Source organism: Malaclemys terrapin, chromosome 1 (genome assembly GCF_027887155.1).
Source record: "Malaclemys terrapin pileata isolate rMalTer1 chromosome 1, rMalTer1.hap1, whole genome shotgun sequence".
Lineage (NCBI taxonomy): Eukaryota > Metazoa > Chordata > Testudines > Emydidae > Malaclemys > Malaclemys terrapin.
This window is the reverse complement of record NC_071505.1, coordinates 217531211-217603299: the sequence shown is the minus strand read 5'-3', so window position 1 is coordinate 217603299 and position 72089 is coordinate 217531211. Positions and strand designations below refer to the sequence as shown.

The 72089-nt window shown below is 42.0% G+C and overlaps 1 protein-coding gene across 3 annotated transcripts; it reads right to left on the bottom strand.

Annotated features, from left to right (window-relative positions):
- Nucleotides 1-47923: 47923 nt before the first annotated feature.
- Nucleotides 47924-69759, bottom strand: ASB9 (ankyrin repeat and SOCS box containing 9). 3 transcript variants are annotated; one of them, XM_054007333.1, is made up of 8 exons: nucleotides 69175-69758; nucleotides 61931-62010; nucleotides 61072-61179; nucleotides 58279-58429; nucleotides 56674-56808; nucleotides 55607-55798; nucleotides 50781-50946; nucleotides 47924-49222 (listed from the first exon to the last, which is right to left on the bottom strand). In XM_054007333.1, the coding sequence occupies exons 1-7, from the start codon at nucleotides 69266-69268 to the stop codon at nucleotides 50822-50824; spliced, it is 885 nt and encodes a 294-aa protein (XP_053863308.1). In that variant the 5' UTR covers nucleotides 69269-69758; the 3' UTR covers nucleotides 47924-49222; nucleotides 50781-50821. The 3 variants fall into 3 exon arrangements, with proteins under 3 accessions (XP_053863308.1, XP_053863325.1, XP_053863317.1); XM_054007350.1 differs by lacking the exon at nucleotides 47924-49222 and having other exon boundaries at nucleotides 50770-50946; nucleotides 55695-55798; nucleotides 69175-69759; XM_054007342.1 differs by lacking the exon at nucleotides 47924-49222 and having other exon boundaries at nucleotides 50770-50946; nucleotides 55666-55798; nucleotides 69175-69756.
- Between the last annotated feature and the right edge of the window lie 2330 nt (nucleotides 69760-72089).

The following is a 72089-nucleotide window of genomic DNA, read 5'->3' as shown; positions in this document are numbered from 1 at the left end:
AATTACTTGTAAACTCTGAGCAAACATATCTAGGAGTCAATGTGGCTTAATGTGCAGTAGAATCATAGAATCATAGAATATCAGGGTTGGAAGGGACCTCAGGAGGTCATCTAATCTAACCCCCTGCTCAAAGCAGGACCAATTCCCAACTAAATCATCCCAGCCAGGGCTTCATCAAGCCTGACCTTAAAAACTTCTAAGGAAGGAGATTCCACCACCTCCCTAGGTAACCCATTCCAGTGCTTCACCACCCTCCTAGTGAAAAAGTTTTTCCTAATATCCAACCTAAACCTCCCGCACTGCAACTTAAGACCATTACTCCTTGTTCTGTCATCTGGTACCACTGAGAACAGTCTAGATCCATCCTCTTTGGAACCCCCTTTCAGGTAGTCGAAAGCAGCTATCAAATCCCCCTTCATTCTTCTCTTCTGCAGACTAGTAGTGCTCATTAAAGTGTGTAAGGTGTGTTTGACTGTATTAGGAATGAGATAGAGAGTAACAGGGAAAATCAAATACATCTACATTCATTGCTCCATCTTCACCTTGAATGCTGTGTTCAGTTTGGTTCACCAGATCTCTCTCATACAAGGCAAAGCAAAAACAATTCAGAGAAGGGCAACAAAATAATTAGTCACTATGTGAAGCACAGAAGGCTTCCACAAAGGAAGACATTACGACTAGGAAAGTATGGTTTGGAAAGAGGATCTATAAGAGACTAATATAAGGAATGGTATAGAGAAGGCCCATCATAGACTCCAATTTACACTTTCCCCAGTACAACAGCAATAAACCTACTATTGCTAACATCCTGTTTCTTGCTACATTTTGGTGGGGATTTATAGGAAAAGTGCCACTAATGAGAATGCAGGGTAGGAAAGGCCTGGTTCTAAATGAGATCTCTCCTGATCTTTCATATCATTAGGATGAACTGTTCTATTGTATGAAAGAAGGGAGTCTCTCTGTCTAGTGGTTAAAACCTTGGGCAGGAATCAGGGCTCTTAGGTTCTGTTGTTCTGACATGAGTTCTGCCATTTACTGAAGTGATCATGGATATGTTACTTAGGCTCAATGCTGTCCTATGTGCTGACAGGCACATTACGGGGGTGCAGAGAAATGCACATCAGCAAGCATCCCAAGAAGGAATTTCAGATGACTAGTCCAGAGTTTCCTCCTGTTGGCTCTTGAGCAGTACACACCAGCATACCCACTAGTCTGGCCTCAAAGAGGCCACAGGCCATGTGCATAATTGGAATCCCTGAGTGCAAGGTTACTTCCCCCTAGTCCCCTCCAGGGTGCAAGCTAACCCACAGGGCCAAGCAGGAGGAGGGCCATAGCAATGCTTCCCCATGCCAGGGTGAGTGGAGCTTACTGCGCATAGAAGGAAGGTGCAGCTGGCCCACTTGTCCTGCACTTTGGTGGGATCCGCCCACATACATAGGGCTCTGCCTTACAGACCCAACTGAGCTCCATTAGTCTGCAGGGGAAATTCAACCTGACACATAGGCCTTAGTATCACATTTCCATTATGGATGGCCAGTCATTTCAGTAAGATAATTGAAAGCAATTGATGTTGTATTAAAAATACACGTTGTACATGTTGCAATGAGAAAATTCTTTTTATTCGGGATAGAATGAAAAAAATGTGTCTCATTCCATCTTTAGACTCGCCAGCAAATCCCTCCCTCCAAAAATTATTATTATTACTCTGAGTTTTCCAGGTTTGTTATTGAGACATAGCATAAGTCATGCCATTTGCACTTTATGTTTGCCAGCTTTAAAAGTGCCCTGCAGGGTTCATTTGGATTGAAGGGATTTGGTCATCCCAGTCTTTGGGCCCCACAGGAGAAAAGAGCATCACTGGATTAGAATGTGAAAGCAGCGGCACTTCCCCCTCACAGCTAAAGCAAGGTCATTGTGAGTTTTGCTGAACCTTCAGCAATTGCAGAAACAAATGCACAAGCAGTAATTACTTGTTGATTACAACTAAAGAGTTGCTGTTTTTTCCCCAACAACTTCAAATGTAGTTGCCAAGTTCTCTGCAAGCTGAAAAATACCTTGAAACAATTATGAAATGAATCATGCAACTATTGATACAGTTGTGTGTTCCTTAGACACACCTATAGTATGGCAGTCGTTCACCTCTGTAAACAACAAACTACATTGGTGTAATTGTCTGTTCTGTTCTGAATTCATTGCATGCAACATACTCCTATGGAAAGTCCTCCTAAGGCTGAAGTAATCTCCATGGCCCTTGCACCCCTCCTCTTCCCTGAGTGGCAGATCCATGTAGCAGTGGATCCTACAGCCTCAACTCCAGCCCAAAGCACCTGCATACTTCACCCAAAAGAGCTGCTGTGCCTGACTACACCAGGAGGCTCCACAGAGCTGGAGCTCCATGACTCAGAGGAGGTGATCCCAGTATCTCACACATGTATTGAGAGGACATTTGGGCCTAGGTTAGTACTGTCCATGCATTGAGACTGCATATGCACAGGGAAGAAATGGGACCAATAGTTATTATTTTTAAAAAATCGTATCGTTTTAAAGCCAATCTCATTATTTTGGGGACCGGATTCATGGTTTTGGAATGTTTGGGGCTGGCAGTATGGCATGACTGAAAAAAGCCTAAAGAGCCAAAGTGCACTTCCTCAAAGTTCAGTGTTTGCTCTGAAGCAAACTCTTGTTCTAACCACTGGACACTGTTTTCTTGCCATTTGTCATACGATGCCTTGACTGACTCTTTCATTACTGGTTACGTAAAGTTTCCTCAACCTTCTTGTCCCTCAGCTCAGGATAAAGTTCATTGTTTATTCACAAACATTAGAGGTACAGCTGGTAGATAGCAGAGCATGGAACATAATTGATGCGGCAACTTTCAAACACTTCAGGTGGGGTAGAGTCGAGTTTACCACAAATAGGAGAGAAGGAAGTGACGGCATTTCTAATACCTCCATGGAGCTTCAAGGAGCCGGCTGTGCAAAAAGGTCTCTCTCCAATGATGGTACCACACACTTGTAAAAACTTCATCACAACCTGAGGCAAGGGTTGGACTCTTTCCAGCTCTAACTCGCTGTAAAATTCCAGCTGGTTTCCTGCTGAAGAACAAACTACCTGACAAGTGAACAGAATAAAAACAAACGTGAATATTCTTGGTCTTGAGCCTGCTGAGTGACTTTTTTAAAATCTAATGGTGCCTGTTTGTGTATGTAAAACAAAGCAGGGTCAGCCCATGACTGCCTCTATTCCCTCTGTACACCAAGTGTGCAGAGATTTTTCACTATGCAAACCATTGGCAATCTGCAGTAGATTCTCCCCTCCCCCCTTTTTTTATTTTAAAGCTCTCACCTCCTCAATAACAGAGGAAAGTCATCTGCAGAGTGGGTTTGTTTTTTAAATATTTGGCATGGATTTAATTTCACAGTATCAAAAGCTGCACAAACAGCGAGTGTAAACAGAAATATTTTGTTGTGCCAAGCGTAAGCAGTGGTCTGAGTGAGTTCTCCCCTGCCATCTATTGATGAACTGGGGGAAAATACTTCTTCTGGAGCAGACTGTATTCGCACAGACACACCTACTTTGCCGTGTGATCAGCTGTCCAGCGTGGTCTGCCAAAGTGATCAATTTCAGCTGTTCTGATTTAAGATTCACTTTCATCAGCAGACCAGCCTGCTCTGCAGCTCTGAATTTTGCTTCAGCAAAATCTGGATTCTTAAGTAGCCACAGTAGTGAAATGTGTTTCTTAATCATCTTAATTTGGTATGAAGGCTGTGTTCCTTTTCTTGTGACTGTAGGGCTCACTTTGGTTGTCCACACTTTTGCCACCACAACTACATTTTTGCAGTGCCTTTTGCAAAAGTCTAAACCATTGGAATATTTCCAGCGGTTATTGTAGGAGGGAGAGGATGGCTGGGACAGATGGAATAGGTGTAGAGAGGTTGGAGTTCAGAGCATTTAGACTGGGAAGAAATAAGTTCAGGTCTTTCTTCTTTGAAGTAATGTGTGCTGTTGGTAACAATGATTACCTTGCTTAGGTGCCCTGTTTAGGGTGTTTTTCTGTTGTTGTTATTTTCCCCATGGGATATGAATCAACTGGTCCAGAATATGCCCATCCATACTGTTATGTATCAAACAACTCATATATGAATCAAAGTTCCCTTGAAATCTTTACATGTGTCTTAAAGGGACTTTCAAGTAAAGGACCCAGTCCTACAAACTTCACTCAGGCAAAATTCCAAGTGGTGTCAAGAAAGTTGAAATAGCAGAAGCAGGGAGTTCTTTTCAAATGTGGCCTTCAAAGGCATTTATATAGTGGGTGAACAGTTTTATGAAGTTCTTTTTGAATTACAAAAGAACTTGTTATAGTAATTTTTAAAAAGGAGCTTGAAAAAGACTAGCTGATTGCATGGAAATATGCTTCATCTTATTAAAATGTATGCAATATTCAAGAGGCTCAGATATGAATTTTGATTAGATTTTATCTTAAGTTCTTGAGGCTTTTTGCTATTAAGATTACTAGCTGCTCTACTCTGAATGCTGGTGGAGGTAGGGTATGCATGTCTTTCCAACATTTGTAATAACCTGATCCATGATTGTAAATTATTAGATAAATATTCTCTGTGAAAAATCAGATATCATAGGAATTACCTGTCGTTCCAGGCAACTATTAGATTAGACAAAGAGCTAAAGTGCCAAATTGACATTGGTAATGTCCTTCCAGGCAACTGTAGAGAGTATTAAGGCATTGTAGACTCATGCATATCAAGCTCTGACCATGCAAATGAATTAGCAGAGGGAAATCTAGTCTTATGCCAGTTTGTTTTCCCATAGCAATGCACACGTCTTCAAATATTGGGTGAGCATCCAACCCTTATGTGGTTATATTCTATGCTTTGGCTCTGATTTAGAAGAGCCAATAATCACATGCTTACATCCATCCCTGTTCAGAAAGGGTATTAGAGAATGAGCTTAAGTCCCATTGATTTCAATTGGACTTAGGTATGTGCTTGTGTACTTCCTGAATTGGGCCCTTACTTTGCAAGTGTAAGCAGGGCCTGAATGAGCTCTTCCCTGACATCTAGTGATGAGCTCAGGGGGAAAGACTTTAGGACCAGACCATATTTACATGAACACATTTACTCTGCCTAGGTATTCAGCAGACAAACCTGCCAAAGTGATCAATTTTGACTAGTGGTGGGTTGCAAATCACTTTAGGGTTAAAAATCACCCTGCCCCACGTCCTGTGCAGCTGCAAACCCCACTCCAGAGCCTGGCAGCTGCGCCACAACGCCATCCAGAACCGCTTAGTGAAAGCCATTGCACCATGCCTGTGGGAGAGCTCTGTGACCTGCGCCATCCCCGGTACCGACAGCCAGCTACGACCTGATGTTGTCGTCACCAATGAGGCCCAGAAAAAGATCGTCCTTGTTGACGTCACGGTCTCCTTTGAGAACAGGACCCTGGCCTTTTGCGAAGCCCAAGCTTGTAAGCTGGAAAAGTACGCCCACCTGACCGACACCCTGAGAGCGAAGGGCTACGAGGTGCAGATGGACACCCTGATCGTCAGAGCCCTGGGCACCTGGGACCCCTGCAACGAGCGTGTGCTGTGGACCTGCGGGATCGGTCGATGCTACGCACGGCTCACGTGGCACCTCATGGTCTTGGACACCATCCAATGGTCCAGGGACATCTACATTGAGCACAGCACCGACAGTACCGGGAGGCGTGAGCAGAGTGACATTGTTCTTCGACTACAAGAAAGGGACCAAGAGACTTTCTCCATTGGATCATATGAACTGGAACCATAAACTCCCTGAACATTAAATCTCACCAAATGAGGGTCAATCCATCCTCATCATCATATCCACTCATTATACTCCACACCCAAATATAGCCACTTTATGAACTTCATACCCTCATATCTCAATGTCTGTACTTTGACCCATCAACCTTTTACCCCCAGTCAGGGATATTGCAGATTATGTATTCCTTATGCCACCCGATTTTAAACCAAACTTTGCACCCTCGATAATCTGTATGTTATTCCCTGATAACCACAAACTTCTATGCTTAAATTCTGTACCGTTCACTTTTTTAAAACATAATCTTGAATGCAGGGGTCCTGAAATGTTGTTATTCTTCTTGTCTGAGTAAAGGGCAACAGAACTGTATTTAGCTTGCCCTGATTGAGGGGGTCACCCTCAACTGAACTGCACTTGCTAAGCCGGGGGCAGGGATGCCAAATTCCAGTGAAAAGAGAGAGAGGGTGGGGACAGGTGGTATGGGCTCTGCCTAAGAGTCTTATATGCCATTTGATGCTTTTCCACTCCATTGTTTAAAGACAAAGCTGAATACTCTCAACTGAGAGTCTTTTGTTTTGTTGTGATGGCTAGAGCTGAAATCACTGATAACCTAGTGCTCAGCCTTAGACCTGCTGTGGGACAGTGTTTCAGTGAAAGAGACTGCTCTAGCAGTAAGGTTCTCCACTAACTGCCGAAATCACAGAGAGCTGGGTGGGACCTCAAGATGTGGCATCACAGAGGTGGCAATAGTGAGGCAAGTGGCATTAGAGAAAGCGATGATGCAGCGGCCACTGGCAGCGGAGTGAATGATGGTGCTGAGGCAGGCAGCAGCAACACAGTGTGAATGGCAGCAACTGTAAGCCAATTGCAGCAGCGGTGGTGGCCGCAGCAGTTGAGGTGGGAGGTAAATTCGTGTGAATGCCTCTCTGACCTCTAGGTCTTCACTGATCGAGGACAGCATCTGTGAGTGTGGTGCAATAGAGGGAGTGGCATATAAAAGGTACATTTGCTTGTCGGACTTTCACACAGCAAGGTGAGAAACTGAGGCAAAGGACAATACCCAACAGACTCTGGGGTGGGTGTTTTGCTTACATTCGCATGTTTTTTGGAATAGAGTTGTGGTGTTTCCCCAAACTAATGCGTGGTTGCCTTTCAATAAAAGTTCTTGTTATACACAGACTCAATGCTTGCAAGAGGGGAAGTATTGCCTCTTAGTGGCACCCAGGGATTGTGCTAAATTTTCGCAGATTACTGGGTGGGAGCTGGAGCCAATTCTGTTTTGCAGTGTTAAGAGGAACCCCTAGATAGTGAACCTGGCCCTTGGCAGAAGAGTTGTGCAAGCAAATCTCCCCTATCCCTGGGAGAGCTATACAAGGATAAATTCTGATTCCACTGACACCAGCTTTACACTGATTTAGCTTCTCTGAGCACTCAGAAACCTCTCCCACCTTTGCTATTGCCTGAATGCACTGAAGTATGTAATTGAAGTACAGATTAAAAATTCAGTTTTAAAACACTTCCATTTTTGTTTCCAGCTTGCCTTCCTCATAAAGCATGTATAATCTTTGAGAATCAATAGTTCAATGTGCACAGCTTTAATATGATTTTTCTATTAATCTGTGACAAGCCATGAAATATAATTTTCAGGCATGACCACCCTATGAAGTTTGTCAGTTTTGAGCATAATTGACGTGGGGACAGCGCACGCTACTCCAAAAATTACCTCACTGTATTAAAGGCATCTTGCTTACTAATTTGAGCAATATTCTTGTTAGTGGTGTTTCATTAAAGCATCCTTTACACAAATTTGAAATGTTAATTTTAGCAGAAGGGATCTAATGGATTTATTCCATTAACTTACACGCTTTTAATACGTTTTTAATTAGATACTACTATTAACAGGCATGTTACAGAAATTTACAGTAGACTCTATTAAATATTCAAGAGCTTGAACATTATGGGTCACATTCTCTACTACACTCACTTGTGCTGATCATAGGGAAGACAGCAGGGAGCTTCTTTTTAACTTCCTGATTCTCTGCCCCAGCCCTGACTCTAATACAAGGTAGAGCAATTTGAAGGCATCTTTAATTCACCTCAGAACTGTTCACCCATCCACAGGAATCCCATATGCTTTTCAGCCCTCTTCTGAAATGTTTAATGCAATAGAGGTGAAAGAACTGATCCCCGAGGGCCAGACTGATATTTGTTCATGGTGCTTGTGCAGGAATTAGGGATATGATACACCCCTTTACTGTCATGAGCAGGTTTCCCAGATCATCTGTCACAGCATGGGGAACAGGAGGCACTGCATATCGCTGAGGAATGGGTACTCATTTATAGGCTGTGGAGAAAGGTGGAGAGGCCTGTCAAGGCTGCTTCCCCATGCTGAACTTTAGGGTACAAATGTGGGGCCTGCATGAAAACTTCTAAACTTAACTACCAGCTTAGATCTGGTCCGCTGCCACCATTCCCAAGTGGATTCCCTTCCCTGGGTAGCCTTGAGAAACTCTTCACCAATTCCCTGGTGAATACAGATCCAAACTCCTTGGATCTTAAAGCAGGGAGAAATTAACCATCCCCCCTCCTTCCTTCCACCAACTCCTGGTGAATACAGATCCAATCCCCTTGGATCTAAAAACAAGGAAAAAATCAATCAGGTTCTTAAAAAGAAGACTTTTAATTAAAGAAAATAGGTAAAAATCATCTCTGTAAAATCAGCTTGGAAAATAACTTTACAGGGTAATCAAACTTAAAGAGCTCAGAGGACCCCCCTCTAGCCTCAGGTTCAAAGTACAGCAAACAGAGATAAACACTCTAGTAAAAGGTACATTTACAAGTTGAGAAAACAAAGTAAAACTAACACGCCTTGCCTGGCTGTTTACTTACAAGTTTGAAATATGAGAGACTTGTTTAGAAAGATGTGGAGAACCTGGATTGATGTCTGGTCCTTCTCAGTCCCAAGAGCAAATGACTTCCCAAACAAAGAGCACAAACAAAAGCCTTCCCCCTCCCCCTGCCCAAGATTTGAAAGTATCTTTTCCCTTTATTGGTCCTTTAGGTCAGGTGTCAGCCAGGTTACCTGAGCTTCTTAACCCTTTACAGGTAAAAGGATTTTGGAGTCTCTGGCCAGGAGGGATTTTATAGTACTGTACACAGGACAGCTGTTACCCTTCCCTTTATAGTTATGACAAGGTCAGAGACAAAAGTACTGAGACAGTTATTTTTGATGGGATTCACTGTAGGAAGTAGAAAGCTGCCCTACATGAAAGAACCATAAATCTTGGTGGATATTTTCCCCCTCTTTGACAAATTGTACTCTAATTATACCCGACGATGCAGATGGTTTCATTTGGAAAATGCAGTGTATTTACAATTAAATGAGAAATTATGTTTGTTTCTAATTTGGTACAAATGTTTTCTCTGCAATGCGGTTCATTTTTTGGATTGTAACTCTTGATTATTTGATGTGAAGGGTTTCTTAAATATGCTGAATGGTCTGCTGTGCAAGTGGATGGGGTAGGAGTAGGTGGTGGATTTGGGGAGTTAAAGTATAATTAGATCTCTTTTGGTAGTTCTGAATGCCAGCTATACTACAGTGTATCATGATGTATAGCTTACAAGTATGTATCCTTTAGCTTGTCACGCTGAGTGTCTGGAGAGGCTCACGGCCATGAGTGCCTACACCAGGGCAGGCTGTCAAAAACTGGGCAGACATCCCCAGCTGATGGGCTGGTCTATAATTAGATTTCACCAACTCAGTAACAGATGTGAATGCATGGATCACTATAAGTCTTACCATGGAGTCACAGACAGTCCCCTTAGACTCTCCAGTCTATCTTGCCACCCAGGCAAGCTGGACTTAGTGATAAATGGTCACTTACACCAAAAATCACAAAATATTCAGGTTGCTCTCAGTCCCAAGAGACCAGTCACTTAACCCAGATCAATTGGTACCCTAGATCTTACTCCAAAGACAATGCCTGTAGCCAATCCTGTAATAAACTATCTAAAGGTTTATTAACTAGGAAAAAGAAATGAGAGAGCTATTTGTAGGTTAAAGAAAGCAAGCATATGACACAAATGAGTTACAATCTAAATCCTAAGAGTGACAGAGTTGTAGTGATCTGTCCAATCAAGATGTCTTTCAGGGCAAACTGTGGGGGATCCCTTGTTTCCCTTTAAAGTCTCTGTGAGAGTTCAAACATCAAAGAGATGACAAATTTTCTTGTACCTGCTTCTATCTTTTACATTGGCTTTCCAGTCCATGAGATGAGTGCCTTTGCATGTAGCATTTCCAAAGTGGGATAGGGCCATTCACCAATCCTTTGTATTGTGATGTTTCTTAATGGCCCATTTAATCTTGATAGGCCTCCTTAATGTGGGACGTAGGCGAGGGAACTATTCCCATGCCTGAGTTCACAATGCAGAGCAAATCTTTTTAAAGTTATAAAGCAAAACTTACGTATTTCTTTATAGCCTGGACTATAGAGATTATAAGTGAGATTAATGCACGCAGCAATTTACAAGCATTTCACAGAGCCTAAACACTAAATATATTCATATAAGACTAATACCTATTTTGAACAAAACTAACATACCGGTGAGCTGGTTTGGTTTCCAGCTATGAGTCTGGCAGTTCTTAGCTAACACCTACAGCCTGGGCCAGAGCTGGCAATTGGTTTGCCAGCATCACATAGGTATATTAGGCATGAAGGAGGATGCTTGGTTTGTGGGCATGTACGTAAGCCTGGAAAACTCTTTGTGGCATAGACTGGACTTTCATTGCATGAGTGTACAGTGCATAGTGCAGTGGGGCTCCAATGTCTGATTGGGGCCCCTCGGTACTAATGAAATACAAATTTGATAATAAAGCGTTGTCTTGGTTTGCAACGCCAGTATGAATTGATGTATATCCTGAGCCACCTTTAGAGGACTCAAAATGCTTAATTCCCCAGGATCTAAAGTACTTTACTTATGCATTATGTGGGTTTAATTCCATGAGAGGGTTTTAGTGACACACACTATGGTCCCCCATTCTTTCCGTATCATTCAGATTCAATACTCCCCATTTTACCTTCTGTTGCATTTAGCACCCTCTTGACCTTCCATTCATCTTATCTTCATGTTGCTACCATCTCCTTTCACTCCTCTTTGTTGCTAGAGATGCTCCCATCACTGGTTAAAGATCTCCAATTTACGTTTGGAGGCGCTATTGCCATCTGCTCTAATGAAAGCATCTGATCTTCATCTCCGGGAGCAGCTGGTGTTCTCTTATAATGGCCTCCCCTTATCACTCCAGTAACTCTTCATCTGATGTCACTGTAACAAAACAAATGCTTGTGTTGTCTGGTTAAGTTGTACATGGCGTGACAGTGCATCTGTGAATTAAACATCATTTTATTTGAGTTTAATACTTGCAACGTGTTTTACATGGCACTCCAAGTATTATATTCTGCTTATACTTGCAAGAATATTACTGTAACACAGCATCTTAAACACCTGAGTGAAGCTAGCAACTGAAGAGATTCTTTGCCAATAACGAAAAATGCTATTTCTGCTTCACTAGTTCACCCAGGAAGTGAGTCAGTCACTCTCAGAAGAGTTTTTCCTATATTGACATGGAAGGTACAGCCTCCAACTCCTCTGGTATTTTTCCACTAAGACTTCTGGAACTTTGAGAAGTCCATTCGCTGATCATTTTACCAGAAAAGCTAACGTTATCGCTTCTGAAGAGAAGTTATTTACTTTGACCACCATATTAGCAGCAGCAGGGAACACGTCTCTCTGATAAGCTCTGAGGAAGAGTGCCATCTTCTGGTTTGTCCATATACTGGGGAAATCTTACTTTTCATGTGTGGTGAGGGAACCTTGACAGCAAATTTACACAAGCCACCTCACGAACTGTTGATGACTGAATTAAAAAAATATTGGGACTCTCCCCAGGGGCACTCAGTGCTGTGAGGTCTCTTATCACCACCTGCCCTGAAAGTGAAGCAGTTTTGTCTGTGCCTGCTAAAGTTAAGCTCCCTGAAACCACCACCCTCTGGCAGCACAAGCACTACCTTCCAGGACTCGCTCTCTCTGTACAGGTAGCGATAGGCACACCCCAACCCTGAGTCCTTGCAACATCTCCAGCCCCTTATCCACTGAACACTCACAGAATTACCAGACCTGCTGAACCCAAAGGAACAGTACACACCAGCCTGTAAAATTTAACTCAGGATCACCACTGTGCTTAGCACAGAGCAGTTAGAAATGTCTACAGGGAAAACAAGAATAAGTTTTTCATCAAAAGCAGACATTCAAGTAATAGTGAATAAAAATATTGGAAATAAATAGTAACACATAAAACAAATCATAATGTGCTTTCTTAGAGACTAAACTTAACAGGTTAACCTCCTGTCTAAAGCAGTTTCCCTCCCAAAGTTCTCTCCACCATAGTAAATGGGAACTGTGATTCCCCTCTCTGAGTAATTGAGGGGGCTGGGAGGGTCATGGGACCACCAGAGCTCATCAGGGAGAAAAAGAGGGAAGTTCTAAATCCATGTTTATTCAGCCCTTGGCTTTTTTTCTGTTTTTAAGTCAAGATATGGTCTGTACAGGAGCTAGTGAGGCTGGTGGGAGTGCCACAGAAATAGTGGCATCTTTAATCTGCTTCCAGTGCCTATAATGGAATTTGTGTCTCTAAAGGAGCAGCATTAGGAACACCACTCATTAGACTCAGTCTTTGAAAGCAGATTGATTGGTTGGGTGATGAGATCACCTCAGGAGATGTGCAGTTTTAATCCAGTTACTGGTAATATCATTAACTCCTCCTGTACCTTGTCAAATAACAATACACTGGAGTTCCCTGCTGGAAAGCCCAGCAGCCAGACTTGTTCCTAGTGAGTGACATTAATACATTGAGACGAATAGTCTGTCATTATTTGTCAGGATAAATTTGCAGTGAAAAATACTCTTACTGGATATCAACTCCAAGAGAGACCATCTGTGAATTACGCTGGCATAAATTAAAATAATAAGCAATCGGGCATAGCCTAGTGTGAATTGATACAGTGTTTTGTGCAATGAGGATGCTCAGCTATTTTTCAGTGATAAAAATTAATCGCTGAAGTTATACACGTCCTTTTGTACCAGCTGCCAAGTCAGCTCTGGTGTAAGCAGATTAATTCCCACAGACTTCAGTGGGAGTTTTATCTACATACACCTGGTCTGAATTGAGTCCTATATTGTGGGTTTATTAACCATTTCAGTGTCATCATCTAAATGCAAGACGTTTGTTATGACACAGATCTAGGCTCTGGACATATGTCAGATGTCCTTGCACTCCAGCTACATTTTCTACAACTCACCATACACTACAGTAACACTTGAATGTGTTCAGAGTGTCTGTGCTCACGGATTACAATAGTGCTAAAGAAGGTGGGAGTAGGACCACCTCTTTTGTTCCCTTGTAATTTTGATTTAAATATTAATAATACTTCAGTCACAGCAACTCATGGCAGTGTGTGGAGTCCTCAGACCCTGCCGCCAAAGAGACACTTAACCATTCCCATCAGTGAGCCAAACCCACTGTGTAACAAGATTGATATGGCAGTGAAACTGGTTGCTTTCTCCCTTCACCAAAGTTCTAAGGCACTCCCTCCTAAACATGTTTGCATTTGGTGTAGAGAACAATGTAGCTTGCTTTCTCCCTATGTTAACATCCAGGTAGTATGATAGTTGAACACTATTTAACACACCCCGACCATGATTAATGTAATGGCTGCCCCTAACAAAGCCAGGAAAATACAGAGCTGATCTTTGTAAGATAAAAACAAGCAGAGAGAAAAAAGAAACTTATAATGATATGCCTGAGTTTCCACTCCCTTTCAGTCTACAAGGTTGCAAGTGTGTTTTGACTGGAGATGTGAGCACGCGTATAATCACTGGTGACTGCTGTAGCTGCAGATGGTTGGAATCAGTCCATCTATATGCATGTGTATCTTGAGTTTCAGATACTGTTTAGAGTCCAAATAAGATCTAAGCAGAGAAAGCTAAAAACAAAAACAAAAAAAAAAACCATCCCACTGATAATAGTTTTATGGCTGCTTGGTGTATAATGAGTGAATGAAGAAAAGGAATCAGATGACCTAACTGGTGTGGACAGTGAATGAGGGGAGAAGAGTAAAAGGTCTAATGCACAGAGGGATGAATCTAGGAAACAGAAATATACATGATTAATCTGTTCCTGTAAAGATGTTTGATGAAAAATCCTATTACATGTAATGGATATAAAAATCGGTGATGCAAAGTTAAACTGCATTTTTAATATTGTAGTTTATACCTCTAAACAGGTTAGTCCATAGTTAACTGTATTTAAAATTAATAAAGCTTACTGTGATTAATGCGTGTCTCATTCTCAAACTGTCTCTTACTCATGCAATGATGAATTTTTGGCTATTGTAATATCTACAATATTGGAAACATCATAATTAATTTGTAAATTAATCTATTCAGAATGAATGAGCTGGAAACTTATTTCATGTACCAGATGTGGATTCTTCTGACTGGTGCCTGAAAGACCTGATCAGGGCAGATTTCTTTAGAATCGAACATATCCTGATTTTTTTAAAATTAGATCTTCCACCTAATTAGTTTGTACATATTAGGATGTTTCAATTTGTATCTGAGCTGAGACTATAATCAGATACTGAAGTAAGCTTCCTTATATTAAAGGCAAAAACATCTTAATTTAGTGCCAAAATCCTGAGACTGCTTAAAATATAATAAAGCATATACAAAACATAAGAGTGAAGAAAAATTAGGGCAGCAAGTCATAAACTAACAAACAACAATTCGCCATCATGAGAACTGTCCAAGAAAAGCCATAGGGGTGTAATGCTAGTTGACAGTGACAAGAGGGATGGCTTATGTCTAGAACAGGGCAGAGTATGTAGGAAAATGCAGCAAGGCCGCCTGAGGGGTAGGGAAACTCATCCACTCTCCAACAACAGAGTGCAATAATTATAGACTAAGACTGTGCTTTCGCTGAATTGTGTTATTAGCTGTGTCACCCTTCAGGTGATGCAGAATGCCAGATCATGAAAATATCACAGCCCTTCAAGTGATACAACTTCCTCTTATCCCTTAGTTCAATCATAATAGTTGGCATTTATGACTGCTTCCAAAAGAAGCTTCACCTGAGGTGGAAAGACATCCTAGCACACACACAAACCCACATCATTTTGGTGAGTTAAAAGCAGGCCTGTCTTTCAATCAGTCACCGCTTATTAAGGAATATCAGAGTGAGATTTTTGGCACCATCTCTGTCATCTCATGCAATCCTGTTGACTTCACTGTGGCTGCACAGGATATCAGTTAAAGCAGAATTTGGTCTCTTAAGAACTGTGTGTTGCATTCCCAGCGCAGGTAGTTTCCTGAAATGCAGCACAGACACTAAATGGTCTGGATGACTTTTGCTAGGTTGTACCCTGCCAACATGAATTCATTAATACGAATTCAGCAATCACTAGGAACTGGTTCAAGCAGTTCTGGGGCCCGATGTAAAGATATTCACCTGCCTCTCCCCCAACTGTAACACATACCCAAGAGTCAGCATGTAACCTGCTCTTACATACCTGCAGCAAATGGTTGTGCCAGCTCAGGTGATTCATTCCCAACAAGGATAGAAGGAATTAATTAGCAGATGAGCCTAAATCTGCCCTCTGTTACAGCTTGTAAATCCAATTGCTTTCTGTTGAAATTGTGTCCCTATAACTGTGGACAGAATTGACCCTAATATGTCCAGAACTGGTACATGTGTTTGTGGAAGAAAAATTTTAGAAAATAGTGTGGAGGGTTCCTTTTAAATAGTGGGGTGGGTGGAGGGGAGATGGGACTGCAGTGTGCAATATGAGAGCCAATGAAGTGTAAACAGGAAAGTTGGGATAATGCTCTGTGATGGGGGCTACGGGGCCAGGCAACTTGATGTCCAGCCCCTTACTTCCATGACCGGGCAGCAGAGATGCCTGGTTCCTGACATTAGGCCAGGAATCTTGTGCCCTGCCCTCGCATCTGGGCCTCAGCCCTTAAGAGGGCATGGTAGGGAGACCTGGGTCCTCCCTCTCCATTATGTCCCAGCCCAGGGCCATGTGTGAAGCAACACTGGCAGGGTCCTCCCAGCAGAGAATCTAAGTCCACTGCCCTGAGCTACTTCCAGTCTATGTCCCTTCAGTTGGGGTGTGGCCCCAATAGTCCAAACAGTCTGTAGTGGCTCATGTGGAGAAGCATCTCCTTATGGACCTGTTGTGGTGTCCTGCTGTGGCCTCAGGTGGGGTGGATGTAAGATTGGAGGGGGCCTAGCCCCTCCATGTCCTGAGAGTGAAATGGCAAAGTTCACTCACTGCTGGGTGCTCCCCAGTCTCCTCAACGGTCTCTCTCTCGGTCAGGGATGCAGTGCTGCTGTCTGGTTTGTAATGACCCTCCCATCATGCAGAGAGACAGAGCTGCCTCTGAACTGAGTCAGCCCTGAACTGTGCCAGGTTCTCTCCTTTTCTTCCCCCTCCAGGCCTGGCATTGGCTGCAGGTATAGCAGAGCAAGGCTAGCTGGGCCTATAGGCTCTCTTCAACCTTTTTTTTTGGTGGGGGGTGGTGGTGGTGTGAGGTGTCTCTGCTCTATCACATGTTCCTTTTGGTCCAGATATTTTTTCTAGTATCACAGGTAGAGCTGAGTGAACTTTTTCTGACAAATAATTTATACCAGAAAAATGCAGTTTTGTGTTGACTGAAACTATTCACAAATTTGGATAGAATTTGACAATTCGTTTTGGCCAAAAAACCCCGAAAAAGTCAAAACATTTTGTTTTGACATTTTTTAAATAAAACATTTTAACTTTTCATTTTGAAATGTAGCTAGATTTATTTTTTATTTTTTTTAAAAGAAGGATATAAAACACCCAAAAATTGAATAAAAAAGATCAATTAGACACAAAACTAATTTTTTTTGGTTCAGCCATTGAGCCTAAAAAAATCAATTTTTCACTCAGTCCTAATCACAGTGGTCGAGAGGAAGAAGATCTTCACTTGTGCTTCACTCCCCATTATGTTCTTCTTCAGCTATTACAGCACTAGAAATAGTCAGATTGGTTGATAAGGGAAAGTTACGCACTAAAAATTGTGTATCTCATAGTCTTCTCCCCTTCCATCTTACTGGAAGCCTCTCTTACAGACTGTGTTATGACTCCATCAGTCAGGAAACTGGATGCAAAATCTGACACTCTTAGATAGTATGTAAACCCTAGTCTTCCCACTTCTTCTTGGAAGAAGACTTCCAAAGCAGAAAAAGGGACTTGGAAGAAAGTCTGCTTCAGCTGACACTCCTGAAAGAGAAAAGGGAGGGTTGTAGAGTGGGAGAAAACAGGACTATGACAAACGGGATTACCAGTGACCTGGTATGTCCCTCCTCTCCTGTCACACACAGCAACAGCTCTTTCAGACAGCAGATGTCATAAGCAGTTTGATCCTAGATGAATATTAACTCTAGTGGAGCTTGGAGAACCAACTAGATAAACTATAGAGTCTGTGACAAAAGACAGGACCAGTTGGTAGCAGCAGATACAAGTGTAATGAATGATCAGTGGTCAGCTTGTGTATTTTAGTGGCAGATCATAGCTCAGCAAGCCCAAGATAGTGCTGTCCTTCAAAGGTATGTGGCTTTTGACGTGAGAAGGACGTTTCATAACATGGTCATTCAAGAGGAGGGGGAAATTTGACTGGTGGCCTGAACTTTAGAACAGTTTTCAAAACAAATAACCATTTTAGATTTCCTGAAACATTCAGCACAAATACCAGGAAAAGGTGACACTTGAATGTGGGGACCATTTGTGATGTCAGTGTTTTTGACTTCAACGGCTGTAGGCCAAAGCAGGTTAAGTCCATTTAAGTAGTGCAGTTTTTCATCAGTGCTCAAGACAGCAAGTTAAACTGCTAGTAGTTATTGAATTCCAGTTGTGAATTCATTTTTTCTCAGCTATTGTAGTTTTTGGGTAAATGTTCTTTTTTTGTCAAACATAGCATAAAGTTGTAATTAGTATGAATTTAGTGTAGTCGGTTTGAAAGTTATGATATTAAAAAAGACAGACAATTATCACAGTTGAAAGAATATCATTTTGTGAACTGGATTGAGATTTATAGTGGAACAATTTAAATAACAGATGAAATGATAGGTGCTTTCACTTTCTTATTTTGTCATTCTTCAAAATGCACTTTGAGTGTGGCCTTTGGGTTGTGATGAATCCTTACTGCAGTGATGTCACCAACATATGTTCTCATCAGTTGGGATCACATGATTTACCCAACAGATATATCACTTATTGGTTTCGGCTAGTATACAATATAGATCCTTTAAAAGATAATCCTTGATTATGCCAAATGTCTATGAAAAGTTTTGTTCAGGAAATATCCGTGTCACAGTACATGTATGCATTTCCCCCTCTCTCTCATTATATGATAAAATCTACTTAGCTAGGACACCATGGTGGATGGCCTTTTGTGAGAGTTAAGTAGGAATTTGATATAACAAAAGCAACTGAGACACAGTGTTGAGAGTTTGCCACTGACTTCTATGAAACCAGGACTTACCTACTGTGAGTAGAGCTGATTGAAAAATAGTGTATTCTCTCTGGTCAGCACTGCTGAGCCAGCATGCCAGAAGAAGTCATTGGCACCAGGTACAAAGGCTGATGTGGATTACTTCTCCGCTTGAGCAAAGGAGAAACCTTGGAACCAGATGCTGACTGACTCACAATCGGGTTCCAGCGCTGCTCCTGGGATGGTGCAACAATCTGATTGTTTCCTTTTACTCCCCTCTCTATCTGTCTGTCTCTGCCACTTTTATCTTGTCTAATGCTTAACGGGGCTGTCTATTTGTTTTGTGTTAGTACAGAACTCAGCAGAATGAGGGCTTTCTTCATTACTAGCACCATAGGCACTGCCACAATACACATAATAATAATAATTAACAAACAGGGATTATGACAAAGCCACAACCGAGCCCTTAAATAACGGCAGCTTTAACTTGGTTTGGAACTATAGCTATCTTTCTGATTGACTGCTCATTACTGCAGCGGGACACCCACAAAAGTGTTTCCTTTTAGCCTGTAATAAGGATTCTGTGTTCTTGTTAAGAAAGCAGTGAGGGAATAAGCAATAAATCAAAGGGCCTTCCCATGATGGAGGAGGGAGGCAACAGCACATGACAAAACACTTATGTTACATGAACACTGATAGAAATGTTGCTGCTTTGTTTACTTTAAAAAATGGTTGTACTATACTATGGTTGTATGTAATTCAGCTTGTGTACTTGCAGTGGGGAAGGGGGTGAGTGAGAAAGACTGAGTGCCTGCTCACCGAGGAAGTCATGGGTTTTTTGTAACTGTGGACACGATCTACAATTTGGTCCCTTCCATATGGCAAAAAAAATTGCCTTCAGCAGTATTCTTCTCTTTCTATTGTACTTATATTGCCCCAACTACCACCTTATCTGAGCACTGACCAATCTTTTAGCAGTTTATCCTGAAAACACCCCTGTCAGGCAGGGAAATATTATCCCCATTTTACAGACAGGGAACTGAGGCCCAGATCCACTTAGGTGCCTAAAACTGAGATTTAAGCACTCAAATCCCATGGTTAGGTGCCACTGACATCCACTGCAGGTGCCTAAATATTTGCAGCAAAAGTTCCCTTGGCACCTACGTTTGTGTGTCTGGGCCTGCACACTGCTGCCTCAGGCTAGGCATTTGTCTCTCACCTAAGTCCCAGAGCAATCCACGAATGGGGGGGGAGATAGGTGCTCCTCTGCCTATCTCACCTGTGGGGCCCAATCCAGTAAATGTGCTCAGAGGCCCCTGACAGAATCAAGTCCCATTCAAAATCAAGCCATAGGAGAAGGTGGTATCCCCATTAGAGCTTTTAGCCAGTGGTTAAAGCACTCAACTGCGAGGTGGCAGATCCAAGTTCAATTCTACCCTTTCAGGGGAGTGCTTTAACCACAGGACTATTCTGATATTGGTCTCTCATAAACTTTTCTAATGAAGCTGTTCCACTTTGAATAAAATATTTAAAATAGTCATTGGAGCAGAGGGCCTGGACCCTAGGTGTCCCACCTTCCAGATGGGTGCCCTAACCACTGGACTAGAGTCATTCTCACATGCTCTCTCTCAGTCCCAATGACTACAACAATCAGCATCACAATGCCTAAGACCCTTTGTGGATCCAGCACAGAGAGACCAGCTGACTTGCCCAAGATCACACAGGAAGTCTGGGGTAGAGCGGAGACTTGGACTCAGGTCTCCTATTTCCCAGGCTAGCACCCTAACCATTGGACAATCCTTCCTCAACACCACTGGCCAGTGGTGCCTTTACCAGCTATATGATGTAATTTCTGGCAGGAATTATTTAGCAGAATATGGAGCAGGGTAACCTGTACCCAAAACAGAGAAAACACCAAGTCCTCTTCAGTTGTGTGATTGAATGTTAATAAAGGATTCCCATGAACCCCTCAAAACTCCCATTCTCCCACACTGGACATCATGGCTAATATTAGGCCATCAATATGGTTATACCCTTCTTAATAATTCTCAGCAAATCTGCATGTTTAAGTGCTTGCCTTATCGTGCGCATGAGTTCATCCACACGTTAGTCAAATACTTTTGGCAAAGCATTTCTAAGGTAATATGGCACTTCTCAAGTTAATAAAGTCTTGTCTCTGTCAGCCTTATAACACCAACCAAAGCACATTAGCATCAACCAGGTACATGTTGTGTAACTGTTGCTTAAAGAATAAAACATTTCATCAGTTTCCTAGGTGCTGATTGCTTTGTGACACACTGCACCACTCTAGGCAACATCAGTCACATCCCTTCACCTCATCTGACACACCACTCTGCCAGGGAGATGCATGAAAGCTGATTTTACAGCCGAAGTGCACTACCCTTGAAACATGGAAAAAACAGAGTGTTCCTGAAATTTCAAGCAGAGAAATTACCTGAGAACAGATATAGGTTGAGCCTTCAGTGTCAAAATCTTCACAGGTTTAAGAATTGGGCATGGCCATTTGTTCAGCTTTTAGTTTTTGTGAGGATTTGTGTTTGGAGGATTTTCTCATATTTAAAATTTGTAAAAGAAAGAGAGAGTGCTTTCCATGTGCTTTCTGTTCTTAAGGGTCTGTACCACAGCCTATTGTAAGGTTACTATTGACTTCAATGGGCTTTGGATAAAGCCCAAGAGAGGGGATGTAGTCCTGTAGTTATGAGGTTTGCTTACTGGTAACTATTTCCCTCTTAAGATAGTGTATCCATCACAAGACACCCTCTCCTCCCGATTGTTCCTCTCCAGAGTGATGAAGGTTCTGTAATCTTTTTTATTTATTTTACTAATTTTTATTGAATATGCCTTTTGCCAAGAGGAAGTTGAATGTAGGGATGTTCTATGGGGACATTTAACAACATTCTACCATTATGAAACCAGGTAAGAATTTCATAGCCAGAAATTCTGAACTATTACTTCAACAGCAAGCATTACGTGCCTTCCCTGAAAATTACCAACAGTGCTCACTAGTGTTTATCAAGGCCTAGATAATGGTAAAGCACACACAAATCTGTAACAAAAATAAAGGTTAGAAAAGCTTCAATATTCAGGGACTGATTATCTGTTTTGATGTAGTACAGAAGACAAGACATACAGTAACTATTATTTTAGCAGGGAAAAATATTTTCTCTAGATAGGAATTTTCACTGACTGGTTTTGCATAATTCCAAAATTCGAACCTTTTCATTATTGTGAATATTCAGGAGACTAAACATTATTTTCAATGAAGCAGAACAAAAACTAATGAAAAGAAACTGAAGCGCTCTTAGCTGGTTTTTAAAGATGCACCACATGATTCAGCTTTATTACGAAATTCTAAATTCTAAAGTTTACAGAAAACAGTCAATGCCCAGAGCTTTAAGTATTGAAAATGAATGTTTCAATGCCTTTCATTGCAATATCATTTTGGCTCCATCCAACCTTAATTATTACTGCATGTAAGAAATAGTGAGTAGGAGCAGATGAACTCTGAATCAAATCTTGGGCCACAGCCTCCTTTCACTTGCACTGGTGTTAAGCAGGAGTAACTCCATTGAAGTCAATGCGGCAGCATCAGTGTAGAATTATATGAAAGGAGAATGAAGCAGGTTTTGCTATAGCTACAGTGGAAATTGTCTGACTCGTTGTTCTCAGTAGATAGCACTCTACCGATGCTAATGTAGACAGATACAGGAAGTTTTTCCACCATGTCATCTAACCCTTGTCGGTGTAGACAAAGCCTAGGTTTCATACAGATAACCTTAGTAAAAATGGAGTAAGGGGTAGATATATATACTTTCCATCATTTCAAAGGGAAAAAAACCAGCAGAAGTTAGTTAATTCCCATAAGACCTGTAGCATTCCAGAGTCTAATACTCTTCCTTTCACAGATTTTACTTAGGTGTAACTCCATTGATGTTAGCAGAGTTCCTCTTGATTTATACTAGGGTAAGGGATAGGAGAATCAGGCCCCAGGGAAGAATCCCAGGGACCAAATAACTGTAACCAAACATGTATGAAGTAACCATGGAGTAAGCACAGGTTGGTGCCTGGAGAATTTTGAATGTGTGAATGCAGACCAAGAGACTTTACATGCGGAAAACTGGCATTCAGTGTAGAAAGCTCGAAGAATGGTTTCTAGTTATTTTCTTACATCTGTGAGTGAATTAATGCTTGTGGATGATTAACAGCCAGCTCTGCCAAGGCACCCCATTCCTGACCTTCTACACACATGCTATTCCACTCCTCACTCTCTGTTGAGCAGAGACAGCTAATTATGCCAAATTACTTGCTGGTTTCATGAGGAGAATTGAGAACATGAGAGGGAACACAACAGTTATACACCTCTACCCCGATATAACACAACCCGATATAACACAGTAAAGCAGAGCTCCAGGGGGGCGGGGCTGTGTGCTCCGGCGGATCAAAGCAAGTTCGATATAATGCGGTTTCACTTATAATGCGGTAAGATTTTTTGGCTCCCGAGGACAGCGTTATATTGGGGTAGAGGTATATTTATTTGAGACGTTGGCATAATTTGAACGAAGGCTATCCAATAAAATATATTACTTAACAAACAAAGTTTTACAAAATACAGGCTCACTGACAGTGTCTACATAGAGCAGAAAATGATATAAAAGGATTCTCAATCCAAGTACAAAATAGAATCAAACATAGTACTTTAGTCCCTCTTCACTTCATTCATTTTTCTTGTGCTTCACTGCAAAATAATTTTTTTGCATCCTGAAATTGTTTTGCAATAGTTTTGCATCCTGAAATTGAACCAAGGTAGAGTAAAAAGCTGTTTGCAGATTTGCAGTATGTTCTCAAATGGTCCTGTAGTGAATCCCTGCTGCTCAATGTCCTTTTAGCAAAAGGCAAACTCTATACTAGCCTAAACCCTCATCTCTCCGGAACTGGGAAGGAGGAAATTTGTTGTGATGTTTACTTTATTTTCTGAGGGCAAAGTTACTAGAAACTAAATATGTATCCTAATCCATGGAACATATCCTCTCAAAGAATAGAAAGCTAGGGATGTCTATCTCTCTTACTGAAAATATAATAAGACCCTTCAAATATGAATTCCCAGTAAAAATTAAAAGCCAAAGAAGTAGCCATACTTTGTTTTTAAGCCTGCAAAGATTTAGACACTGAAGGCTAATCTGTTCTGAGGTAATTTCTCTGCTTGAAACTTCAGGGAAACCGTGCTTTTCCCATGTTTCCAGGGCAGCACCAACTGTAAAATCAGCTTTGAAGCATCTCCCTAGCGGGGTGGCGTGTCAGATGTGGTGGAGGGATGTGACTGATGTTGCCTAGAGTTTTACGGTGTGTCACAAAGCAATCAGCACCTAAGAAACTGATAAAACATCTTTTATTCTTTAAGCAACAGTTATACAACACGTGCCTGCTTGATGCTAGCACGGTTCAGGATTTTGTTACTAGGCTGACAAAGAAGAGACGATCAACTTGAGAATTGCCATGTTACCTTAGAAATGTTTTGCCAAGAGTGTCTGACTAACATGAGGATGAATTAATGCACACAATAAGGCAAGCACTTAAACTTGCCTGTTGGCTGACAGTCATTGAGAAGGGCACACCATCACAGACAATGGAAATAATGATGATATAACAAGGTGTTCGAGAAGAATCTTGGAGGTTATCAATAGGTGACTGTTAAAATTTCTTCTCCAACTTAAGAAGTTGGTTTAACATTTCTGCTTTGGATGTAGCTCACCCCTATATATGGATTCTGCTAAAATCAACTCTGACAGAAATTATATCGTAGGATGTTAAAAAGAGCTTTGAAGGGTAAATTTGTGCCTTTTAGAATGGACTGGTTTACCCTAAATGTCCAGTATTTACAAAAAAGGCTTCCAAATTCCACACATCTACAGCATTATAAAATGCATAGCCTGACCAACTTGCTATGCTATTTGTGAAAATGGTGTGTATGTGTATCTCTTCTAGCAATGTTTATGCTTTGTTCATAAACTACAGATAACTTAGGTATTTTTATCAAGTAGTGCTATCGCCTGCCTTGGATATGAGTGTGTTTTGGTTTAACTGGGAAAAGAAAGGAAAAATTCCTCTTTCCCTGCCTCCCCACCACCATTTCTGCAAGCAAATGCAACCCTAATAAGCCATTGTCCTGCGTAGTGGATGGTGTAAAAGCCACAGTCTAGCACCAAAGTTAGAATGAAGCACTAAGAAGACTGAAAACACCAAATTAAGGTTGGCAGTGTGACTTTGTATATTTGCATTATGATACAGTTTTAATTAGGATACTCTTTTTTTCTACAGGACTCCTCCCTCTTTGCTCAGATTACACAGTAAATGAGTCAGGAGTTTGGGAGGACCCTTGCCTCATTCTCATTGATGATAAAAATCTATTGAAATTGAATAGCTTCCTCCCTCAATGCATGCTGTTTAATCTGTACATTTTGTGAAGCAGGAGTCCTGAATTTAAAATAGTATGATCAGGTAGTTAAAAAGGGGGCATAAATAAAATTATGTGGGAAACCTTAACTTTGAGCATTTGCTGACTTTTGAATGCTTCTCTTTCCATCTTTAACATTCTTTGAAGAGATTTCCATTTGGAAGATAGTATTTTATAGGCTGTAGATAACTATTTGAATTCATTTCCTCTTATTATTATCTGAGTAGTTCAATAGCTCAAACACTCATTTCATGTGGATTACAAAATTAATTCTTTGTGTTGGTCTTCGGGGCTGAGTGTATGAGGGAAATTCCCAAACCTGAGTCATTCTTTTTAGGTGACAAATCTGATAACTGTCCCAGATTGAGATGTTGTTAGAGGAGGTTTTTGGAAAAAATTGATAAACTAAACAGTAATAAGTCACCAGGACCAGATAGTATGGACCCAAGAGTTCTGAAGGAACTCAGATGTGAAATTGCAGAACTACTAACTGTGGTATGTAACCTGTCATTTAAATCAGCTTCTGTAGCAAATGACTGGAGGATAGCTAATGTGACACCAATTTTTAAAAAAGGCTCAAGAGGTGATCCCGGCAATTGCAGGCCACTAAGCCTAACTTCAGTACCGGGCAAACTGGTTGAAACTATAGTAAAGAACAGAATTTTCAGACACATAGATGAACATGATTTGTGGGGGAAGAGTCAACATGGCTTTTGTAAAGGGAAATCATGCCTCACTAATCTACTAGAATTCTTTGAGGGAGTCAACAAGCATGTGGACAAGGGGTATCCAGTGGATATAGTGTACTAGATTTTCAGAAAGCCTTTGACTAGGTCCCTCACAAAAGGCTCTTAAGCAAAGTAAGCTGTCATGGGAGAAGAGGGAAGGTCCTCTCCTGGATCAGTAACTGGTTAAAAGATAGGAAACAAAGGGTAGGAATAAAAGATCAGTTTTCAGAATGAAGAGAGTGGTGTTCCCCCGGGGTCTGTAGTGGGACCAGTACTGTTCAACATATTCATAAATGATCTGAAAAAAGGGGTAAACAGTGAGGTGGCAAAATTTGCAGATGATACAAAACTATTCAAGATAGTTGAATCCAAAGCAGACTGTGAAGCGTTACAAAGGGATCTCCCAAAACTGGGTGAGTGGGCAACAAAATGGGAGATGAAATTCAATGTTGATAAATGCAAAGAAATGCACATTGGAAAACATAATCCCAACTATATATATAAAATGATAGAGTCTAAATTAGCTGTTACCACTGAAGAAAGAGATCTTGGAGTCATTGTGAATAGTTCTTTGAAAACACCTACTCAAAGTGCAGCAGCAGTCAAAAAAGCAAACAGAATGTTGGGAATCATTAGGAAAGGGATAGATAATAGGGCAGAAAACATCATATTGCCTTTATATAAATCCATGGTACACCCACATGTTGAATACTGCATGCAGATGTGATCACCCCATGTCAAAAAAGATATATTGGAATTGGAAAAGATACAGAAAAAGGGCAGCAAAAATGATTAGGGGTATGGAACAGCTTCCATATGAGAAGAGCTTAATAAGACTGTGCTCTTTCAGCTTGGAAAAGAGATGGCTAAGGGGGGATATGATAGAGGTCTATAAAATCATGACTGGTGTGGAAAAAGTAAACAAGGAAGTGTTATTTACTCCTTTGCATAACATTAGAACTAGAGGTCACCAAATGAAATTAATAGGCAGCAGGTTTAAAACAACCAAAAGGAAGTATTTCTTCACACAACACATAGTCAACCTGTGGAACTCCTTGCCAGAGGATGTTGTGAAGGTCAAGACTATAACAGGGTTCAGAAAAGAACTAGATAAATTCATGGAGAATAAGCCCATCAATGGCTATTAGCCAGGATGGACAGGGATGGTGTCCCTAGCCTCTTTTTGACAGAAGCTGGGAATGAGCGACAGGGGATGGATCACTTGATGATTACCTGTTCTGTTCATTCCCTCTGGGGCTCCTGGCATTGGCTGCTGTTGGAAGACAGGATACTGGGCTAGATGGACCTTTGGTCTGATCCAGTATAGCTGGTCTTATGTTCTTAAGAGTGCGTGTGTTTCCTGCTCCCAAAAGGCCACAAGTAACAGATTCCAAGGTATGCTTTTATCTCATCTCCATTTGGGCTGCAGGGAGTGGGGCAGCACAGAAACAATAGAGGACATGGGGAAGAGGAGCAGAGTTCTAAACAGAACTATGGAGATCATCTAAGTCCCCACCTTCATTGCAGGAAATTACACAGCTTCTAGAGAGTAAGAAGAGAAGGCTGGTACCTCCTTTGAATCAAATGCCTCCCTATCTCTTTGCCTGTTGCTCCCCCCAAGCTCCTGAGACAGCACAAGCAGCACAAATGGGGAGGCAGCCTCGAACCCAGGTAAGCTACTTCTCTTGTGAGCAACAGCTACTTCTCTTGTGAGCAACAGCTACTTCTCTTGTGAGCAACCAACAAAAGCAGAGACACCAGAAAGTAGGTGACAACAGGGACAAAGCCACACATCACTTCAAGGTTAAGAAGCTGTGGAGAGGGAGGTACCTCAGGTAGATATTTTGGGTGAGCACTTGTGGAAGATGAAGCTAGACAATTTCAGACTAGAAATAAGATAGTGAAGGTAATTAACCATTGGAACAACTTATCTAGGGAAATGGCGGATTCTCCGTCACTTGAGGTCTGTGTCTTTTCTAAAATATATGCTGTAGCTCAACCAGAAGTCAAGATAATTCTTGATGCAGGAATTATTGTGGGTATGCTATGGACTGTGTTATGCAGGAGATCAGATTAAAAGAGCACAATGGTCCCTTTCTGGGTTTAAAGATCTGTGCATCTAATCTAATACAATAAGTGTTCACAAAGCTTATGTTGCAAACTACAAAAGTATTATCTGAAGCATGGCAAAAAAGGCTCATTTACATATGACAGCCTAATGCTGTGTCTGTCATATCTGTCAGCTCAGAATTCTAGTCCATTATGTGTATGAAGTACCAGCCACTTGATTTTTAAAAACATACCCTTGCTTGCCTTGTCAGTTTATGCTAAACTATTTCTTCCATTTCCCATATGTATTTAAAATTTCCTTTGTCAGCCACCCTCTTAAGTTTTAACTCGCATCCCCCTTTGGCCAAGTACTACTGATCTCAGTCTGTGTGCAAACTCAGCACAATCACAAGTACTGTTTTTGTTCTGTCAGAGAATAGTTCTCAGAATTTGTCCCAAGATAACAGTGAATAATTTCAAATGATCTTCAATAAGGTAGGACCAATTTTATTCAAGTTAGAAAACATAGGTAATTAAATGTAACAAGAGTTAAGCAGAAAACAACATACCTATTCTAAGACTCTAAAAATCTTGGCTTAATTAGATACTTCTTACAGTTGCATTGTCCGATATAAAGAAAAATACACTCAATGGCATTTCTGGTTTAGGGTAACACCTTCTGTGTAAGTGAAGCTCTCCTATTGGCTTACGCCCATTTATTTACAGATACATAGGCTTTTGATATTTAGGGGAGCCAAGGCCCATTTAACTTTTTAGACATGATCAATGATATTTATTTATTATAATATCTTAAAATACACCAATGCTGTGTTCTCTTCCACACAGTTTGCCATTGTAGCCAATATTTAAAGAGGCTGACAGGTTTTCAATTTCCCTCCAGCTAACTTCCAGTAGTCCAAAGAAACCCTTTGAACATGGATGACTGTTTGGTAGATGTACTGTTTTGCATACTACTTCAGGTAACAGCCAACAGAAGGCATCCACCCTGCTGGTGGGGCTGACTAGGCCACTGTGGTCATCCTTTCTGTCAATTGCTCTTTACTTCGGGAAATATATTGGTTCCTTTTCCTAAAGGGCAACCTATCATGTTTCCCTGAAACACAGATTTAGCAACACATTTCAGATGCTTTAGAATTAAAGGTATTAATGTATATCTATATTGAATGTTAAAAAAAAAAACCTATAAAAACAACGAGGAGTCCGGTGGCACCTTAAAGACTAACAGATTTATTTAGGCATAAGCTTTCATGGGTAAAAAACCTCACTTCTTCAGATGCATGGAGTGAAAATTGCAGATACAGGCATAAATATATATTGGCACATGAAGAGAAGGGAGTTACTTACAAGTGGAGAAGCAGGGTTGAAGGCCAATTCAGTCAGGGTAGATGTGGTCCACTCCCAATAACTGATGAGGAGGTGTTAATACCAAGAGAGGGAAAATTTGCTTTTGTGGTGAGCCGGCCACTTCCAGTTCCTATTCAAGCCCAAATTAATGGTGTTAAGTTTGCAAATGAATTGTAGCTCTGTAGTTGCTCTTTGAAGTCTGTTTTTGAAGGTTTTTTGTTGAAGGATGGCTACTTTTAAATCTGTTATTGAATGTCCAGGGAGATTGAAGTATTCTCCTACTGGCTTTTGTATGTTACCATTCCTGATGTCTGATTTGTGTCCATTTATCCTTTTATGTAGAGACTGTCCAGTTTGGCCAATGTACATGGCAGAGGGGCACATGATGGCATATATCACAATAGTAGATGTGCAGGTGAGTGAGCCCCTGATGATATGGCTGATATGGTTGTGTCCTCTGATGGTGTCCCTAGAGTAGATATGGGGACAGAGTAGGCAACGGGGTTTGTTACAGGGATTGGTTCCTGGTTTAGTGTTTCTGTGGGGTGGTGTGTAGTTGCTGGTGAGTATTTGCTTCAGGTTGGGGAGCTGTCTGTAAGCAAGGACTGGCCTGTCTCCCAAGGTCTGTGAGAGCGAGGGATCATTTCCAGGATAGGTTGTAGATCGTTGATGATGTGCTGGAGAGGTTTTATCTGGGGGCTATATGTGATGGCCAATGGTGTTCTGTTATTTTCCTTGTTGGGCCTCTTCTGTAGTAGGTGACTTCTGGGTACCTGTCTGGCTCTGTCAATCTGTTTCCTTACTTCCCCAGGTGGGTATTGTAGTTTTAAGAATGCTTGATAGAGATCTTGTAGGTGTTTGTCTCTGTCTGAGGGATTGGAACAAATGTGGTTGTATCTTAGGGTTTGACTGTAGCTCCCTGAAAGCATGCATGCTAATACATGTCTCATATTGCCCATAGCAACAACTGTTTAGTGCTGGTCAATTCATGACCTGCTAATATACATATTTGTTTAAGTTTATTTATATATATAAATATATAAAAATAACCAATGTCGTCGTTAAGATATGAAAACAAGATAATCTTTAAGTGTTTATATATATATAACTAACCTGTGAAGCCTCTCTGGAAACACTTAAAGATTATCTTGTTTTCATATCTTAACAACGACATTAGTTATTAATCCAAGCGTGTATCATCTTGCATAACATACCATGCAACAGCACTTACTTAGTCAACCTTAGCTGGCCCTGGAACATTCAGTTTCTTAGAATACCAGCTGTTCTGCTTGAAACCTTCCACAACTTTATGAAGCATTAATATGAACTGTTGCATTTCCATTCCTCTTCTGGCTGCAGAGTGCATTCCCTCCATTGTAGCACACTGTCATGGTCATTTTGTTTGAATTGTTATTATGTATTATTAGTGTTCTCATTCAACACACTGATGGTGACACGCCTCGGTCATTTTCTGAGAACTTAGTATTGTCACACAGCAAGGTCATTTTTCGAGAGAGTGCACTATTCTCACACAGGGCTGGTGCTACCATTTAGGCAAACTAGGCAGTTGTCTAGGGCACCAAGATTTGGAGGCGCCAAAAAGCAGTGCCCCCAATTTTTTTTTACAGAGTTCCTACGCCCCCTCCCTGAGCGCGCGGTCACTGCTCCACTTCTCCCGCCTCCCAGGCTTGCAGCACCAATCAGCTGTTTGGCGCCACAAGCCTGGGAGGGGAGGAGAATTAGAGTGGGGGCGGCATGCTTGGGGAGGAGGCGGAGCAGAGGTGAGCTGGGGTGGGGAGCTGCCGCACGGCTCCCCGGGGGCAGGAGCTGCCGCGGGGGGGGGGGTGCCTCAGGGCAGAGGGGAGGAGCTGCCGCGGCGGGGGAGCGCCTCAGGATGGAGGGGGAGGGTGGGGAGCTGCCGCAAGGCTGGGGTGGAGGCGTAAGGTGGAAGTTTCACCTAGGGGGCGAAACTTCCTTGCACCGGCCCTGTTCTCACAACTTTCTGGGAGTGCTCTTTCACAAAGCCTTAATTCCCTTTTGAAGAAATCCATCTGCAGTGACCTTGCAGACCCAGCTCTCACATTCAGTGTGAAAGGGCTTAAACTGGGGGAGGAAGTATAACTAAGAGTAAGGGGATGAGATTAAGGAAAGAGAAAGAGGCTGAATATTAGAGAAAGCTTCCGGATGCTGAGCTCTATTAAACTGCACAATAGTCTCCAAAGGCAAGTAATAAAAGCCCCATAGCTTGACACATTTTAAATTAGTCAGGGCAGAGCACTAAAAAAAAGTATAGGAGCACTTGTACTGGCAGGTGGTGGAGAAGATTATCTAATAGATCTTTTCCACCTTGAAGTATCATAGTTTCACCTTGCAACAGCTTTTTTTAAAGTTCCAGCAGAAACCTTTGCTGCTGTGCAAAGAGCAAATGCTGAGCTTTCATCCCACCATCCATTGGAGAAAAGTATTTGGAAATGGCGTTGACTCCAGGCATTTATGGAGTTTGAGCTCTTCTGCTATAATTCCCTGGTCTCCCAGAACAGTGGTTTTCAAACTTTTTTTCCGGCGACCCAGTTGAAGAAAATTGTTGATGCCCATGACCCAACGGAGCTGAGGATAAGGGGTTCAGGGTGTGGGAGGTGGCTCTGGGCTGGGGCAGGGGATTGGGGTGCAGGAGGGAGTCAGGGGCTCTAGGATGGGGGTGCAGGCTCTGGAGTGGGGCTGGAGATGAGGGGTTTGGGTGCAGGAAGGGGATTGGGGGGCTCAGGGCTGGAGTAGGGGATTGGGACACAGGGCTGCGGCGCAGGTTTACCTCAGGTGGCTCCCGGTCAGAGGCGCAGCAGAGGTGCAGAGACAGGCTTCCTGGCTGTCCTGAGACTGCGGACCACACTGCACCCCAGAAGCAGCCAGCAGCAGATCCGGCTCCTAGGTGGAGGCAGCAGGGGCAGCATGCAGAGCCCCATGGCACCTTGCCCAGGAGCCGGACCTGCTGCTGGCCACTTCCGGAGTGCAGCGTGGTGTCGGAACAGGTAGGGACTAGCCTGCCTTAGCTGGGTAGCACTGCCAATGGGACTTTTAACGGCCTGGTCAGCAGTGCTGACCAGAGCCACCGCGATCCAGTTCCTTATATTCCACGACCCAATACTGGGTCGCGACCCGTAGTTTGAAAACCATTGTCCCAGATGACCTTTTAAAATATCTGTTCAGGGAGCCCTGTGGGAAACTGAGACACCACGAGGACAGTACATCTGGAATGGTTTAATACCATGTAAATGTAGACATGGGCAAAACTGCCTAAACAATATGATTTCTAATCCTATTACCCTACCAATTCAATCTTCTAGTAAAGCCACAGTCTTAGAGGCTCTTAGTACACAAAATCCCAGTGAGAGTGACATTTACATTAGAAAAGTGGAATATCTTTCTCAAAGAGTCCAAGATTGATTGGCAATTTCAAGCTCTGAATATATCTACTTGATATGATCTGGGCTGGTCCCATGAGTGCTCTCTCCATCCATCACTCAGACTCCAAGCCCTGACAGGAAACATTATAGCCTTGCTCCACTCCGACCCACCTTTCTGAAATCACTTGCACAACCCCCGCCCCGGTGGAGTACCAGTACTACCACCAATAACATCAACATGAAGGTGGATGGGGTGAAGTGAGATAGTAGGCTGATCAGATGGACCAACTAAAGTTGGGATGAGTATCCCAGCAACACATCCCAAGGCAGCTCAGTTTTTTCTCACATCTGTGCTCAGCTTCAGTCATCAAGGAGACATGCCCATCCTAGTTCTGATTGAGCTAGCATGCTAAAAGTAGAAGTGTAGCCGCAGCAGCACAAGTGGCTGGAGGATCTAGCCAACCCAAGTACAAGCCTAGCATCTCAGATGGGTGCGTACTTGGAGCGTCCAGTCCCTCCTGCAGCTCGCGCCACTGCAATTACACAGTTTTAGCACGGTAGCTTGATCAGAGTTGGGACAGGTATGTCTCCTCCAGCTGGGAATCACATCCTCAGATGGACATGTAAACTAACCCTGTGGGTTTGAGAGGTGGGTGTTATCCTAATTTTCACATGTAGGGAAATTGAGGTGTACAGAATCAGAACTAAGGCAAAGTGACTTGTCCAAAGTCACACAATCAATGGACCGTTTCTCAAGTAAGATGCTATTCAATGTAAGTGAGTATCAGGCCCACAGTGTGATCCATTGGTGAACCTAGATCTCTGATTCAGTCTAAAGCTGCAACTACTAGACAACTCTGCCACCCCATGTTCATGGATAGAAATGAAAGGTGAAGGATAAAAATATGTTTAGAATTACTGAGACAATAAAAATGCATTTTATCAAGCTACAATAATTGGGCAATATGCAATTACTGTAAAAGAATATGTGAAATCCTATGAGGTGTAAAAGATGTAACGTAGAACAAGTTTACCTGCATAAATGGTGGAAAATGTCATGTAGTGGTACAGTGTGTGTAAGTCTTAATAGGAAACAACCTTATCACAAAGTGGGTCTGGAGTGTGAGATGGTCTGCCTCCTTCCTGACAACTCAAAAAGCAGGCTAATGGTACAGAGAATCCTAGAAAGCCTTTGTGGGTTTAGAAATGAATTAACCTTACTACTGATCATCCAAAAATCTGTTATCATGAATGACCTAAATGTTAACTGCTAGTCAGCTGAAATAGCATCTGAGAGCTAAACCAGACTGACCTTAAGCCAGAAAGTCTATATCAGAGATACTAACTACAAGTGATTTCTTAACAGATCTAGTCCAACTACGGAAGCAGCATTGTGGCTCTTTTGTCAGAGCATTTATATAATTACTAGAGCATGGGGCCGATTCATGTTCAATCTGGGAAACCATGAGTTTTAAGGTCATGGACTTTCTGGAGACTAGCTGGCAGCTATCAAATGACATGCCGTATTTTTCTTACGATGGAAAAGGTAAAAATCCTTGTGAATAGGAAAATATGAGTAGGTTCTTAGAGCTAGGAGTCCAGTGATGAACAGCTTATCTCTGCTACTGATTTGGGGCTTTGTTTACCTCTGGAAATCTTACTCAGTGTTCTGGAAGTTGCCTTAAAATGTATTGACACATACACCGGCTGTGGTGCAAACATAGTTCTGTTGGGTTGGGGCTGGGGAAGGGACACCTGCCCCACTGGCCGCGGCAGGGTCGGGGGAGGGGTGCCTGTCACCGGGCCGTGGCAGGTCCCGGGCTGGGCTGGGTTAGGGCCAGGGAAAAGGTACCTGTCCCCCTGGCCGCGGCTGGGGGCGGGGTGCCTGTCCTCCAGCCATGGCAGGTCTGGGGCTGGGGAGGTGCACTGCAGCAGGTATTAGACTGGCAGAGTTGATATATTTGTTCATTTATGAGAGATTTACTTAATTATTTGTTCTTAACCTGGAAATTTAATCTTGTTCTGATATATATATATATATATATTTTGTTTGAGATTGTGCTTTGATTGTTTATAGTTAGGTACGGAGAGAAGGCTATGTTAAGTTAGAGGTAGTCTCCTGATGTCGTTTTTTGAATTTGATTTTAGTTAATTGTTAGGTGTAATTAATAAAGCTTGTGAAATGGAAAAGTCATCTCAAATCCAGCTCTTTAGCTTAATAAATGGGGCTCCATTGAATCACTGAGAACTTCGGGGAGATTCATTAGAATTAATCAGCCCCTGCATTGCTTAGCCCCAATTATTCTTGCAATATGTTGACAAAGAATAGGTTCAGATGCTACTCAATGCTCATTAAGATTTGATGGATCCTTTTAGAATTCAGACATATGACCACTTAAAAAGTTAAGAGATTAACGGCAGGGTTGATGTCATTATCCCCCAGAAATCCCCAGGTAAAAGCGTTTCAGATTGGAGAAGCGATAGGACTTTGAAAAGTGTCTGTTCATTCATGTTCTGTAGAGATTTGTTACAGTTTGGTAGCTAAATTCTCTGAAGATAATATCTGTACCAACCATGCTCCAGCTCAGGGCTGCAGGGGCTGAGCAAAACATTTCCTGTGATTGTGTCTCCTGGCTGCCAGTGGCCTCTGAGGTGCTGGGTACATGAACTGAGAGTAAGGATCCTCTCTCTCCTGTGCTCTTAGTTCTCCCTCTGCTGGTTCCCAGGCAGCAGAATGCAGACTTTAATGTAGAAGAGACAAGAGCCAGAGTGGGGGTGGCAGAGGTAGCAGGTTGGGTGTGTGGAGACTGAGATCTGATAAGTTGTTCAGCAGGGAGAACACTGCCTGAGGACGGAGACTGAGAATGGGTGGGCAGGGCAAGGAAACTGGGGCAGAGATGTGCAGCCAGGAATGGGAGGAAAAAAAACAGAACAGGCTCGTGGGTGTTGGAGAAGGACAGCAGGGTCTGTACCCACTAGAGCACTCTCCCTTCCAGAACCTGGAATGGTAAACCCAAGATTCCTGTATTTCACCACCTCTCTGCGGTCAACGAATATGTGTGAAACCTACTACCAAAGTGTGTTTTGTCTTCTCTAGTTCTGGTCCACACAGAGGATAACAACCCATTATTGCTATTAGCTACTCAGTTAGCATAAGTGACCGTGGGCAGTGAATTTAAAGATTCCAATCCTGATGAACCATGTTGGTATCAATATGATGCCATGTGACTGAATTTCTAATTTTTTCAATTTGTTTTTATAAAAACCCAGGGAATTAAACAGAAAAATGATGTTAAAATAATAATATTAAGGTTGCCAAGTCAAGCACTCAAAAGTTAGGAAATGACAGCATTAAGGTTGCCTGTACAACCTTAAGTTGATGCCCTTGTGTGTATGCATTATAATGCAGCCTTTAATTACATGAACACATACTGTTTCTTCCACAGGACCCGAGCCTCATTCAGTGCACAGGATGGAATATGATCTAGAAATGAATCAGGGTTGTGCAGAAGAGGTGTCTGTTGGCTGTAGGACCACTGCTTCATTTGTTGCAGAGTTGGAAAGGGTGTAATAAATGAAGCAGGGGAGTGCAGGACTAGAAAGGACAGTCAACAAGACAAGAGCAGTCCCAATAGTGTACCCAGGCCAGAAACCAGTGAGAGGTGTCAAGGAAATCTGAATCTTTCAGAAACTGCCATATTTCTCTAGAATCACGGATAACATTTTCAAAAAGTGCCTAACTGACTTAGGAACCCAAGTTCCCCAGGTACTTATGGCTAGATCCACAAAGGGGATTTAGACCCAGTGGTTTACCATTTAACTTTTAGGTGCCTTACTGCCTAGCAGAATCCAGAGCCCTGAGTTAGGCACCCAGGCTCCCTATATAAGGCACAGGAACATTAGGCTCCTCTTACTGGAATTCACAAAAGTCAGTATACTGAGCAGAGAGCCACCTAAACTAGCCAGTAGGAAATACATAGGACAGGAGGGTGCCCTAAGCCCCATCTTTCACAGAAGTTGCCTCCCTCCACTTGGGGTTTACAGCTGTGAACCATCTCCTAGAGATAAGCACCAGCAGAGGAACAAAAAAAATGCTACTTAAATGATTAGAAAATGCTGCAAATAGTCAAATAGTTCATGTTCCCAATGAACCTCTTTGGCAGTACAATACATGATGTTTTATTAAGCCTGTTCTCCCTGCAGACAGATATAATTGCTTTAAAAAATGAGTAAGCACTAAAGATTCAAGTTATGAAAAATTAACTGAAGGAAATTAGGCTTATATTGTTATTAATGGAAAACAGGGAAAACCCTGCAGTGACTTAAATTGCTTATTTTTAAATGATTGGACGAGATGAATAATAAAACCTAAGAAGAATGACTCTTCACTTCTTACAAACTTTAAAGGCCATTGTAAACCAAAATTAGGATTCTAGGATAATTGTAAAGCAGATTTTTTAATGAAACTGCTTCAGACAAATACAGTACTACACACATGAAATGAGCCATCAATAGCAGCAGTGAAGCCAGGTGCTTCAATAGAGTCAGGAAACAATTAGATAAGTCCATAAATGAAAAGGAAAGATGAGATCTGAAACAGAAATTGTGTGGAAAAGAAACGCTCAAAAGGAGCAGATGGGATTGGGACAAATAGCTTTTCCTCTTCCCAAGATTTTTGTATTTGTTTTGACTATGTTAGAATCATTTACACGGTCATAGATGTTTGAGGATGCAAAAGCTGCTGGTTAAAAGGCTGGGTTTTCACTAGCAATAACAGCAGCCACCGTCCTAACTGAGGTATGATGCAAAATGAGCTTGGTCATTCCAACTCATCCCTTTCCCGCTGTATTACCAATCCAGCTCATGCTGTTCAGCACTGTATAGGAAATACCTGCCCACAAAGGTCAGAATAGGAACTCAGTATTAACCCAGTGGTTACCCTTAAAAAACTTGCCAGGCGCCTTAGATAACTAAATGAGCCAGATTCTCTCCTGCACTGAGATATCCCTCCCCCAGCGTTGAGTGTGTCAGAGATCCAGTTATGGCTCCCTGATTTTCTAGCTTCTATGGACTCAGCCCCAGCCGTAACATAAGATAGAGACGCCTGGGGACCATATGCCAGCTGAGAATTGTTATAGCGTATAAGGGAACTAACCGTCTGGCCTAGCAATCACAGTTGGGCTGGTGTCCATAAGTCAAGGACAGGCACAAGGCAGCAGTCAGCAAGCAGAAATTAGAGTAATCACTAGAGCTGGGGTCAATAGGTGAGAGCCAGGGTCAGCACTAGGCTGGGATCAGTAGACAAGACTCAGGGTCAGAGACTAGAGATCAAAAAGCAAGATGAGGCCTGGAGTCACAGCAAGCCAGAAATCTGTGTTGTTACCCAGACAACTTCCGAGGGCACCCTGTAAGGTTAAACAGTGAGCACTAGCCAATCAGAAGGCTGCAGGGTGCTATCGTTAAGGCCCCTTTGGGTGGGACATCCCATAGTGCCAAATTGCCACAATGCTCCTTGAATATGGCTCTACATAGCCTCCTGGGAGTGATGTGGGAAAATCAGCTGTCCCAGGTTCTGCAGACCTGGGTTCTAGTCCCCCAGGTCCTTACACAGAGAATTCTGCTCTGCCCTTTATGTCCCTTTCTACTTTATCGCACATCCACTCTGGCAGGGGCAGGGAAGGCTGGCATAGCAGCCCAGAGCCAATTTTCACCTGGCTAGCTGCAGCTATTTGCACTCAAGTAGTACAAAGAGGTTAGAACTGGGGTCAAGAATCTGACCCCTATAATTTTTCTTCAGTATTTGCAGAAGTGTACAAATTTCCTATATTAAGTTTATAGTAATGAAGGAAAAACTGTAGACACCTTCTCTGTTTATCTAAGGCACATTTGACCATTTTTTAAAGGGGACCACTGTATGATTCCATTTGTAATCTTTCTACGTACATAGATTCTAAGGTCATATGGAACAAATAATTTAGGCCATACTTAGAGTACGGGGGACTCTAACCTGGAAAGCAGTGACTCTAAGAAGGGGTCATGGTGAATAATCAGCTGAACAGGAATTCCCAATGTGATCTTGGGATGCATAATCAGGGGGATCTCAAGCAGGAATACAGCAGTTATTTTACCTTTGTATTTGGCACTGGTTTGACTGCTGGAATACTGTGTCCAGTTCTGGTGCCCACTGTTCAAGAAGGCTGTTGATAAATTGAAGAGGGTTCAGAGAAGAGCTATGAAGATAATTAAAGGAATAGAAAACATGTCTTATAGCAGTGGTGGGCAACCTGCAGCCCATGGGCTACATGCTGTCTGTCAGGGTAATCCTCTGGTGGGCCGCCAGACAGTTTGTTTACATTTGCATGGCCGCCCGCAGCTCCCAGTGACTGCGGTTTGCCGTTCCCAGCCAATGGAGGCTGCAGGAAACAGCCCAGGCCACGGGGACGTTCCGGCCAGCGCTTCCCGCAGCTCTCATTGGCAGGGAACGGCAAACTGCAGCCACTGGGAGCTGTGGGCAGCCGTGCAAATGTAAACAAACTGTCTGGCGGCCTGCCAACGGATTACCCTGATGGGCCATGTATGGCCTGCAGGCCACAGGTTGCCCACCACTGCCTTATAGTGATAGATTCAACCAAGTCAATCTATTTAGCTTAACAAAAAGAAGTTTAAGGGGTGATTTGGTTACATTCTATAAGTGTCTACATGAAAAACAGGTACCGTATATACTTGTTCATAAGCCAAATTTTTTTGGTAAAAAAGGGAAGCACCAGAGAAGGGGGTTAGCTTATGAACGGTAGAGAGAGGGAGAGGTGGGACACAGCCCCTCCGCCCAACAGAGGGAGCAAGGAGAGGAAGCACAGCCAGCAGAGACAGAAGGGAAAAGGGGAGGCCAGAGTCTCCCCGCTTCAGGCCACACTGCTCTCCCCACAGCCTCCGAAGCAGCTGCAACTGCGGGGCTGGCAGGTTGCAGCCGTGCCGCTCGGCCCCGCCCCCCAGAGCAGGCTGTGGCCGCACTGCCCGGCCCGCCAGAGCAGGCTGCGGCTGTGCTGCCCAGCCTGCCGGAGCAGCTCCAGCCAGATCAAAGACATCCTCCCCGGCCCTCCCCAGATAAGGTGGGAAGGGATGGGATGGGGAGAGTGAGGGGGGGGGGGTCCTGGTCTAGGGATGGGGTCATGTGGGGGGTGGTCACAGGGGTTACTCCCCTGACTCCCAGCTTCTCCCCCCCAAAAAATTTCCCTACCAGTTGCCCCGGCCCGTCAGGGTAAGCAGCTGATGCGCCGGGACACTTTGTTTACTTAGGTTTACCTCCATGCCTGCGGACGCTTGAGGTAAACAAACCATCTCGGCCCACTAGCAGCTTATCCTGATGGCCCGGGAGCCAAAGTTTGCTGACCCCTGAATTACAGGGTCGGCTTATAAATGGGTTATAAAAATTTTCCATATCCATCTTGAGGGGGTTGGCTTATAAACGAAGTGGCTTATGATCAAGTATATATGGTACTTAATAATGGGCTCTTCAGTCTAGCAGAGAAAGGTATAACACGATCCAATGGCTAGAAGTTTAAGCTGGACAAATTCAGAGTGGAAATAAGGCATACATTTTTAGCAAGATGATCACAATGCTCCCTTCTGACCTGGAAACCTAAGAAAGGGACCATTGTGATGATCTAGTCTGATCTCCTATAAAACACAGGCCACAGAACTTCACCAAAATAATTCCTAGAGCATATATTTTTGAAAAACGCCCAATCTTCATTTAAAAATTGTCAGTGATGGAGAATCCACCACAACCCTTGATAAGTTGTTCCAATGTTTAATTACCCTTGCCATTGAAAATAATGCATTATTTCCAGTCTGTTTTAGTCTAACAAATTCTGAAAGATGGTGAGGATCCTTCATGGTTATTGTCAGCATATGGTACATTTAAAGCCACATTTCAAAAGCAGTATGCAAATGTATTGAATACTTTGATTTGCAAGTCATCAACCTAAATTAGATAGTTATATGTAATGTGCTCATTATTCTTATCCCTGGCGCTAAACTTATAGAAAACCAATGTAAATAAAATATCACAAACAGGGCATCTAACCCAGGCCTGCACCCATATACCTGTAACTCTTCTGTCACATGGAGTCAGCAGTGACAAGGGCCAGTTCAAAATCTAGGGGTTCCTTTTTAACAATACAACACAGAACTGTCTCAAGTCCCCACCCCTTGATGCCTATAAGAGGCAATACATCCCCTCTTGCAAGCACTTAGTCTGTGTGTAGGAAAGAAACTTTTAATAAAAAGGGGAAAGTAACCCATCATTAACTCGTGAAAATGCCACGAGCATGATTCACAAGCATATGACCATGAGAAAAACATCCACCCCAGAGTACGTTGGGCACTGTCCTTTGCTCTCACCTTGAGAGAAATTCCAATCAACAAAAGTTCCTTCAATGTGCCACTCCGCTCTCCCTCCACCACACCCCACTCACAGTTGTCCATGGTCGGCGAAGACCCAGAGTTCAGAGGTGCATTTATTTGAGTACACCTCCCACCTGGGAAGGCAGGGGGAAGGCACCTTGGCTCACTCTGCCATCAGTCTCTGCACCGCTCCTCACTCGCTCACTCTGCTGGCTGCTTGCTCACTCCACCGTCAGTCACTCTGCCATCGGCCACTCAGTCCACTGCTGTTCACTCACCACTGCTCTCTTTACTGCAACCACTAGGGTGTATTGAGGTCCTGCCACTTAACACAGCTCTCAGTGATTTCAACTGTTAGTGGGGGAACCTCACTGGTAATGCAGACTGGACAGTCTCTTTCACTAGAGACACTCTCGCATCACTGGTCTAATGCTTAGGTCTGGTTATCAGTGATTTCAGCTCTAGTGATCTACAACAAAAGACTGTCAATTGAGTCTTAGTCAGCTCTGTCATAACACAGTGGAGAGGGTCAAATGATGTCTAGAACCCTGAGGCAGGGCCCATACCACCAGGTAGAAACACCCATCCCCACCCTCTCTCATCTTTACTGGGCTTTGGCACCCCTGCCCCCTACTTAGCAAGTGCAGTTCAGTTGAGGGTGAACCACTCAATCAGGGCATACCAAGCACAGTTCTGTTGCCCTTGATTCTCACAACCAGAACAACCCTTTTTTTTAGTACTGCTGCACCCAATAACAAAGTGACTTGCAATCCAACACCCACCAAAAATGATCATTTGGGCAAGCAGCTCCATCATGCTGCACGCCTAGGCAGAGTGGGTGTGTCTATACAAACAAGGTCAGCTCCTGAAGTCTTCTTCTCCAGCTCATCTCTAGATGTCAGGGGAGAGCTCATTCAGACCCTGCTTACATACCATTAAAAAAAACCCACACAGACCAGCTGGGATGTCTTCCCATCACCCCGATAACATCTCTGAACTCAGACCCCAGCAACCAACCCTTCCCTCCTCAGGAGAAGCCTGGAAGAACAGGTGGGGTCTTGCAGTGTCTCCAGGTCACCAAATCTGGGTTCTGACAAACAAAGGTGAGAAGCAAATTCTAGAACCAAGGACCCCATTGATACCGGGAGGGGGGGGGATGGGTTTGCTAGCTCAAGTGCCTCAGGTGATCTCAGTTGCTGCAACAGGAGACAAGAAGAGAGGCAACCTCTCAGATAGCCAGGACCCAAGCCATTTAGAGCTCTGAAGGTCAAGATAGGCTTTAAATGCTTAAGCTTCACTCTGAAATCAGGCAATAGCCAGTGCAAATCATGGAGCACAGAAGTAGTGTGCGCTCTCTCTCTGTCACTGAAACCCGCTGCACTGGTTGCAGTTTCTGGATGGTTTGGTAGAATAGCACCAGGCAGAGCTTGTCATAATAATCTTTCCTTAAAGGGTATGTGTACACTGCAGCAGGAAGTGTGCCGCCCAACCTGGGTAGACAGCCATTCTCTGCTCAAGCTAACATGCTAAAAATAGTTGTGTGGATGTTGCGGCACAGGAGGTAGCATGGGCTAGCCATCTGAGTACAGACCCTGGGGTTTGGGCGGGCTTGTACTTGGGTGGCTAGCCCAAGCCACTGTCCACACTGCAACATTCACATTGCTATTTTTAGTGCGCTAGCTTCAGCATGCTCCCAGCTGCAGTGTAGACCTACCCAAAGTGACAACGGTGTGCATAACTATGGCACATCTGCATCCAGATGGAAAGGAAGGAGCTTTCTTATCGAATGCAGATGATAGCTCTTAACTGCTGCTGCCCAGGAATCCAACTCCAGCCAAGGATCCCCAGACTGTGAAGCTTTGGGGAAAATGGGGTGATGCTGACATGATTCATTAGAGATGCTGACACGATTTCCACCATTTCCTCCAGGTGTTTCTCTCATCCTACAAACATCATCTCTTTCTTGACTGAGCTGAGACTCAGCCATCATCCATTAAATACTAGATACGTCATCATTCCCATGCAGCTTAAGATTTAGAAGAGAATATACAAACGGCCATACTGGGTCAGACCAAAGGTCCATCTATCCCAGCTTCTGGCAAAAAGTCTGCAAAGACAGAAGACTAGAAACAGAAGAGACTATGAAAGTCTGCATACTTAGAAATGTAGTGTCAGCATAGTCAAGACACCACAACCCTTGCTTGCTTGAGTTAAAGATCACAGTCACAATCCACCAACATCCCATACTCCCAAAATAGGACTTCAGACATGGCCAGTGAGACTGATAATAAATAATATAATACGCCCACTTCTTACTCCCTGTTTGCCTACTTCCATGCCTATCATGATAGAGATTGAGGAGACAAAACCTTAACATCCCATCCCTGTCCAGGATTGCCAAGTCCTCAATTCATGGCAGACATCCAAAAGTGGCCATTGAGAGAATGCAGCCGCAGCAACTGGCTGCCTGAATAGGGACTTCCAAATAGATTGCAAATGATGCCAGAGACACACCGTCCAATTCCCCAGCTCCAGCCTCCAAGCTTCCCTACAAAAGTCATAACTCCTCCACATCCTATGGAATTGTTCCATCCTAAAAAGGCTAGTTAAGTTACATATCCCCCAACCATCCTTTCACCACCACAGAGATCCCACCTGACAGAGTGAACTAGGTGGTAGCCACGTGTCCATCTACATCCCCCTCTCCCCCCCCCCCCCAAAAAAAACCCTCCCAGTAGAACACTCACTTGTCAGGGAGGCCTGACTGATATAAACCCATTCAATCCTCAATCCCTGCTCCTCACGACCTCCCAAGGTGAGATCTCAAATATTGATCATAAAAAATACCTTAAGAAAAGCTAATCCCAGTAGTAACAATTATTTCATTAGAGTGGTGACAGTTTCTGGAGAACATTAGCTTTTGGATGTATTCGTGCTGCACACCCCTGCAGACATGAATCTCTCATTGGTTAATTATCTATAATTTTGGTAAGAATGGGTGATTCATTTTAGTCTCTTCTAGCTCCTATAGCCTGTTGTAAATGGCTGCTTAATACTGAAAATACCAGATACCTTAGGCAAAATGGTTGGCAAAATGCAATTTAATGAGAGAAACCGTATAATAAATGAATGAACATTTCCAAACTAGTGACTGCTGTGGAATATCTGTAATTACTAGGTCCTTGGCAGCTGATGACCAAGTGACAGTGTTTGTGTTCATTAGCTTCAGAGCTCCCTGATGCTTTCTTCACACCAACTGTGAATGAAAAACACATTAGTCTCGGCCATGAAAAGAAGTTAAAACCCAGTAAACAAGTCAGTCACGATAAATAAATGCTAATGGCCTGCATTCACCCTGGTTAATTCCATTCCTGGACAAATGAATACAAAAAGAGAGGACAACAGCAGGACATTGAAATAAAATAAAAAGCTACAAAGTTTTCAGTCAGGAATGGAAATTTCTGGGGGTTGCATGTTTTGTTCTTGGCAGAATTTATATTCTCTGTTTGTACCTTATTATTTTCTTTTCCATTTTCCTTTGTTATTTCTGAAAAATTCTTGAACAGAAGACATATGCAGCAGCACCATCTGCTGGTTACATCTAGTGCTGTGTCAACAGAGGAAAATTCAAGATGTTCTTTAAACTTGTCTTGTATAACCATCTAGTTAATTGCATTCTATAAAGACTTTGGGCCTGATTCTTGGATCCATTTATGGCCCTGTCATAGAGCATGACTCCCCTCCTGCCTTCTCCGTGCAGAAACTGCACAGACTCCCATGCTGGCACCTTCACAGGTCCTTTTATTTTGAGTTCCCTACATCCTTTCCACAACAATCCCCGTGCAACAGTTTATCTACAATGTTAACCTAGCATTTGGCTCTCTCACAGGGTCTAAGGTGAACACAGGTCTCCCTATTCTGCACCTCTGTGTGACCAGGCTCAGCTAGATCTGTCCCTCCCTCTCTCCCCTATGGCACCTCCATCTTACCTTTTTATCAGCCTTGTGCTGATGGGGTAATTGGCTCCTCAGACCATCCAGCTGCCTAGCCTGATTGACTAATTACCCCCATTAGCTTTCTCAAGGGGAACTAATTAAAGCTGAGTGATCAGAGTTCAGGCTCCCATGTTTTCACCCTGCATGCTGTCACAGGGTGTGTCTCTGGTGCTACAAAGGGGCCCACACAAGCTGACCTAACCAGACAGCTGAGGAGTTTCATGTGTGTAGAACCATTTGCTGCCCCAAAATTACTCCCTTCCTATCTCTAGCCCAGGAGTGGAGGCAAGTGGTGTCCAGAGTGCTGTCTGCTGGAAGTGCATGGTTATCCTTGGTTGCTGGAATGGCTTCTTAGAGACATTGGTATGTAGGCACAAATTAGACCAGTTAAGAAGTGCCTCTAAGTTATACCAGAGGCCAAACTGGGCCTCATCTGGCCCAAACATAAGAAGGGCATAAAGGTTGCATCCATCTGCCAATGCTTCCCTTTACGGATCCTGCCCTGAGTGCAGAGTCAGCCCCAATCTGTCTCTTTTTTTTAGATATTGCAGAAGAATGAATATACCTTTCCACTAGTGCATAGTGTTTCCAGGAACAAAACTGCTGTGTACAGAGTGGAATAGAGTTATTGCTACTGGAATAAATATCTTACAAAATGGATATCTGTGGAAAAAATTCACCTGAAATGTCAGATTTATCTTTTCCATGGGGCGGAGGTCCTTGCTCTGATCTTTGCTATTTCACCTCTTTACCATCCTCTGAGTAGTAGGTTTTTGAGGGACAGTGGCATGATTTGGGGCTATCAGACTCACACCACTGCAAGATGAATGATCTGAAGCATCCAAAGGCCTGAGGAAAAAGTCTAGTTGTCAACACCCTGGCTAATCTAGCTTTTCTAATGGATGAGTTAAAAGTAGAGTTGATTGGACAATTTTTCCAGTGGAGTGTGGTTCCATTGGGAAATGCTGTATAGTCAAAATGAAAATTTCCACAGGAATGTGTTGATTTGGATGAAATTTCATTTTGAAAATAAAAGGAACATTCTGGTTTGAAAGAAAATCAAATTTCAAAATCTCAACATTTTTCATGGAAATTTTTCATGAAATTCCAGTTCCCTAACAGCTCTGGTTAAAATGTTCAACTATTTCAAATATTGGTGTAGCTGTTTAGCTCCCAGGATATTAGAGACAAGGTGGGTGAGATAATATCTTTTATTGAACCAACTTCTGTTGGTGAGCGAGACAAGCTTTCGACCTACACAGTGCTCAGACCCGAAGAAGAGCTCTGTGTAGCTCAAAAGCTTGTCTCTCTCACCAACAGAAGTTGGTCAATAAAAGATAAGACCTCACCCACTTTGTCTCTCTAACTATTTAAAGAAATTTTGGGATTTATGTGCCCCTAACATTGCTTAAGGATATAATTAGCTGGGGAACAAAAATATGTTTTTTACATGCATTGGAACCTCAGAGTTGAGGATTACTGTTAGTGAGAGGGAGGTCTGTGACCTTTGTTGAGGGAGTCTTAAAAGAAACAGATATGGTCCCTCGCATCCTGTAGGAAGAACTGCAGAAAAGGGTTGGGAAGGAATGAAAAAGTTAATTGGCCTGATTCATTACTGTGAGTAGGATGGCATAACACTAATAATAATGTACAGTAGTGAATCAGGCTCAGGAAGTATCTGGAGAGAGTAAAGTGAATCTGCACAAGGAGAAGGTTTGCAAGTAATCTCTACTTGTTTTACAATTACCAGTTTAAATGAAGGTAAAGCCAATGTGAGTCAGAAAATATGGACTGTTCTTGTAAGGTCTGACAGGGCAGCTCCACCCCGCACTAGCCCCGGAAGTGACAGACAGGTAGCTCTGTCAGCGGAAGTCCCGCCCCGCCCATACTGGGCATGCACCAAATGCTCCATGAGTATAAAAGGAGGGAACTCAGCTCAGTCTGGGCTGGTGGCTGAAGGAGAAGGACCTAACTGGGTAACTCCTGCAAAGGACCAGCTGATGCGCTCAGAGCCGCTCAGAGCCGATGCTTCTTCCGACTCGCACAAACCCCTACCGGGGAAGGAACCAGAGAAGGTGATGACCCCAGAGACTCGCGGAGGACCTGGGATTTGTGGGCAACCCTGACTCCCGAACTGGTAGGAACTGACCTGGGGGGGTGACAGACTAGTACCTTGCCCCTGGTAAGCCTCAGTGTGTTTTGGTAGGACCCCCCCCCCCCCCCCCACTGAGCTGGTAGTAAGGTCCTATGGCCCTGTAACCAGGGGTGGTTATATGGACTCAGGCCACTAGGCTGTGCTGCCCTGTGATGAGGGGCGCATACCGTCACAGGCTTGTTCTATGGACTTTGGTCACTAGGTCGTGCTGTCCTGTAGCCAAGGGCTAATTCCCTGGACTCTGGCCATTAGGCCGTACTGCCCTGTGACGAGGGGCGTAAACTGTCACATAAGGGAAAAGCTTTCACACCAAATCTGTACACAAGAGAAGGGCCAATGAGACGATAGGTATTTAGAAATCTGGTCACCCTTTCTACCATACTCAGAAGAGGAGGAATCCCCTGCAGGCAAGCCAAATTTTTAAGCCAGTTCTTTGAATATTAATCTGATCCTGAACTAGTCCCGTACAATGCAGTATGTTAACATTTCATTGTAAGTTTGTTTTAATAAATAGTTAAAAGTAAAATAAAACAATAAAGTTTGTTGTGTTTTTTTTTAAAAAGGAGGGAGAGGAGGTTTCAGAGACAGCACATTGTCTAATTGTTTCCAGCAAGAACTGTTAAGTAAAGAAAAGTTTATCTATTTTAAAAGAATGAGACAATAATTTGTGTATTTATTTCATGTAAATGTTGCAGGGACAACTGAAATCTTCAAGAGAAATCCAGCTCCCACACGGCTTCAGGGGACAAACAGCTGCTTCAGCTCTTATCACAGCATTCTTCAGACATTTTAAAGGAAAAGTACTGTGTTACAAGAGCCCCAGACTCTGACAGGATTCCAGCTTATGATGAGAGTCTGCATACTATTAATAAAGTTGTTAGCTCCCTGTTACAAGCCAGAGTATTAGACCTCAACCTAGGACTCCAGAATATTAAAACATAATGCAAAATTGGTGCTCTAAGTAAAAAATGAAAACCAAACTTAGAATAAAAACAATATATTTTGAGCAAACATCATGTACAATAGTGGTTGGATAATCTTGTTAAAAACTGCTGAAATAAAATCCTTTAACAAAATAACAGCCTAGAATCTACAAAAATATATTCATGACAGTCTTTCAAACACTGAGTGGCATTTGGCATGATTTCAAGTTTGGAAATCGCTCCAGATTTCACTAAGTTTACCTTACAGCTTCAAGGATATCTATGCATAAAACTGTAATCCATCAGTTTCAATCACAAATGATTTAAAAATAAATACGTAAATATATTGAGATGATGCAAAATGAGCCCAGGGAATTCATCCTAGTTATACAAGATTAAAAAGATTCAGGTAAACGGAGTCAAGCTATTACATTTTCAAAAGGTAAACAGAGCTAAAAAACCAGCCCTCACCACCTGATATGATTAAGCATCTCAGGATATTCGCTTAGCCCTACAAACACTCTGATTGAGGTCACAAAATCAGAAGCTTAAAAGTAAGTGGCAAAACTGCTGAGAAAAAATTACTTACTGTTGCTGATCCTAAAATTTGGATAGCTGAATTTTGAGGTTTCAAATGTGGGTATTTAGAGCATGATCCAATGCTCATTAAAATCAATGGAAGTACTCTTGTTGACTTGGGATCAAGCCCTTAAGCAGGGTATCTATATGCCAAGTAGGGATGTAAATACTAATTTTACATACCAAAGGACCAAATATGAGCATACAGTTGTGGAATTTGGCCATCCTATTAAAGTTCCCATGTTTGTCAACTATGTAAACCATACAGCTGTATTGGAAACGTTTTAAACAAGATACTCCATTTGAAAAGCTGTGTGTCTGTCTTTTACATGCTACGGACTCTGTATTTCCTCCTGCAGAAGTTAATATCACCAGCACTGAATGCAAACCATTTTCCTGCACTCTGCATGTTAGTAATGCAGACAGTTTATGCTTAGGAACACAGTTCTAGTGAGCTCTTGGCAATTGAAAAAGAAGTAAATTATTTTTGAAAGTGTTATTTACTGAGTAGTAGCATTTGGATCTACACGTGTAGTCTTTTGAGACAGACAGTATGGAGATATCCCAGAAGAATATGCACCTGGTATGTTAATGCTTAAGTACTGTATAAAAGCACCATGCTTCAGAATTAGAGATGAGACTGAGCTAGAAAGTTTGTACTCAGATCCTGATCCAGACTTTCCCAAATTCAGGGTGTGCAGTTCTGGGGTTTTGCTTCAAATCCATCTCTATTAAGATTCAAACATTCTTTGAACAGAGAGTCAATGTAGAGAGCTACCTGCAGAGAGAGGAAAATAGCTAAAATGCACTATAATCATTCTTTCCACCCAAAAGAGCATACTCAGAGTTCAAAGAGCTTGTAGGATATTTGTGAATAAATCTAAAACTGAGTATAGCTGAATGAAATCCGGCTCCACTAATGTCAATAGGAGTTTTGAGATTGACTTCAATGGACTCAGAATTTAAATCCTTGTGTTTGGTTGACCAACATGCAAATTAAACTAGAAAAAAACGGGGGGCAGATTACTGTTGTCCTAATTGTATTTTAGAGTTTTCAAAGTATTTATATGAGATGGACTTTTCTAAGTATTTATATGTTTTCATTATTTACTATATTATTCTACATTAAAGATAGTTGTTTTTATTCTCTCTCATGTGGGAAATGCTAAGAAAGAGGTAGAATGTTTTCCAAGAAAGATTTTTATTTCACCCTTTGAATGAACTCTTTGGTACCTTTTTCTGGAGGAAAAAAAAATGAAGCTGTCCTTTTTGATGACCTGCTCATAAATCCTTAGGAAATTTCACTTTTCATTCAAACCATAAAGCGGAAGAACATTTACTCCCTGCCAACAAGTGGTAACCTGTGTCCTTGAAAAATTTATCCTTAAGGGAGAAATTGTACTGAGATAGGAGGCCATTAAGTCTCAAAACACATCACTGAATAAGTGTTTTTAATGGCTGATCAAAAATAATTTTCCTACTATTTCCTCACTGCAGGAAGCTACCCTCAACAATGATGTATATGCTGTAATGGCAATAATGTAAACCCCTAACAATTTCAGATGCCTGTCTGAATAGATCGTTGGTGGCTGGTGCTCATCTACATGCACTGTTGGGTATTCTGAAAACACAGAATATTCTTTAAGAACTAGTTAATATTTTCGTGTTTAAAACATGAAAGGCAGAAATAACCTAACTCAATAAAATAATTGACATTCACGGTCTTTCCTTTACTTTTCTTTGAATTCTAAGGAAGAAATTTTCAGCAAATTAGTTGATCATCTTTAAAAGAATTGAATTGTCTACTCCAAATGATTAACCAGTTTTCCCATGCCAAATCTCCCCACTTGCTTTGCAGGGTTGGAATTGGCTCCGTTTCCTTATACATCAAGGGCAACAAGAGCATGGAACATCTTCTACAGCCGACATGGGCATCCTAGATGGTTGCTGCTTAAAGCAAGACTTCAGCCATCCTTCTTATTTAATAAATCTGAGATGTTGTTTGCTCTGCACTAGTACATGTACTTGGTGCAGCATGGCCAACCCCAAGCGTTCAAAAAATCAGGCCTCAAAGAATCATGAGATTAGCTTAAAAATCATTTTCTTTAAAAAAATGATAAATTTGGTCCTCATGTTATTTGCTTTCTGGTTTCTGAGCTGGGTCATGTTATCAAGTTTTTCTCCACAGCCATGAGGGCTAGAAAATTACTTGCTTTTTAATGAAAATTGAGATTCTCATCTAAGCACATGACTCCAGCAGCTGGAGCTTTCAGAGAAACATCAAATACCACAAGACTCACAGTAAAATTGCAAGAGTTGGCAACACTATGACAAACCTCGCCTTATTTTTACTGGTATGGTTTTGAATACAAAATGTTTAAATGTGGAGGAGAAAATGTTTCAGCTCATCCGGGAGCAGAAGTCCAGTTATTTTATGATGTTGTTTGTGTCCGAAGCACTTCCTAATGCACAGGCGGCACAACTGCATCAAGGACAGGGGCCCTGGAGAAAGATGCCACAAGACAAGTTATAACATGTGATTTTATTGTCCCAAGATCAGTTGTCACAGAACTGAAGCTGCAGATATGTACCAAGGCCAACTTTTGTGTAGTACAGGCTAGACCAGCTTTACTGAAGGGCAACATTCCCAAGCTCTCAGCTCCTGCAGGCTCCTAAAAACTCAACACACTGGAAATTCTTTACCAAATCATTTTAGTCACAAGGTGTTTGGAACAGGTAGTTAGTTTTTTAAGGGAGACCAGAGGTGGTGTTAGCCTACTGGGGGCCCTATGTTGGCCTATTTGGGGGGGAGGGTCCCCCCCACACACAACACATACTAAAAAAGCAAATGGGAGCCCCCAGGAGCTGCTCAGGACCCCCAAGCAATTGTTTAGTCTGCTTATGCCTAGCGCCTGCTCTGAGAAAGATTATCATTTATAAACAGATTTGTAGCTGAATACTGAAAACAGCACACAGGGACCAATTCCCCATTGCTATGCTCCCGGTGCAGTTATTTATTCTAGCGCAAAAACGGGTGCTAAACACTATCAAATGAGAAATCGCTTCTCACTTACCCCAGTAGAAGCAATTTATCCCCATGTTGCCCAGGTGTAAATGACCATACAAGAGGCAAAGCAGTAGTAAGTCAAGCCCACAACGTAAATATGTTGTCTTGGAACCAACCACAGTCATTCTTAATCCTTATACAGGTATGATTAGTAGCTGTATTATTTTCCTACAAGCTATAAGACAAATGTTAAATACTTTATGTTGCTTGAAAATAAGAGATGATTAATGCTTCCTTCAAAATCCTTTCCCTGGAGTGAGATTCAAGTTTGCGGCCCACTGGTTTCTGCAGAAGTATTCATAACAGTATAACAGTGATAAACACATAGCAAAAGACGCAATATATAATCCCTTATTTAAACCTTCAAGATTAAATAGTCCCATGCTGATAATGCAAGCCCTAGTAAAGAATCTATGTCTTTTATTTAAATGTAACAGCATAACATGCTTAATGGAGGGCTTATCCTTCTTGTTAAGAGGTAGTTACTATGATGTATTTAACTACAGAACAGTTGGATCATATAACATGTCATTTGTACGGCTATCTCATCATACACAGCAGTTACAACAACAGAACAGTTACTGTCAGAGTAGATAAGGAGAGCAGACAAGCAGGATGCACTAATGGGGGAAGGCAGGATTGGGTTGGGTTTAAGCAGTATAAGAGGAGATGAGCTTTATGAGGTATTTTAGAAAGCAAGAGGGAATCAGTGAAATGGGATCAGGGAGGCAGAGACAATGTTATCAGCTAAAAGTAAGTCCCAGTTAAGATTTTCTAAAAGAAGCTAGAAGATAAAGGCATTTGTGGTCACCAGAGAAGCTGTGTTGGCAGTAGCTGTGAGTAAGGGAGTTGAAGGTATTGATGGAAGCAGCTGGTACTGCTTTTGGGTAACAGCTTTAAAAAGCAGCTGTTTTCAGTGTCCCTCCACACTCCAGCTACCACGTTTTCAGCAGCTCTTCACAGCTGGCTGGGTTCTCTTAAAGATGGTTTTACTGATCAAATGGCTGTATCAAGAGCACTGTCAACATGCAGTATTAATGAGACATGTATTAATGAACCTGGTAAATACACAGGGCTTGATTCTCCACTGCTTTGCATCTTATGCTGCCATTTACACCTGTGCACAGAGAATGCAAGACTGTTCCAAGTCAGAACAGCAGCATTTTATACCCACATTACACAAGTTTAAAAGACAGCGTACGGTGCAAGGAAGTGGCGAATCTTGACCAGAATCACTTCATGCTTCAGGGTCTGTTCCTGCTGAAACTGGCAGAACTGCAGTTAGACAGATAAGGTAGGTGAGGCAATATCTTTTATTGGACCAACTTCTGTTAGTGACAGAAACAAGCATTCGAGCCACACAGAGCCCTTCTTCAGATCTGGGAAATGTACTCAAAGCATCACAGCTAAATGCAAGGTGGAACAGACAGTAGAACATAAGCAGTGAGCACATATTCTAAGGGGCCATTCAAGATAGAGTGGCCCATTAACACCTCTTCAGTCATAGGACAAAAAGAGGGGGTTAGTGAGTTACAGATTGTTGTAATAAGCCATAAATTCAGTGTCTCTGTTCAGTCCATGATTTTTAGTGTTAGCAAAGGTGTGAATTTAAGCTCCCAGGCTCATCTTTTGAAACGGCAATTGACATCAATGGGAACAGGAGTGACTATTGCAATATTACATTGTGCGTCCCGTTTTGTCCATTTTATTTTGCTCGGCCATAAGTAAATGTCTCTTTGAGACCTTCTTAAAAGTTTAAAAATATTCCCATAAAAGCAGAAATGTTTCACTGAAAAAGAGAAAAGTGTAAAAAAAAATTAAAAAATCAATTTCACTCTCCTGAAAAATAACCAAAAAATGCAAGGTAATTCTTGTATTCAAGGTAGTTCAATGTAGTGCTGTTTTATTTGGTTATTTTGCTAGTTCTCTGGAACATGCACAACTGTCTGTATCGTTCAGATAGAAAACATATGCAGTGAAACATTAGATTGGGGCAACAACATTCTATAACTGTTCATATGGGTGACTGTGGACTGGTACTTTGGCCAATAGCCTACTGAAGCAAAAATCCCTATATGCTGCCATTTCCCGCACATTTGTAGGTAGAGCCTTCCAAGCATTTACCAGCTGAAGGAAAAGAAAACAGAATGGAAACCAATTCGAATTAGCAAGTGAGTCTACTGGAATAATGGAGACTGCACAGGATTGTGGGAAATACTATAGCTCACCTGCCACCTGTACCAGAGATAACCATACTCATAGAATGAATCTGAATGAAACCAAAAGGAAGTAACACTACAGGAAGGGAACTTGAAGGTTAAACAAAAGGCTGTGTATTTGCACATCTGTTTTCAATTGCTTCAGACCAGACAATTTAGAAACCAGCTGCTAGCAAACCTGGAACTTACTCAGAAAAATGAATTTTGAAGAACATTTGGGAAACACTACTCAGTAGCAAAATGGTCTCCAGAACTGTATAAGTACAGGCTTCAATGACTGTAAAAGCAGAAATTCCTTTAGAACCATTAATTATTGTCCAGCCCTCTCAACTCAGCCCTTCCAATGTTACATATGGTTCTGTGGCTGCTCCCTGGGCATGCATGACATATTCTTTTATCTCAGATAAACACATGGGATGCGAGTCAGACGTCTAACAGAAAGATGATTTGAGTTCTGTTACATACAGCTGTGTGTATGGCAGAATGTGTTGAAAGACCAAATATCTGTGCCATGCAGCACCATGTGATTGTTTTCATAATATTATTGACTTCTCACCGTGTTATTCCAGGTTTATACTGGTGTAACTCCACTGATCTCAATAGAGTCACATTGGCATAAAACTGGAGTAATATAGTGATGGATCATATCAGCAGTATCTTGTTTAACATAATGATACTAACTGCTGTTTACTACCTCCATAGGAAGTTCTAAATGAATATATTATAGGAATGTAACTCTATTGACCAAAGGCATTTTTCACATTTACCTGTCAAACACATAGGATTTTTCCCCAGAATTCATGAATATAATATACCCAATAAAACAAAATGGATTTGGAACCATTTTGATTTACAGGTAAATAACAGCTGCTTTTTAAAAAGTTTAAATAAGAATCAAACCTAAAGATTGGAAGAAGGGCTGGATTATGCAGGGCATAATATAGGACCTTAATAAACACATACCATATATACCCATATATCTCTTGGGATGTATTTTACAACCTTTTGCAAAAAAGCAACACAGAGAAATTAATTTTCAGACACATTTTGCTACTTAAGGTTTTGACCCAAAAATATAAAGCAAAAGGCAAGGAATTAGATCACAGTTATAGTCCATTTACCGTTTTTATACTGCATGAATTAAAAGCTTCCCAGCTGTACTTTAACACAGATTTTTCCTGGCATTTGCTGGACTTGTACCACAAAAATTACATTATTTAAACTCAATGGGTACATTTCTACTCTCTGGTAATCGGGCTCAACTCTCACTGGATGATTTGAGGTTCTTTCTATCCTTTTCAAATTTGTTAACACGCTCCAAGGAGACTCACTAGCTTAACATAACCCAGGAATGATCCAGAACCCACTAAAGTTAATGAAAAGTTTCCAGTTGACTTCAGTGGATTTAGGGCCAATCCCAAGAATAACACTGATAGTCAGAAAGAGGAAAGTTCCCAGTTGATTTGTAAGTGTTCTTCTGCTTAATACGTCTCCTAAGCTCATTTCTGTGATACATTACAAGCTTCAAGTCTGTTCACTGATGCCCTGGACTCTCACTGAAAACTCTGGGGGGCCACAGGTGCGTGGGATGCAAATAATACTCTATAGCATTTGTAGTGACTGGAAATTCCTTTTTGCTGAGACTGGAATCTCCATAAAGTCTTTTAAAAATAATAATAATTATAATTATAATTCATAAATGAATACTCTGATGTTAAAGGACATTGTGTCCAAATATCTGAGGGCAGAACTGAGCCCAGTTATTTTCAGTTTTGCTCCATGATACAGAACATGAAGAGCAGCATAGTAAATAATGTGCCCTTTTTTCAGCCACCTACAAGTTAGGATTTTGAATAAAACAAATATTAAAGGACACCTTCTTTCTGCACAAATATTTGTGTTAAAATGCTGCTTGGTGGAACCAGCTCCACTGGCCTTTTGCCTTCTGCATTCTTAGCTCTCACATCTGCTCCAAAGTCAATCAGCAAGTGCACCAGGTCAGCGTTGGAATTCCTGGCAGCCACATGGAGAGGAGAGTCCAGTTCTTTGCCACCATTTGCACTTGCTCCTGAAAATAAGGTAGGACCAAGAATATGATCACATTAGTAAAAAAAAAGTCATAGCTGGACCATCCCATTTCCTTTGCTACCTCCTAGTCTCTGACCAACCTGCAGCAATGGAGGTTCCCACTACCCTCCTAGAAATGAATTTTAATAGTTAGGGGCTAGATTATGGCTTTAAACCACTGCCTGTGTTGGCATGGGAGGGGGGGGTGTCTGTGAATCAGTGAAAGCTCCTTGAGACTCTCTGCCTAAGGCTGTGCCTCTGCTCCGGAGGACCACACACAGCAGTGGAACCTGCTGTCCCCTCTTACGGGCCACAGTCCAGTCTGCTGGATGCTGTGGAGTATGGAAAGGACATAGCTCTGCTCTCAAACACCACATCCCCTTTCCCACCACCTGTGGAGTTGCTAGCACTGTGGGAGGTGCTCTGGTCTTCCAGTGTTTGCATGATGTGATTGCACAAGCCAAGGCCCCAGTTCAGTAGGGTACTTAGGCACATGCCTAACTTTACACATATGAGGAGCCCCATTGACCTGAGCGGGACCGCTTGTGCTACAAGTGAGGCACATACTTAAGCATCTTGCTGAATGGATGACCATGTTTGCATCTGGCCCTTGCACTGGTGTACAAAGGATCCAAGAATGCAGGGCTCAGTGCAGTCCGGCCCCCTGCTCGAGGCGCATGTAGTTTCAATGGGCGTTGTGTGGCTATATCCCCTCTAGTCAACTTAAAATTCCACTACAATACCCAGAGCTACCTACACGATTCAAATGTTTCAGAATTCCAGCGTGTGAGCACCCCTCAGCCTTGGATGAGGACAGAGTATAAAGAGATGTTACAGAAAATAAAAGAACATCTTTTTACTTTTTTTTTTTTTTACCTGATTCAAGTAACTTCTTTGCACAGGCTACCTGCTCATTCTCACAAGCCACATAAAGCGGAGTACCCAGATGTTTGATGTTGAGGTCTATATTTACTCCATTGGATGTGAGGGATTCAACACATTCAATATGTCCTTTGAAAGGATAAAGGAGGGTCAAATAATAAAAATAAGGGGTTTCTGAAGGCTCCTCATTTTGTGGCCCAGATAACTCTCCCCCCCCCCCCCAACCAGTGTAGATCAGTAAAGCTCCATTGATTTGGCAGGAGATTTTAGATTTCCATTTTTTCCTCTCCCCAGACCCCAGTATTTTGATACATTCAAAATGCCCTTGTCTATCCATCCCATAATGAATCATTTTGGTGGGATGGAGGAGAGAAGCAGCAGGTGACACAGCTCACAGACAACAATAGTCTCAAAGGTGCTCATCCAAACAGTCATCTCTGCCATTTTTGATTTCCTGTCTATAATGGTCCCTTCTTCCCCAGTCTCTTTTCAAGAGATTGGAATCCTCATTTTCTCTTTCTCTCTCTAGTCTGGTCAAGGGAACAATAGCCATTAGGAATATTACCATGTAAGGAGGGAGAGTTTACAATACACACATGACCAAATTATGCCATGACATCTTCAAAGGAATGCATTTTATTTGCTGCGTTAAATCTGCACTGAAAAACAAGAACAGCCAAGCTAAATCAGGGAAGGTCTTTGCAAGGTAGCCCAGTTACTTCCTAGGTTCTTGTATCTCATTTATTAGCTGAAATATTTTGCTCTTTATGGGGTCTCATTTTAGTATGCCTATTGCTAGCTAATGTGAGATCATTATCCATTCTCAATACTTAATGGAAAGTAGAAATGGCATTTGTTCACCATCAAGGCACTAAAGCAGTCTTCTGGTCCATAAGACTACAACAGTAGTAGAAATATGAGTCCTTGCTTCATGAAGTGCTTACTAGGAAATGGAAGTGTCTGTGAAAATTTGTATTGATTTCCAGTGCTTTCAGAAAATTCACAGTAATTCTCTCTTCACAGAATTCTCCTTATGGCGGACACGTTTGATAATTTAGGAGGTGAGAAGTTCAAGTTCAACCTGTTAAAATTGTTTTGTCAAGCTGTGGTAGATGGAGGCCATAGCAACACTGTTGGTGGGATACTTTCCCCTCCAATGAACAGCGCCATTTTGGGGACCGAGGAGAGATAATTACCAGATAAGGAAACACCTGCACCTTCCCTCCACCCAAATGACAGTAGTCAAGCTGTGGGAGGCCCAAGGGCAATGTTCAGGTTAGAGGACCCCTCACAGCAATGCAAGTAGGTGTGAGGGCTTGGAGCCATTTTGTGTGGTGGAGGAAGTTACGAGAGGTCACCTCACATACCCAGGACCTCAGGAGCTGATTAGGGACTCCAGGAGCAGGTGTCACGGATGAAGACAGGATGGTAGAAACTGTGATACCAGCACTGAGAACATGTATCATGGTTCTATCAATGATATATTTGTATTTTACATGAATTCAATATATCGACTGATCTTTCCTTTCTCTCACTAACTTCAACTTCGAGGTGTTGGTAAAAGGAAAAGTAATTCTGACTCTTGACTGAGTAACCTACCTCTCTTAGCAGCTTCATGGATAGGGGAAGCCAGATCACATGGTGCATGTGGGCTGGCTCCATGCTGTAATAATAGATTCAAACAGGCCACATTGCCACTGACACAGGCATTGAACAAAGGAGTATGCCAATCAATAGTAACTCCATTCACCTGATGGAAAAACAACAGGCAAGTAGTTTCTTTAAAAACAGTAATGATCTGGGAATATTTTAACTAGGGCTGGGTGAATATTTTCATAAAAACTGTTGTTTTCTATGAAAAATTGAGAGTATTCAATTAAAATTTTTTTTTTTTTTTTGCAAAAAGGGTCTACTTTCTGTTGAAAATATCAACTTTTCATTGGAAAAACACACATTTTTTTTCCAAACATGAAAACTATTTGACTCAGAAATACCACCATAGTGCTCATGGGAGTTGTCTGGGGTCATCATGCTCCCGTTGTCCTGTATGGGCCAGATTATCCAGCGGGACAACATCTCCCATGATGCACCATGGCTAGGGGCTTCCATGATATACCATGGTGGCTTAGCAAGAGGTGCATCATGGGAGATGTAGTCCAAACAGGGAGCCCATCCCATCGAGGAGAACGTTGGCATGAAACACCTGACCTAGAACTCCCAGGAGGTAGATATGACGGTGACCTTTGTGAATTAACATTTTAGGTTTTCCAACAAAAATATTCAGTTTTCAATTTTTCACTGAAAAGTCAATACTTTCTGTTGGGAAAATAAAAAAACCAAACAGAAATGTCATGAGACTTGTACTCATCGCCACTCTGGGCACTTTGCTTGTACATTGTCTCAATTCCTCTCCATTTTTTATGTGCTTCCTGATTTTTTTTAGGCGCTGATCCTGCATATTTACACCGTACTGCATTTATGCATGTGATTTGTCCTGCTAACGTCAGTGGGACTAATCACGTGTATAAAGTTAAGTGTGCACATACTTTTTTGCAGGATTATAAACTCTTTGGGATAGGGACTGTCTCTTCCTATATGTTTGGTAAATGCCTAGAACATTCTGAGTGCTACAGCCGAGACTAAACTCAAGGAGCTCAATCTATTTAGCTTAATCAAGAGAAGGCTAAGGCGACTTGATTACCATCTGTAAGTACCTACATGAGGAACAAATATTTGATAATGGGTTCGTCAGCTTACTAGAGAAAGGTATAACACAATCCAATGGCTGGAAGTTAAAGTTAGACAAATTCAGACTGGAAATAAAGTGTACATTTTTAACTGTGAAGGTAATTAATAGAGCCCTACCAAATTCACAGTCCTTTTGGTCAATTTCATGGTCATAGGATTTTAAAAATTGTAAATTTCATTATTTCAGCTATTTAAAACTGAAATTTCACAATGTTGTAATTGTAGGGGTCCTGACCCAAAAAGGAGTTGTGCAGGGGGAGGGAGGGAAGAGCGAGGAGTCACAAGGTTATTGTGGGGGGGGTTGCGGTACTGCTACCCTTACTTCTATGCTGCGGCTGGTGGCGGCGCTGTCTTCAGAGCTGGGTAGTTAGAGAGCAGAGGCTGCTGGCTGGGAGCCCAGCTCTGAAGGCAGAGCTGCCACCAGCAGCAGCACAGAAGTAAGGATGGCATGGTATGGTATTGCCACCCTTACTTCTGCTCTGCTGCCTTCAGAACTGGGCCCTCAGTCAGCAGCGGCCAGTCTCCAGCCACTCAGCTCTGAAGGCAGCAGCGCAGAAGTAAGGGTGGCAATACCACAGCCCCCCTAAAATAACCTTGAGACACCCCCCCCGCAACTCCCTTTTGAGTCAGAACCCCAAATTTGAGAAACGTTGGTATCCCCCATGAAATCTGTATTGTATAGGCAAAAGCACACAAAACACCAGATTTCATAGTGGAAGACCAGATTTCACGGTCCATAACGTGTTTTTCGTGACCGTCAATTTCGTAGGACCATAGCAATTAACCATTGGGACAATTTATCCAGGGTTATGGTGGATTCTCCATCACTTGCAATTTTTAAATCAATACTGGATGTTTTTTCTAAAAGATGTGCTCTAGGACTTTGTTCAGAGAAGTTCTGTGGCCTGTGTTACACACACTAGATGATCACAATGGTCCCTTCTGACCTGAAAATCCATGAATATATGAAACCAAAATATAAATAATAGTAATGGCAGGGTCTGCTTATATCTGTACTTTTTTTGTTGCTTTATTAAAAAGTGCCTTTTATGTAAAAAGTGGCAATATGCTTAGAGTTAAGCTAGGCACAGTGTATGTGCACAGTATAAACTTTTATATTTCATATTTTATCATAGCATATTATATTATAAATTAAGTCTCACTGTGCTTTTTGGAATGGCTGGTCAATATATTTTGGTCCAGTCAAAATAATTAAATAAAAAAATCGACAAGACCCAGCATCTTAGTTATACTTACACTCCTCCAAAAGTGTAAGGGGACCTTCAAATGTAAATAGTATTTACACCCACATTAAGCTCCTTTACACCACTAGAGTAGTGTAAACGGACTTTGATTTACATTAGAATTTGGTTCAGAAAACACTAGCAAGGTTCATTCTTTTCATACAGCTTACAATATCAGGAGCTTGAAATAGACTTCTTTAAAAATACAACTGGTCTTTTTATTGTTTAACTCATTGGGGTACATTCCTTCACATCACACAATTCCTCCTATATAACACGCTGTAGACATCTCAACATGCGATCCTATGATTTTCTTCTCATCGTTCAGTAAACCAATTATTATCCTGCAGGGAAAACTGAGTTTCATAGATCTGCTTCTAAACATCTGTGTTATACTTACTTGAGCCCCATGTTTTAATAGGACACTAGCACAAGCAGGATGGCCCCCTAAGCAGGCTTCATGGAGAGGAGACACATGATCTGCTGTAATGAGGTTAACACTGCTCCCCTTGTAAAATAACAGAAAATATTATTGGAGGCAATAACAGTAATGCTGACTACTTATATAGTGCTTTACATATTTTAAGTTTCTTTGAATGATCTTGACTCCCAGCCGTTTACATCATCCACTGTGCCATGTGACCTATTCCGTCAAGACGTAGAATTGTGACTTCTCAAATAAAAGTGACCTTTTGATTTTTGTGAATATCTTATTTGCAATTTTGTCAAGAAATTCAGGAATTTTATCAAGTTGTTTTCCAGAAACCTCCATGATTTCAGGAGCAAGTTTTGATGGAAAAGCAAACCTTGCATTACAAATATTTTATTTAGCTCTACCACAAATCCTTCAACTATGAAAGAGTCTCATGAGATCTTGCAGATCACACACAGGGCATTTCCCCAATAACTGCTCTCCTCCAACCGGTGTCTCAACAGGAGAGAAGGATATAGCTCACTTTAGGCCCTAATCCTGCAAACACTAACACATGTGCTTAACTTGAAGTATATGAGTAGTCCCGTGGACTTGCATGGGACTACTTGTGCAAGTGTTAAGCACATGCATAACTGCTTGCTGAATCCAGGCTTTCATTTATATGGCTTTACATAGATAATAAGTTGGCTATAATAAAACCATCCATCACAAGTGGAATTCACTGTACTAATCTCAGATATCTTACAATATAAAATACAGCCTGCATTCAACAACGGGATCAATGAGCAAAGCAAGCAGAATGTTCATCTCCCCAATAAAATGATACCTGATTGATGAGTTTCTTCAGAGCAAGCAAACGCCCATGGATAGAGGCATCATGTAAGGGAGACCAGTCTGAAACGAAATCTGCAGAAAGAGAAGAGAAGGGTTAAGAATTTCATGGACTATTTCATTGCCTGACTTTATCTAAACTGGGTGACGGCCAGGAATTTAGTAAATCTGCTTCCTTCTAATGCGATTCTTAAGTATTATCTGATTTCCACTTGTTTAATACATTGCTTGCGTTGCTGCTGCATTCAGCAGTAGTAATGGTTCTGGTCAAGGTGTTTTATTACCTGAGCTGCCAGCCTTAACTCATTTGGAGGGAGTAAGATGCAAGATACATTTTATGAGAATGCAAATTGTCTTTTAAACAAGCACTAAGCTACTAAGTTCCCATTGAGGACAAAAGAGTAATTTATACAGCACAGCCTGCCACTAGCTCTGAATGGTTTATAATACCTTTGGGTTTTTTTCAAGCTCAGCATACTTTACCAATTTTAAAAGGAAGACATTTTGAAAAGGTTGCAGCTGCTAAATTATTTACTAATAGCCAGAGATGGGCTGGAACTAACAACAGTTGATCGTGGTTGGTGCCAAAATACCCAGGGGTAATTGTGTTACCCATTGACATTGTACCTCAAGTTTTGGTGGTCAGAATTCTTGTAATGACAATAGGAATTAAGCATCTGCTGTGTGCTCTGTGTGGTTAGATGTTCGGCTACGTGTGTGTGTTCTTCGTGTGTGCCGTCCCAGCTCTGCGCAGACAGCCGGCATAGCACACCTCGAGCGAACTGCCCAATGATCACAAGACCCGTTAAGGTACAAAGGCACGAGGACAGGTTTATTGTTGACAATGCACGGTAATAGCACCTGGCAGACTCTACGGCAGTGGTGGGCAATCTGCAGGCCGTGGGCCGCATATGGCTTGTCAGGATAATCCGCTGGTGGGCCGCCAGACAGTTTGTTTAAATTTGCACGGCCGCCCGCAGCTCCCAGTGGAGCATTCTGCCATATATTTCATGTTATAGCAGTCTCAGATGATGACCCTGCACATGTTCGTTTTAAGAACACTTTCACAGCAGATGTGACAAAATGCAAAGAAGGTACCTATGTGAGATTTCTAAGGATTGATACAGCACTCGACCCAAGGTTTAAGAATCTGAAGTGCCTTCCAAAATCTGAGAGGGATGAGGTGTGGACCATGCTTTCGGATGTCTTAAAAGAGCAACACCCCAATGCGGAAATTACAGAACCTGAACCACCAAAAAAGAAATTCAACCTTCTGCTGGTGGCACTGCTTTGGATTGTTATCAAGCAGAACCCGTCATCAGCATGGACACATGTCCCCTGGAATGGTGGTTGAAGCATGAAGGGACATATGAATCTTTAGCGCATCCGGCATGTAAATATCTTGCGATGCCGGCTACAACAGTGTCATGCGAATGCCTGTTCTCACTTTCAGGTGACATTGTAAACAAGACGTGGACAGCATTATCTCCTGCAAATTGTAATCAAACTTGTTTGTCTGAGCGATTGGCTGAACAAGAAGTAGAACTGAGTGGACTTGAAGGTTCTAAAGTTTTACATTGTTTTATTTTTTAATGCAGTTATTTTTCTGTACATAATTCTACATTTGTAAGTTCAATTTTCATTATAAAGAGATTGGGCTACAGTACTTGTATTAGGTGGATCGAAATATACTATTTCTTTTGTTTTTTACAGTGCAAATATTTGTAATAAAAATAAATATAAAGTGAGCACTGCACACTCTGTATTCTGTGTTGTAATTGAAATCAATATATTTGAAAATGTAGAAAACATCCAAAAATATTTAAATAAATGTTAATCTAGTATTGTTTAACAGTGCGATTAATCACAATTAATTTTTTTAATCGCTTGACAGCCCTAGTTATTACCCATCATCTTGTCCATGTTGGTCCAATCAAAACATCTCTATTACATACTGCCATCCGAACCTTATCTTTTAAAAGGAATCAGTGCGTTCCTGTTATCCTTGGGAAATGTTTTTGTACCATCCTAATATCAGAATGTTTTGGTACCACTTAATATCAAAATGTGTTTGCGTAAGTACTGTGTGGTTTAGTACTTCTTAGAAATGTGTATTTCTGCAATATCAGCCCGGTTCTTGCCAAATTCTGAAAGCAGGTCCTGCCTCATACTAGGCCTCTAATACAAGGGCTTATGTCTCAGGCGCTTTTCCTACTACACTCTGTACCATTAAAGCCACAAAAATTAGATACAAAATGTACAGGGGAGACCCAGAGGAAGGATCTGTCTTAGCATGTTGTTTGCTTATTTTTAATACTTAATGGGAAGGTCAAAGTGCTTTAAATGAGCATTGGTGGGCTTCCTGGGGAAAGTGAGTTTTAAGGAGGGATTAGAAGAGAGTGGGCTCTCCCAAAAGGCAAGAACCACCCAATTTCTTACTGATTTGCTCCCCTGCAGCAACACTAAACCACCATAACATTGGCTCACTAAATTCAATCCTGTCTCAGCCACTTTAAAAACAAACAAGAACATAACTCCAGACTTTCAAAGGGCTCTGCAAATGATAACTGAAGTAAAGGATCTGAAGCAGGTGCAAGTGTTGATCACTCCCTCAGATTCCCTTGCGTGATTTCAGGCCTAAAGCAAAACACTGAAATGCAAACAACTTTTAGCATCAGCACACTGCACAGCAGAAGTGGGTGTGAGGAGTGAAATTTCATCCAAGGACATGAGGAGATATCCCTACTACTGCGAGAACTGCTCTGAGATCATTCATGTCCACATAAGCAAACACATCCTTGGATTTTAAGGTCTTGTCTGAAAGGCCTGCATACAGTTAAATAGATGGAAGTCAGTTTATCTACCTTTAAAAGATGAAGTCCTAAATCAAGCTAGGATTTGAACTACTGATTCCAGGGAGTCTAGATATTTAAAAATTGATATTAGACATGTGACAGTCTGCAAATGCACTGACATTTGGAAGGTTTTGATGGAAATGTGTCAGCATGGATGGCTGTGATAGGATCTGAAAGAGTCTTTTATACTGGGGAAATTGTTATGGTTACAATTTGATACAGGAATTGGCAAATAATTTTTTTTAAAGAGAGAGAAAGATTTATTTGGTATTTGTCAGGCAAAAAAGCAACTGGATATATTTCATAAGACTTGCCAGCCATGGACTTGGTAGATCCACACAAATATGTGAAAGAATGCTCACATTTATGTCTATGGACAGTTATGTTTAATTTCCCTGGTTGCTGAATCTATTAATTAATTTATTTTAAATTACTTCTCTTAGCATTAGGCACCCGTACAAATACTGAAATACTAACAAAAGGATCAATATCCTTAACAAAAGGCTTTGTGGCATGAGCTATCTGACCGCACTATTCAATCAGTATCACATATGTGAAATAGAACATTTAATCATCAAGAGTCCCCCATAAGTAATCAAATAAGCCACCAAAAATCCTTTATCCTTTCGAGAGAATAACAGAGATCTTCAGCAGGCACCTACGGTCAACAAATCTTAGCTCTGGTGGATCAAGAGAGGAAACAAATATGTTTGAGACTTATGGACCTGACACAGAAAATGCCTGGCTAGCAGCCACTACCTTTTAAGCCATGAGCTGCTAGTTAGATACCTCCACTGACTTAGGGTATGTCCAGACTACCTGCCGTATTGGCGGGTAGCGATCAATTTATCGGGGATCGATATATCGTGTCTCGTTAAGACGCGATATATTGATCCCCGAACGCGCTCCCCATCAACTCCGGAACTCCACCGGAGCGAGCGGCGGTAGCGGAGTCGATGGGGGAGCCGCAGCTGTTGATCCCGCGCTGTGAGGACGGGAGGTAAGTCGGAATAAGATATGTCGACATCAGCTACGGTATTCCCGTATCTTACATCCCCCCCAGTGTAGACCAGGTCTTAGGCCGCTGGATTACTCCTCTTTTATTTTTAATGATAACAACTGAAAGATATTACATCGACACAAGACACAGACAAGTGATGTCAATTTTGGACATATACTAGTGCAATGTCTGTGATTTATAAAGTTCTGTACCAGGTAAATCATGAATGGTAACATTTTAGGGATGGTGGTATCAGGATATCCTATATGAATTTGGCTTTTGTTCTGTCTGAAACAATGAGTTATTAAAGGAACAAAAATGAGGCAAATTTTAAAGCATTTCACATTTTCCCAGACTTGAAGCCTCTGGGCAGTTTACAAAATGATAATTCAAAAGTTCAAATAGTCGCACACATCTGATAACAATAGTCCAATCTGTGAGGCTTATTATATTTTTCAAATAAAGTAAATTGAAAGGAATTTGGAATGCATAGTGAAGCCTCTGCAACTCTCTTGGGATAACAATTCAACAATACTTGTTCTAAAGGGGTTAAGAGAAAGGATGGGGCAATCCCAGTGGAACTCTGATTGCTATCCCAAAGTGAACAGCTCAAAGCAGGTTGAGGCCAGAGTGAAATATCTTCACTGGTACCTGGTACAGCACGTTGGCAGACAAGTCTGAACTAACTGCTGCGGATGGAATGAAGCCCTTACAATAGGGGTTCTTATCACAGACGGACAAACAGGTGGGACAGTGTATTTTTCCCAGAGGTGAACACTTCTTTATCTCCTGTGATGTCTCTGAAAAAGGCAGGCTGAAATCAGCTCAGCAGAGGAGAGAAAGACTGGAATGCAGACAAAGATCATGAATTCAAAGGGGAAGAAAGATTCACTCCTCTATAAAAAAAAAAAGATTACTCAGATCTGTGGAATCTAGAGGAATCAATGGGCCAAATGGGAGGAATGACATGCCCTTAATGCACCCTTCCTGGTGGTAGTCAGTGCATGGAGTGCAGACATTTGTGCAGTAAGTCTTTCTGAATAACCCATTTTGTGGTACTTCTAGAGAAAATTATATTCTTTTTTTGATTTGGTAGCGGCTCACTTTTTTTCACAAGCAAGTCGGCATTGACTTCACTGAAACTACAGTACTGTACCCCGGCTAAAGATCTGTCCCCATATGGATAGTGACATAGTGGGCCCAAGCCACGCTATATTGATTGATGAAGGGCATTATGCTATTCGTAATTATATGGATTTTGCTTTAAAAGCAATGTATATAGAATATTGTTTATTAAATCACATTTATCCATGAACAATATATGGTGGTTTTTCAGGCTGGAAAATGAGATCATCTAAAGAATAAGGAAATAGTCAAGTTGTTAGAGTAATGGGGATCGCTGTCTCTGCTCATTTGCAGTAGATGTCATGGAAGTGGCTTTATTTGTTGGATGTATTGATAACATAGTCCTACATTTTTCCTATGTGGGGTCAATGATTATCAGACATGCAGTTCTGAGCACCCACATGAGAAAACCTGAATCAGCAGTAAGGAACAACTAAAAATTGAAGAGCAGAAATATTACTAGTATCAGCCCAAGTACTGGTGTTTTTCTAGTGAAACATTTTGGGATTAGGATATCACTAATCTAAGGGCTTGAGCCCCACACCTCTCCTACTCTTCTGGGTCAATCTTAACCCTACAGTATAGCCTCTTCAAGCTCTCTTGGCAACATCACATATTCATTCCTCGTAGGGTTACCACCTGTATTGTATTCAGTCTCTTCCAAAACCTTCAGACTTTCCCATTTTGAAACCAATGCCATCACAAAGTCTGCAGGAGCTTCAGCTCATTTCCAAATTTTGGATTGAGAAACAATTACACTCTGATCTTTTATTGTTACCTACACCTTATGTCCCAAGCTTATCCTGACAGAAGTATAATGCAAATGCAGGTATTACACACAGATGTGTGAACCTCATGGTTATTGTATACATTCACAAGGGACTCAGGTGACAACCTAGTAACCACAAGAGTGAAAGTGCATAGTTATGCCATCACAATCTGGAGCTGTGTATGTAGCTTAAGTGTTTGACGTTTCCTTGTGTTGCATACTAGTGCAGATTTAGGCTGGGGCAGTGGTGCCCAATGTGGGGTTCCACGGAACACTGGGGGTCTGCTATGGGTTATGGAGGTGTTCATTCCTTGAGCCTGGGCCACACTGACTTTCAATGGGAGCTGGGTGTCTCATTTCTTAGGCCTCACTGGAAGTTTCTGTCTAAACATTATTTTGAATCCTTAAATTAGTGCCATTACCCTTTGCTTCATCATATGGTTATTTATCTTTTATATTACCATAGTGCTTGTGAGCCCTAGTCCTGGACCAGGCTCCCATTGTGCTAGGCTCTGTACAAACAGACTTTCCTCCTTCATTCCAGATGCTGGAAACCTGTCATCCATTTAGGAAGAATCCATCTCAAATCCAGACTTATTTGGGATTTTATTGTTATCACTATTCTGCCACCCCCACAAAAAACAAAATGGACCTAGTCACTTCTGCGCTGCAGTTGGCCTTGTAGTTCTCCTATTCTAACTGCACCATTCTTTTTTCATTTAGTAACAAATGGAAGATTCCCAGAGCTCTCACGAAAGAAAGAGGAATACTGTAATGTTACTGCATGTTATCTTCATTTTTCCTCCCCCATCACGCTAGCCATGAATGGAAAGCGTAGCCTTCCTAGGAACACAACCAAGTGAAACACCACTAACCAAGCTGTATGTGAAAGAGATTTACGGTGTCTTTTGCCTCTGCGTCAGCTTGTCAATTGCTTTGGGCCAGACTGCGAGCCTCTTACTCAGAGTGGTGAACAGAATGGGGCAACTTGTGTAAGTAACTACTCATCAGTGACAGAAAAGGGTTCACAACCTGGCCCTTTGAGAATAATCCACAAATATCTGTAATGCCCCTAGCAAAGATTCATTAGTCTATCTTTAAAAACAAAAGAGGAACTTTTTTTGCTGAGCTAACACTGAGCATTCAGCTGGCAATAATGCAAACCAAACATGCCCACGTTGCAACTTCTTTTTCAGTTATGTCCAGCTCAAATTGTAATGCTTATTTAACTTTGCACAGATTCCTAATATTTGTGAAGTGCTTAAAAATAAAGTTTGGTTTTTACTGTCAGAAAGCACTAAGAGTGCATAATAAATACCATTTAAAATGCAAGAACATGTACACGGTTGTCTGCCTACGAACTGCATGCAAACAAGCTTTCAGGGAGAATACGCTTCTGGAGCTCTGCATATATGCCATCCATGGCCGTTCCATCACCACCAGAAGACTATCTGGAAGATTGTTTGGATAGATACAGTTATATTACTTACCACTCATCAGTGGGTTTGATATAGAAGTTGCATGCGACTGTCCTTCCACTCCCTGGTATTTACTGGCATTTCCCTTTGCTCCTGCACCATCCATTGCACTCTGGGCAGTCAAATTTCTGTTATTTCACTTCTCAGTTGGTCTTGAGAGTTCAAATTCCATCCTCCCTGATGAAAATCCTAGTTATGCAAGTAATTTATTAAGCAGACTCCGTGTGTGCAAGTCAAGCAGACTTCGCAGCAGACTGGAACTTGGTGCCGGCAGCAGTTTCAGAGTAACTCGAGTACCTGTGTGCAGATTTAATGAAACACCTCCTCATTCACTTGGTGTGCAGCCAGAGATCAGACAGACCACACTGTATAAAGCGAGGGATGTGGCTGATGTCATATCCTTTCAAAAGCCACACCCAATCAGCAAGGCTGCCTTCTGTTTTTATCAGGAAGGAACTTCTTAGTTCGACAAAAAAACAAGACAGAGCCAGCTCAACTAGTTGAGCAAACTCTGCCTTTAGGGATCTGAAAAGGCAACTCAGAGAGATAACTGTGCTCAAAGCTTTGCCTTCAAGAGAAGGATCAAATTAAGTTGTTTTGAGACAACACCCTTTTCCTATATTTACTGTGCCTCCCGTATTCAAAAACTGACTTCTAAAAAGCTCATGACTGCATGCAAAAAATGGTGTACTGAATTCCTTTTACACAGCAGCAGTCACCACATACCATAATAATATTGAAACCACATGTTCACAGAGCTGTGCTTTCCACTGGAAGTACTTTATTGTCTCCATGGCATGAAAAGCACAGCATTAGGCAGGCTTATTTCCCTCCGTCCATTTCAATCAACTTCACTGAGTCGTCATAGTTGAACCAATACTATATATAAAATTTGCTTTTTCAACTGAAACAAAACTAATTAACTTACAGGCAAGTAAACAGGGTCCGATTTTCAAACTGGCTTCATCCTCATCTCTATTGGTATGGGTGCAACTTTGCTATGTGCAGGTCATTTCAACATGCACATTTTTGTGCACATAAATAATTTACAGGTACAAAACCCACTTGCTCTTATCGCATATACACATTAGCATGGGTGCACAAGTAAGGATGCAAGAACTGCATTTGTAAGTGATTGCCTGTACAAAGTTGCATGCATGCACACAGAAGTTACATTCTTTAAAGGTGGCCACAAATCTGCCCAACAACTGAGTAATTTGACTTCATTTTATTTCTATTTATAGTACATAAAAAGGCACCTGTGCTAGCTTCTAGGTACCTTTGACTGCAAATACATTCATATTAAGCATATAACTGCACAGTTAACCTGGGGACTGACCTGGGTTTTACCTCAAGACCCCCTGCCTCTGACCTGGGTTTGGAGGTGCTTTAAGCCCGGGGTAGCTTACACGGCTCAGGGGTGGGTTAGAACCCAAGCGCCTCTTTCATTCGGCCTGGAACCTGACCACTCTGCAGTGGGAATGGAGGTAAAAATCAGTCGAGTGCTCATAGTCCTCCAATGCCATCCCACAATTCCCCCCCAGAGAACAGACAAGTTCTCCTGCAATTTACACAATTGACTAGGAACAAATCCTATAGTATCTCATCACAAAGAACCATAGAATATGCCTCAGGATACTCATTGGCGAGTGCAGAAACAGTGAGAATGCAGTAACACAGGAGGGATTTGCTGCGGGGGTTGTCATACCTGGGCTAGGTTAGCCCAGGTGCTGATTTCTCAGGATGACTGTGCAGGGCAGACATAGCCTAAGGGCTTGTCTATACTACTGCTTAAGTTGATGTAACTTACATTGCTCCGGGGTGTGAAAAAAGCCACTCCCCTAAGTGATGTAAATTACATCAACTTAAAGTGCTGTCTACACCGCGCTATGTTGACGGGAGACACTCTCCCACCGACATAGCTTCCGCCTCTCATTGAGGTGGAGTAATTACGTCAATGGGAGAGTGCTCTCCCATCAACATAGCATGTCTTCACCAGATCCGTTACTGCCGCGTCAATGTAGCATGATAGTGAAGACAAGCCCTAAAAGATCCACCTGGCAGCAGCTCCTCACGAAGAGGGCCTTGCACAAGCCATGGATGACTACATTACCCAAAACCATCATTCTACCAAACACAGAATAAGGCATTTTCAAGCAAGCAAAGAACCCTCACTCCTCCCCATTGCCAAAGGGCAATTTTCAACAGTTAACTATTTATTATTAACCATGTTTATTACTGGTGCCTAAGGGCCACCAAAGGATGGGGCCCCATATTGCTAGACATTGTACAAACACAGATACAGGCACAAATTGCTGTCTTGTTTTTGTACACAATTTGAACTGGATGTCTAAACAGATATCGAGAACAAGGAATGCAGTTTTGCAGCCCTTACTCACTGAAGTAGTCAAAAAAAATCACAGGGGCCTAAATATTTTCTCGTTTCTTCTTTCTTGCTGCTTCTGGATATCCTTACACAGATTCTAATCATGTTCCTGTGAGTATTCTCCACCCCACGTCCTCAGCCTCCATGGTGTCTCAGCATTACCCCTTTCCAGTACATGATGTTTGTTAACTGCATGCATTCCCCTCTGAAAGATGGCTCTGTTTGCATAGGTCTCACTTCACAGCAATTTTATCTATCAAGTACATTAGCAAGACTGATACAGTAAATTATGTACTAACATAAGAGGTCTAGTTTTACAGCATTAAATATTGTAGCCTGAATTTGGGAGCTGAGGGACAGTGGATAGAAAAAATGAATACAAAACATCTTAGATTATACAACAAAAGGCAAACAAAAAAGTTTCTTTGCACAGAGCCTGTCTCTTCACTATCAACACCCTCCCACCCCAAGAGCTATAAGTGACCAGCAAATTGGGGTGTGGATTACCTGAGGTCACCACAGTAAGGTGTGTGTCTATCAT

Excerpts from the sequence above, each read along its gene's own strand:
- ASB9 (XM_054007333.1), bottom strand. The coding sequence starts at position 69,268 with ATGGATGGTGCAGGAGCAAAGGGAAATGCCAGTAAATACCAGGGAGTG. Across the intron at positions 61,180-61,930 it reads TGAAGAAACTCATCAATCAG|GGGAGCAGTGTTAACCTCAT; the intron begins GTATCATTTTAT and ends TTATTTTACAAG. Across the intron at positions 50,947-55,606 it reads AATATTTGTGCAGAAAGAAG|GGCCCCTGTCCTTGATGCAG; the intron begins GTGTCCTTTAAT and ends ATCTTTCTCCAG.